A 51,186-nucleotide genomic window follows, 5' to 3' on the forward strand; every position below is an offset into this window, starting at 1 on the left:
GGTACCATCGAAGAAATAATTGAGGAACACAAAAGAAAAAAAATTGAAAGTGGGTCCCACGCATGATGGACGGTGCACGTTGTTGATCCGATCCATTTTCTATAATCAATATGGATGGTCTACTTTTTAGCAATTGATCAAATGATTAAGATAATCCAATCAAAGAGATTCTCAAGTAAACGTCTAATCAAAAGGGGTGGGTTTCCGCACAATGGAAATGAAGAAACTTAGAAAAGAGAGATAGGTGTTCTTACTAATTGTGTAACCCTCTTGCTTAATGAATTTATTTATCGGAATTTACCGTAAGGAGAAGTAGAGTCAAAGAGAGAGAACGAGAGATAAGTAATATGAGTAGAGGAGAAGAGAGAGACTAAGGCCCCGTTTGTTAAATCTGAAATCTAAAGCCTGAATCTGAAATCTGAAGCTTGAATATGAAATCTGAAGTCAAAAAACTTGTTTGGTAATTATGGCTGAAGTCCGAAAATTAAGTACTGGATGTGAAACAATATGTTTGTTAACAAACATCTGAAATGTCTGAAAAATGTTAATTTCACACATTTGCCCCTATCTTCTGTTTGGAAATGTTTTACATTATAAAGAAATTATTTTTTATTAAATGAAAATAAAATTATTCTATTTAATTTGAATAAACTATAAAGTACTTAATAGAAAATTTAAATATCATTATTCATAAAAAAAAAAGATAAAAAATTAATGATCTACACGTATAAGTGTGGCAACAATTTCTTCATTTTCTGGCCTATTGTTCTAAAACGAGTTCACAAAACGGATGGACGGGGTAGATTTCTCACAAAAGTCAGGGTGGGCCCTATATAGGTTTCCAACGCAGGAACTTCCTGCGAAAGGCTTTCCCACACATATACGGGTTGGTGTAGATGGGCAATTCTGATAAGGTGAGTAGCCAAATCGCTACTAAAGTGACGTCACCAAGCTCTGTGGACCCCACTATGATGTATGTGTGTTGTATCCATACCGTCCAACCATTTGTAGAGATGGTTTTATGGCATGAGAAAAAGAATTAGATAAACCTAAAGATCTAAAGTTCAAGTGGATCCACCATAGAAAACCGTGAGAGCAGACCCATCATTGAAACATTTATAAGGGCCACCATGATGTATTTTTTAGATCCAACCTATTTATAAGTTAACATAGAGATCGATGAAGTGAAAACAAAACATAAACTTGATCGGAAACTTCCGTGCCCCTGAGAAGTTTTGAAAGGTGGATTAGGTACTACCCTTCGAGCTCGGGATAGGCAGAGGCTCCGATGGCCACTGAGGGGTCACTGTGATTTATGAGTTTTATCCACACCGTCCATCCATATTTCAATATCATTTTAGATGGCTAAACCAAAAATAAGGCAAATCTAAAGCTCAAGTGGACCACACCACAAGAAACAGTGGTACTAAGGATGCCCACCATTGAAACCTTCTTAGGGTCCACTTTGTCAATTATTTTCCATCCAACCTGTTGATATGATCATTTACAATTGGACATCCAATCTTTTTATTAGGTCATACAGGTCCAGATGAAGGGAAAAAACAAAGATAAGCTTGACCCAAAACTTTTATGGCCCCCAAAAGGTTTTTAATGGTCGACGCTCATTCAACACTGTTTCCTGTAATGTGGCCCAATTGAGATTTTGATATACCTAATGTTTTTGTCCTATACCATGAAATGATTTGAAAAAATAGATGGATGGCATGGATGAAACACATACATCATGGTGGGGCCCACAAAGCACCGACGATCAGCCACTGGCCGGTGGCAGTGGGAGTAGCCAATCCGTTCCCATCTTGGCGGGACGGGGATTTCTTGCTAAAGCCTTCCGCAGGAAGCTCCTGCACTGGAAACCCAAGTGGGCCCACCGTGATTTTTTTTTTGAGAAATCCATACTGTCCATACGTTTTTTGAGATCATTTTAAGGCTTGGGGTAAAATGAGACGGATCCAATACTAAAGTGGGCCGAAAACGTGAGCATTGAACGTCCACTGTTGAAATATTCATGGGGCCAAAGAAGTTTTGAATCGTTCTAATATTTATGTTTTCAGTTCATCTCAGTAGGAATTATGTTAAGAACGGTATGGATGGCATGTAAACACATCTGTCAACCTTAGAAAGTTTTCAACGGTAGGAATTTCCCTACCCACCTTTTCCTTTAACGAAGCTCACTTGAGTATTGGATCCGGCTTATTTTTGGCCCCAATTACTAAAATGATCTCAAAAAATGTATGGACGGGATGGATTTCTCATGAACATCACAATGGGCCCCACCTAGGTTTCCAGTGCAGGAACTTCCTGCAAAAGGCTTTTGCAGGAATCCGCATCCGTCATGGCGCCTGGGCGGCGTGTTTAACGAGGATGCGGATTGCGTTCTACCCCCGCCTATACCTGGCTCCAAACGAGCAGTTCTGTAGGCGGGCCCACCGTGATATATTTGTACATCTAAACCGTCAATCCCTTTTCTCAGATTATTTTAAGGCATGAACACAAAAATGAGGCATATCCAACGTTCAAGTGGACCACACCAAATAATAATATTGGTTGCATTAAAATGCACCAGTTACATTAAATTCAAGATGTAGTCCATTTGATCGTTGGATCTGCCTCATTTTTGTTAACATGCCTTAAAATAATATGAGAAAAGGGATAGAGAGTTTGGATGTACAGATACATCAAGGTGGGCCGCCCATAGAACTGCCCGTTTGGAGCAGTACGCGTCCGTTGTACCAACGGTTCAAAGAGATCAAAGTTACATGGGCCAATGTGATGTTTTTTTACCATCCAACCCATTCATTAGGTCATGTAGACGTGGATGAAGTGAAAACACAAATATCAGCTTGATCTGAAACTTCTCCAGCTCTCAATAAGTTTTTAACGATGGACGTTCAATCCCCACCTTATGGTCCAATTAATCATTGGACCTGCTTCTTTTATTGGATCACACCTTAAATTACCTGAAAAAGTTGATGGACGGTGTGGATCAAACACATAAATCATGGTGGGGGCATAAAGAAGGTTTACAGGTTAAAGGTTCATTTTATATTGCGCATAAAATTTCCGTAGTAACTTAAAAAGGGGTACTTTTGGAAGAAAAAAAATTGTTTAATGAAAAATCACGGAGCGCATTCTGCGTTCTCCATTAAGCCAGACTCCTATCACGGAAAAAATTCAGTGAAAAACAACTTACCGCTTTCCGTCTTCCGCGTTAACAACGCATTAACAAACACCACTAAACACGAAAAAATTTTCCCATTCCGCGTTAAGTGCAAAAATTCCGCGTTAACAAACACGGCCTAAGAGTAGTAGAGTAATAGGAGTAGTTTCTCACATGACTTCCGTATGGAAGACTTGGGAGATGTCATTAATCACTCCCCCTCAGGCTCAAGGGTAGTGATGACAATATACCTAGCTTGGTGCGTAATTAGAGGTAGGCACCGGACGACTCAATCCAGCTAACTCGACTCGTCTAACTCATTCAGATCCAACTTGACCCAAACCGAATGGGTGAGTCGGTCCGAACTAAGTAGGCTTCGCCTAATCCGAATTCAAACCGAGTCGAGTTCGAGTTACCTACTAACTTGACTTGACTCGACCCGAAACTCGATCCGGTTAGACCTAACTTAATTCGAAACTCGACTCTCTAACCCTACCCGTCGCACCCTACCCTGACTCGATCCCAAAATCTCTCTCTCCCTCCCTCATCCTCCTCATCTTTCGAGCCGAGCAATCACCCACCACCATCACCCTCCTCCTCCTCCTCCTCCTCCTCCTCCTCTCTCTCCTCTCTACTCTCTCGGTCTCTCCTTCCCTCATCTCTCAAATTGACTCAATACGTATGACCGGATCAGACTCGGTCTGGATCAGTCCAGGCCAAACCGAACTCGGATCGAGTCAGGCATGCTCGACTCGGTATCAAGTCGGATCAAGTTCGAGTCAGGCCTATTGCAAAACCAGATCAAGTCAAGTCAGCCCTAACTCGGTCCAACTCAACTCGATGCCCGACTCCATGTGTAATCCTTGAAACACAACCTTTAAAAGAGACATACTGAAGATATCGCCAACCTGTTGTGAAGAAGCGACGAATTGTTAGTATAACAAGAGTTAGAAGAGTTAGAAGAGTTAGAAGCACTTAATCAGAATTAGACTTAAGAGAATGAAGTTCTTTATCAGTATGGTCTAGAATGATGATTAGATTCATTTTTCTAGAATCAATTTCGATAGCTCATTTTCTTAGAAATTGATTGAACGGTTAGGATGATTCATTAAAAAAGTAAAATCCTGGGGACACATAGGCCCATATGATGTACTATCTGGAATGTCAATTTTAATTATTTTCTTATTATCAATATGGATCGTCCATTTTCTTGACAATGGTTAGGATGAACCAATCAAAGCAATTCTTGAGGAACACGTGCAATCAGTAGCGGGGCGCACATGGTGGACAGCCTAGATTGATGATTAGACGTAATTACCTACAATCAATATGGACAAACCATTTTTCAAGCAATTAATCAGATTGTCCGGATGATCTTATCAAAGACTTTCTTGAGGAAGACATGCAATCAAAGGCATGGCCCACATGATGCACGGCCCAAATATATGATTAGATTCATAGTCCTACAGTCATATGAGCCATCCATTTTCCAAGAAATCAATTAAATGGTTAGGATGATCTGATCAAATAGATCCTTGAGACAAACATGAAAAGCAGGGCCCACTAGTGGACGGTCCAGATTGACGATTAGATATATTCTCTTACAATCAATATGGATCATTCATTATCCTTGCAATGGATCTGATGGTTAAGATGAATTGTTAGGAAAGACATAAAAGATGAGGCCCACATGAACGCGCACGATCATCCAGACAGTGAGGAGCAGTGGGTCCCACTTCATCTCATCACGACCATCCTCAAGGATAACTACTTTGAATCTAAGGTCCTTCTCCATAGAGACTTCTCGAATCCACAAAGAAAAAACAAGAAAAATAGAAATAAACGCTATAAAATTCATAATTTAATTGACGAATGAAATAAACGAGTTTACAACCCTTTAAATAATTATAATAAGCAATGGGAGAGATTTCAAAATCAAACTACAACTAAAACTCCTAGACCGTTATGTCTAGTCCGCAAGGTTTTGGGCAAAAAATAGTAAGTGTACTATTTGACTTCACCCCGCTATTATCCTAATTATTCTAAGCTCTTTTTGCCTTGCCCAACTGATGAAGAGTTATAACCAAACTAAAACTTACTATTTATGGTAAAAACGGAATTAAAATAAGGAAACGACCGTTGATCTAATGGTATTTTGCAAATCCGGCTTATGCAACCCAGCATAGCGGGGTTGGGTGGCTAAAGTAGCTCGTTCTACCTCAAAATTATATATTTTACATGCAATAACTCATTCCGGATTGCAAGACACGCTCGATTTAAGGTGCCCGGATCACTTCCGTCATCGACCGGCCTTTTCTGATCCATCTTGGCTATGAAACTGTCCTCAACCCGCTCTACATCAAGTAAGAATGCAGGGCCCACTTCCGATCATGCCACAGCGACAATTCACAGACAAAATTAATAAACATACATTATAATACGGTGTATGGACTTTGTTTACAGAAAAGCATCTTTCTTGCCTCATTAACTCACAACCAAATATACCTCCCATCACTTTGCTAGCCAAGTTGATGTCTTACACGATTATTTCGGTGTAAGTTCTCTTTTTTAAAAGAACCGCTCGTGGCTCTCAAGGATCTGAGGATCCAACAAAAGGAATTCTTTTTCTTGGGTATATGAGACATGATGGCATCTTCTTGAAAATCTAGCCTGTTTTGTGTCGATTTTTTATTTTTTATTTTTAGTGGTTGGTGATGATAATCCCACATGGGAATCATCAGCATGTGATGAGGAGTTGCAGAGAAATTGACTAATAGAGTATGTAGATAATGTACGGTCTCAGAGATCTTTGATTGAATGGGCCACACCCCAACAAGAAACATGTTTGGATGGATTGATGCAAACGATGAATGATAGGGTTAGATTTATTGGACATACGAATGTTTTTATATTCATTAGATTTTATAGCTGCGAAAAAGTTATCTTCTAACGTAAATCGTCTAATGTTGGAATTACTGTCTGCATTTTTTGTCAAAATTCCAAGGGCTTGTTTGGCAGCTATGATTCAGTTGGATTTGAGGAGATTTATGGGTCATTTGGCAGCGCTTGTCTAGTAGTACGGATTTGAGAGTAAATGGAATTGGAGGTAAATGAAATATACCATTATGTTTTGAAATCTTACTCCTTTGGTCTGATATTAGTATAAAAAAGGTGTCATTAGGCTACGAATCCTTTCTACACATAGTATGGTGTCGATACTTAAAAAAGAAATCTAATTATTAACTGCATTACTAAAATCATATTAATAGAACAATATGAGCTATCCAAACATTAGCCATGTAATTCAATAGTGAAAAAATATTGGCGAGTTGCTGGTTTGTTTGTTATCTTTATGCTTGTAACCCAAGGTTAGGAATTCCATCATTTTTTACCTAAGTATATATTTCAATGGCCATATTAGAATTTTTCTATCAAATATCACACATGAACACTAACTCGGAATATTAAAGTTGATTTAGTAAGCAAATTCAAGTTTCTACTTTTAGATTTTAATGTATTCCAATTACAACATACCAAACATTAATTGAGAATTCAAAATCACTTTTAATTTGTGACATGAATTCCAATGCATTCCAAATAAAGCTCCCAAACAAACTCTTAGGTTTCCGGGCATTTGGTTGCAAGGAATAGAAGCGATTTGGAATACAAATCTCCTAAAGAGCTCCTTTTACTCCCACCTCTGATTTCAAATCTACTTGACTCCATACAAATTAAAATCTACCTTGCTGTTTGCACATTGTTGTAAATCACCACCGCCTGTGGGTGTTTGTTTGATGGGAAACAAATCTTCTCACCACACCATGTCCCACTGTAAATTGGTAGAATGCTGGAAACCCTAAGCACCTTTTCCATCATACCGAATTTTTATAAAATAATACCTAATTATTTCATAATTTCATTCGAACAGGGGCAACTCAAAGGGGTAAGCAGGTGAGGCAATCGCCTAAGGCCCCCTAATTATGAAGGCCCTATATTATAGCAAAATTAAAATTTCTTAATTATGAAGGTCCTATATTATAGCAAAATTAAAATTAAAAAGAAGAAAAAAAGCATAAAATTTTTGAAATAAAACTTATTTAAAGGCCTAAAAATAGGAACATCTAAAAATTAGTTTACAAATTTCAAATTGAAAATAAAAAACAAATCTTAAAAACTAGCGCTATCAATAATAACAATCTAACTATATCGTCTCTTTTCAAAATACTAGCATCATTCCCAATAAATTCTTCTCCTAAAACCTAGGACCACAACTACCTACTTTATTGCTAATTAAGTTCTTAAAAAAATTAAATTCTAATGTCATTTTTCTAAATTAAATTCTAACTTCATTTTTCTAAAAAGCCTCATTTTTATGACTTGCCTAAGGCCCCCAAAAATGTTGAGCTGCCCCTGCATTTGAATACCTTCTCAAAATTGCTTTTCATCAAACTACTTCATCAATTTAGTTATTTTTCATGCTAACACCTTCAGTTGGATTTAGCTAACCAAGTAATTATTTAATTTTTAATTAATGACAAAAATGCCCTCTTGAGTTATTGGACGATCAAGAAAAAAATCTGCATGATGATAGAGATCAGACACATTCATCAAGAGGATCTGACGGTGAAAATATCCTAGACTAAGGAATGGTATGGTCCACTATCCACATCATGGCACTTTACATGTTTGTTGAATGTGACTGTCATGAATTCCTTTTTGCCTTTCATTTCTTTTCTAGATGCATGACTGAGCAGATCGCTAAATAGATAACACTATGGGCCACGAACGATGAACGGTTTGGATTTTTCTTAGATGTTCCATGTCCCTTTTATGTGCTAGAAGTGATATCAAAAAAATAAAATAAAATGGGTATTCTGTTTGGTGATAAATGATCCAGTGGGGTAAGTGTAAGAAACCTTATTGCACAGTTGCATTTTACCTAGACGCATTCACATCTTCTATCTGAACCGTCCATCAAGCCTAGTCTACTTTTATTATGCTACTGTATGAAAATCACAGCAATAGAAAGGCCCTAAAAATGAATGGAGCAGATTCAAAAAGGGGCCCGGCGAGCCATCTGATAATGGACCGACATTGGGCATCCTGTGTCCACTTGGAATGGTCCTGATCATTCAAGGATGGGCCCCACTTGTATACAACTTATGACTTAATGATAAAGCTTTGTTGAAGATCGGTTGCTGAATATCAGGCTGTCCAAATAGTGGGCCCTGAATGAATGGTAAGGACGGAAACTGCATAAAATTTCTAAGAATTCACGTTCAACTCTAATGTGTGGCTTACTTGGTGATTGGATTTGCTTGACTTGTATATTCTAGACTTGATGGACAGTTCAAATCGATCAAATGGGTTGTCCAATGAATCAATGCAACTAGGACCACTATAGCTCATGGTTCTTTAAGAGCACTGGAGCATTTCTCAATGATCTGCACTCCCATTTGAGAGAGAGAGAGAGAGAGAGAGAGAGAGAGAGATGGTGCATGGGCCCAATTTTTTCATGGCAAGATACAACATCATTAGAGAGAGAGAGAGAGAGAGAGAGAGAGGGTGCATGGGCCCAATTTTTTCATGGTAAGATACAACATCATTAATAATTAGCTCATGTTACATGGGACCGGAAAAACCATTTGGGCAAAGCGTACCATACACCATAGGTTACAGTGACCCGTAAGACTTATCAATGGTCAGAAAAGGGCTTGTACCGTGTGCTTAGGGCATTTTCCACAGGCGAAATTCAACTATGATGCCTAATCCTTTCGTGGCAACAGTTACTAGATTCGGTCAATTCAGAATTCCGCCACTAATTAGTGTTTATTGCCAGTCAAGCTATCGAGTGCCAAATGCAGCTCCATAAATATCATAGGATTGTATGGGATTCCAACCTCATGCATGGTGTAGTGCATCAGAACGTATGTAGACAAACGAGATTTTGGTAGAGCATGCTCGTGTTAAAGTTTGAAATAGGCATGTTACGTACCATTATTCATCAGCTGGTTTCCTACCATACTTTTAATACCTAATGAATGGTCCGGATTTCTGCTCCATGTGATGTGAGAATTAATCACCACAAATCAGCTCATGCAAGGCCCGGCATTCTATGATTACCCTTCTACGTAGCATGAGACTCCTGGTTTCCATCCATGAAATCCCATCCAACTACTCTTTGGTTAAATCATTGCATTTCCGCACGTTCGTAAACTACATTTGGATTATCGCAGCTGTCCTTACAACGGGGTACGGTCCATTTGAAGCCACATGCGTGCATGGTTTTTCAACAACAGACGTGAAAGATAGATCGTACCAGATGGACGATCTAGATACACCAACCACGTCGCTACATGATCCGTGGTGATCCATTATCACCAGAGCAGGAGATGAGTGGTAGAACGGATGGAGAATGTACTGCTCCAAATCATCTCATCCTCTGGAGCATTACCGACAACAGTTTCACAGTACCCACTCAGCCAGGATGTCAATACCTTTATTTAGATTAACAACTACCCAGTCAGATCCACCTTCAGATGATCCAGTACATTTGTATCCTAGCCTTGCGTATATGGGCCATGCCCCCACAATCCCATTCAGCCAAGAATCTCAACTGTTGGAACAATGACCTGCAGGCATAGGATTTAATCAACTGTCCAGATTATCAGGAAAATGCAACGATTGCGTGGGATTTTCCTGCGAGGAGACGGGAGCACATGCCTATTTGGGCGCATGTCCCACTTGGCTTGGCCTATCTGTACAAAAAATGCAGCTTAGCTTATGCGTATCACAATGCATATTTCCTCCAAAATATAAAACAATGACCCATCTACTAACAGGGGCCAATCCCAACAAGACCCCCCCTCGACCTCATTTGGCAGCAAAACAAACTGATCTAGGCACACCAATATTAGTCATAAATCACATGTGGAGAACTTCCATACAGGAATACCATGCAAGCTGATACCTGCATGGACAGGCAGGTTCGTGGTGACATATGGTTCGCCACGTCCATATAATCTTGAATTTCAAGGTCTATGTAAGTTTATGGTCAGTGTGCACATCACATCCAACCAAATGCGAGGTGAAAAGGTTTTACAGTATAACCCACAGCCCATCTTCCTTCCCTTCCCTTCCCTTCAGTGTGTATATGTACCTATACATGCCCATGTAAGCCGATGCTATGCATGAAAAGTAACCAAATCCAGCAGGGTATTAGGAACAAGCGGCTCCTATCATGCAAAGAGATCTTTAGAGATAAGAAACATAAGAGAGAGAGAAAGAGAGAGAGAGAGAGAGAGCTCCAGCTCAGTTTTAGCGGGGCATGTAATGGGTTGCATAGAACCCATGCACAAACTACTATCAGCAACTGCTTATGCTCTCCCATTGGAAGAATTGAACCTGGCGTTACCACGTGATTGCGTCCTCTCTGGGTTCTGTGGTGACTCTGTCGAAGGAAGGGCCCATCCCCTTGACATCTGCCTGTTTTGCCCGCCATGACTACTTTCTCGTCCTACATCCAAAGAAATAGTAAAAAAATAATTTAAAAAAAGGAAAGAAAATCAGTAAACCCCTGGCCATGAGGAATGCTACAGCATTCTATGTACACAGCTTCCTACTTACACGTGGCAAACAAGTGGGGACACAAGGACTACTGATAACGAGGGCCACCCTGTGAATGGGCTGCAGACCGAAAGTCCATGGGATCAGATAACTCTGACCATTCCATTGTGTGAGTTCTGCAAACTGAATGGGGACCATTGCTCTGTTTTTGGAGGATCACCCATCTAAAGGCCACAGCTCGGTTGGCTATCATAGTTCAATTGCTTTCAAGTTTTGGGACCTAGCCACCCACAAGGTGTACCACAACCTAATCACCCTATATGCATGCCACATGTACGGTAGATGTGTTCTAGTAGGAAAGCGGTAAAATTCTACAATGCATGTGACACTGTAGCAATGCTCAATCACTGCATTAAATCAAAAGACCGCATGGCTGAGGGAATGTCTGGTTAGGTGAATAGGATGATATACATATAAGTTTTACCATTGAGAACTGATCACCGACATGCAGCTTACTGTACACTACAACCCATTTTTATGCTTCCAGAATCTTTTTCCAATTTGCACTTGACAATATCTAGTACTTTCCAGGGGGAAATACCTCTAAAAATGGGTTGTAAATCAAAATAACCTACAAGCGATTGCAGGTGATCAATCCTTTTCACCTTTTTGTGTTATGACATGGCGACTTCACCATTGCCCCAGAATATACTAGGAGAAAATGCAAAGAAAAAGGTGCATTCTCACAAGGAATAATCATTCATGCCATAAGTAATAAAAATGAAAAATATATCAGCGGAAGGCAGGAATACCATGGTATCTCACAATTCCACCAAACAAGACTTAGTTATATTATCTTCTTCTTCTTCTTTTTTGAGTTCCAAGTGAATTTCAACCTAGCCACATAAGCCTCCAAAACAAGACTTACCCATATGACCACTCTGGATCACATCGAATCCCTGGTTCCATCCAGGCAAGTGCTTTCTTGCATTTCCCTTCCAAGTCTCCTCAAAATCAGGAAGCTCATCTGAAAGCCACTAAATATCAGTCCAGTCAATCATGATTCATGCAAAACACAGAATATACGCACCGAGTGCACTATACACTCAATCAATGAGAAACTGCACCTTCGTTCAAATTGTGCAATGTCTGCATAGTGTCCACCTTTCCATCCGAGTTAAGCTTCCTTGTAACTGAATGGCCCTGCAGAAACCATACAAGCAACATGAACAACCGAAGAACTATGATCTGTCACCTCTGAAATAGAAACCATACCCTATTCTAAAGATCCAGCAACTGAACTCCACCACAGAAACTTAAAAATAAAAATAAAAATGGGGGAAGGGTTAAAAAACTTAAAATAAGGAGAAAACCAATCCATGATACCTTATCATGAATTCCTTTGGAGATCCTGTGAGTTGCTTTACGAGTAGTCGTATCAGCTTCTTTGCTCTCTTCCACTGTCAACTGTTCCACAACCAAGTAGAAGAACATAAGAACCTAACAAATCCCTAACAAATAAACTTCAAACTGCCAAGTTACTTACACCATCACCACCCGTCCTTCTAGTCGTAGATGAAGTATAATATGCTCCATTGGCACCACCATATGTTACCTTGGAGCTCTGGAAGCTGAAGGTCTGAGTTTGCGGCTGCATTCTATCTGTCCTGCTATATTCACTCATATAATGAGCATGCTTCCTCTTCCTATCTGAAAATAAAAGGACCAATTACAATAATTAGTTTGAAGGTGATCACATTTAAACTTGTAACCATAACAGGAACCTTCCCCAAAAAATTACTATAATATTGGATGAAGAGAGGCTCAGCCACATATAGCAATAACCCCCATGTTAAGCTATTTACCTTCTGTTTCGTCGTCCGGGTCTTGAACAAATGGTTCTTTACCCAGCCTAGAATGCTTTCTAGGGTTATCTTTCTTCTCCCTAGTGCCTTTATCTTCTTCTTCTTCACTGTCAGATGATAGCTCTTCAATAACTACTCCTTTTGACTTATTGAGATGAGGATCTTGATGCTCGACAATTTCAACGTTGCGCATATCTCTGAAAGGGCTCCCTCCTGGGCCGAATGTGCTGGGCCCGAGCATGCCGGAGCCGAGAATGCCAGAACCGAACATGCTAGGCCCAAGCATGTCAGGGCCAAACATGTTGCGCCCAAGCATGCCAGCACCGAACATGCTTCCAAAGGGGCGAGTGAAGAAAGGATCTTCAAATGGGTCCTTTTCGAAGAAGTTAGATAATAGGCTTCTTTGATCTCCAAAGCCCCCAAAACCAGTAAATGGGTCACCAAGATTGAAGAGATCCCTGCTTCCTCTTCCCCTTGCCATTTTCTTTGATGCTAATCTCTGAAATCAAAACAGGATATGCAAAAACCTTAACCTCAGCATCCAAAAAACAGCTTAATCAAACCAAAACAAAAATCACCGATCATATTCATGTTGTGATAGTAATGTCAAAATCAGCATTCTGGAACAACAAATCTTGTCTCTTATTTAAATTAAATAACATTGTCGGTATATATTCCATTTGGGGACACCGAGGCAATTAGAGCTGTACACAAACCAAGCTAGCTCGGTTAACTCGCTCGACTCGACTCTAAAAAGCTCGGCTCGACTCAGTTCGAACCGAGTTGAGCTGATTTTTGGAGCTCGAAAAAAAAAATCGAGCCGAGCTCGAGCTTGTCTGAGCTCGAATCGAATAAGTTCAGTGACTCGGTTATTTTGATATTGACGTTGCTCACCAAGTGTTTGATGAAATGACTCAACGAAAGTGTTGTTTCGGGTGCATACATTCTCCGCAGGATCGATTGGTGGTGAGGAAGGTATGATACGAAACAAATCACTACAAAAAAATAATTATAAAAAAAAAAAAAATTTACATGATCAAACTACCCTTGTATTTTGATTTTGATGCTGCCTATCGAGTGTTTGATAAAATACTTGTAAACTGCTGCTGTTGTTTTGCATATTGTGAGAAATTGAAGGTGCACTCCATGTGTTTGAGAAAATGTCGCACAGGCTCGAACTGGCTCGAGCTGCTGACAAACCGAGTTTGAGCTGGCCAGTTAGGCTTGAGGACCGAGCCGAGCCGAGCCGAGCCGAGTTCGAGCTGGGGTCAGCTACTGGCTGAGCCAAGTCGTGTTGTGCCACGCTTGACTTAGTTCGACTCGTGTACAGCTCTAGAGGCAATTCAATACCAAAAGATATTATCAGGAAAATAGCTTATAAGCAGGATTGTTATCTAAAAGGGTACGATAAAGCATCATCTTAGAATAATGAGATTTTGTGGATGGGTATTACTTGGGAACTCATACTCCCTTCCCAAGAAGAGTTTAATCCCAGCTGTAAGGACAATAAGATCTTATCCTAAGGTGATAGAGCAAAAGTTGGCAATCATTGCAAAGTTTTAGGGGGCACACCAGATTTTATAACAGGTGGCACAAGTGTGGTATTCTTTTTTCTCTCTTTTTTTCTATATTGTTTGTTGTTTTGTTTTGGGGGGCGGGGGAGGGAGGGCAGAAACAAAACCCAGCCACCTATCATGTCCTCCCAGTTACATCCCTAGAAAGAGGAAAGTTCCATTGCCCATGATATAACTCTTCCTTTACCCTTTGAAATACCATGACTAAAGATTCTCGTTGAAGCTCCTGTTAATCCACTCTTTCTATATTAAACACAACGTCACCAACAAAGAGAGGTGCCAAAGACTCTTCTTTTCTACCCGTCCCCCCAGTTCCACGCTTGAAACACAACATTGTAGGGAAGAACCTTAACAATCCTCTAGCCAAATAGTAGAGATCACAAATACCCCTTCTCCAAATCTTCTAATGAATCAAACAAATATCAAACCAAAGAATTTTGTTTCAAATCGTCATAATAATGCTTTACACCTCCATAACATGGCCTTATATAGCTTTAAAACCAAAAGAGAAGCCATAATCTTTTAAAAAAATGACCTAACTGCCCCTAAATCACATCACTATCATATAGGCCTTATGTAAATGAGCCATAACTTACTCAAACGGCCTCATAATTGCAAGATCTAGGGCTCATTTGAAAGCTTGCTCAATACACTATCGAACAGGACCAATTTTGTACCATTCAGACACATTTAGTGCCCCAAAAGTGGCCCACCAAGAAAGTGACAACAATGCAAAAAAGGAAAATTTATTAAATACTTAATCAACACCTAAAAACTAACTAAAACAAATAAATCCTTGAAATATAATGACAATTCAATTGATCCTCTTAGCCCCACAATGCAATCTGACCGTTCATCAAACAAGACAATTTGAACAGCTGGATTCTCAATATCTTGATCAATGAGCTCATGTGGCCATTTTGTTGCGTTAAGAACTCACCCACAAGTTCAAGCCAATAGTTGAACATCATGACAATCCGCCTTTATATCGTGTCTTCCTCGGCCTTTTGGAGGCAATTGATGCTAAAGACATGCATGTCAAATTAGTACATCACTCTTAAGATGGTGTTTTATGTAACACCAAGCCTTCTTTTGCTTCTTTGCGGCACTCCATGTTCAAGGAGTTAACTTCCACTTTTTTTGCAAGAGGGGATTTGCAAACCTAGATATCTTGAACGTTGATCGTAGCATCTTCCTTGTTTTTGGATTTCAATCTGTGGGCCGTGACTATAATTGAGATGGCACCATGGTGATCATGACACTATCCATCTCTTCGATCATCAAATCATCAGTATTTGTTAATCATCCATTCTCTTCTACCATGTCATTCGATGGTTGATCATCCATTTTCATTAGCACCTCCTTCAATCGAGCTATTAATCCATTAGTAGGTGTATCCACGGATCCATGGAGCAAGCCAACAACGGATTCCTCTGGATTTGCCAAACTTGCTTCAAACATGTTGTTCATTAGAACTTTTCCCATTCAATCAAGGGTTGCCACCTCCTTGAGTTCCTTGAATTCTTTTGCCATATATTCCTTAAACACTCCAACTCCTTCAGTTCCTACAAATTCTCCTTCCGCATCTCTTAAACAATATCAGCAGTTGCTAGCATTTCTGTGCAATAGGATGCTTTTGAATGGCCAACACGTGCCTGCCATCCTTCATAGCATCATGAAGGGTGTTTAAAAGAATTGCTCGAAGGCACATATGAGAATGGGAATGACTCAGCCGGATATGGGGGTCGATCACGATCATTGAAGAAACCAAGATAAGAATAATGCGGCGGATATGGATGAGCATAGGAATCCAAATATGGATAATCATACGAGGCATATGAACATCTTTCTATCCACGACATCTCTAAGAAAGAACATGGGCTGAATTGTAGGCTTGAGTTCTAGATCAAAGGGTTTTGGGGAAGGAAAAAAAAAGGGTAAGGGAATTTATGGGTTGGAACGGTTTTAGGATTTGGTAGGGTTGAAAATGGGTATGGTCAAGGTTTGATGTGTTTGATTTATTTTTTTTAAAATACCGGTTATGGTTAAGGTTCGAAGGGTTTGGGGAAAAGGATAAAGTATGATTAGGGTATGGTGAATTTAAAAAATAAAAGAAAAGGAAAAGAAAAGAAAAGGGAAGATATTGAGTAAAAAAAAAAAAGAAGAAGAGAAGGATTAAGATGAGGAAATTACCTTATCTCAATTTCTCAACGAAGAAACTTGCTCTAATATCAAATGATGCAAATCCTAAAGGGGATGAAAGGATCAAATTTATATAAAACAATGTTATAAGGAAGACCCCTAACAATCCTCTAGCCAAATGTTACAGATCACGATCAACTCCCTCTCCAAATCTTCAATCGAATAGAACTAAAGAAAGAAACCTGAAAATTGCAATTTCATTCCAAAATCATCATAATAATAATCTCTTACACCTTTGTAGCATAGCCTTATATAGACTCAAAGCATGTAGAGAGGCCCTAATAACAAAAAACAACTAAATTGATCCCAAATCCCGTCACTGCCATATGGGCCATAACTCACTTAGATGCCTCGGAATTGCATGATCATGAGCTCGTTTGAAAGCTTACTTAGTAGGCTATAAACGGGCCCAATTTTGCATCATTCAAACATCGTTTGGTGCCCAAAAGTGGCCCACCAAGAAAGTGGCGAAAATGCAAAAAAGGGAAAAAAAAAAAAAAAAAACTTAATCAAACCCTAATAACTAAGTAAAACAAATAAATCCTAGAAATATAATGACCATTCAATTGATCCTCTTAGCCCCACAATGTAATCTAACCATTGATCTCATCAAACCACGGATCTGGTTTAAATCATCAATGCAGACAATTTGAGCCGTTGGATTCTTAAAATCTTCATCAATTGGCTAATGTGGCTGTTTTGTTGCATTAAATAAAAATTTAAAAAAAAAATATTTTAAAAAGGTACACAAAATAATAAATGCAAAATCGCCGTGCATGAAGAGGTCACAACAGTCTCGACATTCTTTAAGCACATAATACACATTTGTAATCAACATATTCCTTCTTGACGATGGTTGATGGTAAGTACTAGATCTTTGGCCATTAGCACCCAAATGCAAGAACTCTCAAGGGGACAAGGATATACTTGAATACCTTTGGATGGCATAACTGGCTCACAGGTAGCCTCCCTGCAGAAAATGTTAATCAGAACAAGCTGAAAAATTCCCAGCTTTAGTGAACTATGATCACCGAGTGTCGTGGTTCACAGTATTAGGAACTACAAGTAGTATGCAGCCTTGCAATATAGAATAAACTCCTCAAGCTCCTCATCGATAAGATTTCTACAGAAACTAGGAAACCAAATCATTGTATTTCCCACCAAACTGAAACACTAAGATACGATAGCTCCCTGGCAAGACAAAATGTCAAATAATCTGGGAAGGACTTCACACCCTGGATTCTTCCACATCACAAGTCACACCATGTATCCTCCTAGAAGTTTATGCGATTGTATAGTGTAAATGCTATTCTATCTAGCTCCTATGATTGTCAAATTTTGTAGTGCCAAAACCTCTTGGAATCTGTATCTTGTGTAGCTCATCTTCATATTCAAGATCAAGCAATTCAAGTACAAGTTCAAGATGTTCCAATTCAAGATTCAAGCAGCACATGTATAAGAACAAGAGATTCTTATACAAGTTCAAGTACTAGATCAAGTTTTCAAGCTTCAACTATATCAAGACAATGTGTATTACTTTAAGAATTCAAGCTCAAGTAATCTTCTCAAGCTTAAAGCTCATGTACTCAAGTTGAAACACAAGTCACAAGTACTTCAAGTTCAAGCTTCAAAGTACTCCAAGATGTCAAGCTTCAAGTACTTTAAGATCAACTATCAACCGAAGCGAATGATGTTTCAACGTTCAAATATCACATATAAGGTATGAATGACCCTAGATTGACCATAGATTAGGTCATATGGATTGCATACTTAACTTGGATCATTATATAATTTTATAGGCTTTTTCTCGATTAGTCTTAGTCTATGTTCGACTAGTCCTAGTACTGGCTCGATCAGTCCAAGAATTTCCTCAACCAGTCTAAGGTTTGTTACTAATTTTCCGGATTTTTTGTTAGACCCTCGACCAGTCTTGGAGACTGCTCGATCAGTCGAGTGAACAATGCTCGACCAGTCGAGTGCATGGCTCAACTGGTCGTGCAGGCTACTCGACCAGTCGTGGACCTATCTTATCTTATCGCACCTGAAATTTTAAAAGTTTGTTGGTCCTTCGACCAGTCGAGCTGACCTCTAGGCCAGTCGAGTGAACAGTTATTTCACTTATAAATAGAACACGATTTTCAGAGTTTGATAAGTCATTCAAGCAAAATCAAGACACCACTCTGAGAGATAAGTTTGTAATATTCTTAAGCTATATTGTGTTCATTTAATATTCTTTTTAATTTTGCTTTTTGCATTTGATTTTGAATTCTCTATTCCAATCTTAATTGAAGAAGGGATTTAAGTTTTCCCCTTTCTTGGAATCAAAATCAAACCAAGCTAGCCCAAAGTGATTTAATCTAAAAATCATTTAGAACCCTTTCATAAGTGAGTGTAGACATTGAACATCTACTTCGAATTGGTTCTACCGGGCTTCATCAAAGGAGAATATCCAGATAAGTATATTTACATCTTTGTAAATCTCTTTTTATTTGGGGAAAATCTTCTTTTTCTTCATTTGGGTCTTCTTCTCCAACACGCCCTACCTCGACCGGTCGAACCCATCTTCGATTCCTCCATGGTTAATGCGTTATTTTCGATTTTCTTGTAAATTTAAGTCCTTTGCTCTTCCTTTTCTTCATTTGTATGGTTTATTTCATGCTTTATGACTGTTTTGGGGGTTTTCTATCAAAAAATCTGATCTAATAGAAACCCTTCTTGCCTCTTTTGCAATCTTTATATTCCTTGATTTCTTTTTTGCAATGGAGGTTAGAAACAAGAAGAAAGGATCTCATGGTCCATCTTCTTCTCGTTCCACTCCTATCACGGTGCGCCATCTTCGGTCACCCGAGGAAGATCCCCAGTATGTGCGGCATATTCGCTTGCGCAATGTGATAGTTGAACAGACAGTTAATCCTGATCATTTGGCACCAAGGTGTGCCAAAACGGTTACGTATCGGCCGTATCGGCCGATACGATACGGCCGATACGTAACGGTAACGGTGAAGGCCGATACGCGTTTTGGGATCGTATCGGCGTAACGGCCGTTACTGACCCGTAATGGCTAGCCGGTAATGGTCGAAAAACGGTAACTTTTTTTTTGCATTTTAAGCTTTGTTTTTGCTGTTTTTTTGAAACTTCTTGCTTCCAAACTGTTTCTCACTCCTCTACTACTAATTTCGACTAACCTTGGCTGGATATTTGAGGAAAAAACACATTATATTGCGGATTTTGTTGAATCAAAGCTCGGTGGGCCATTTTTCAGAAATTTGTCAAAAATAGGTATTTATACTTTTTTTAATATATTTTGTTGTTTTAATCATGTCATATGATGTGTTAATCATAGTAGAACATGTTAATGTGCATTTTACAGATTTGGGGTGCAATTTAATATTTTTTTTAATATTTTTTTAATATTTTTTTTAATATTTTTTTTAATATTTTTTTTCTATTTACGCATGAATTTTGACCCTTTTTTTTTAAATTCGAAAAATCATAGTAGAACATGTTAATCGTATGATGTGTTAATCATAGTAGAACATGTTAATGTGCATTTTACAGATTTGGGGTGCCATTTAATATTTTTTTTCTATTTACGCATGAATTTTGACCCTTTTTTTTTTAATTCGAAAAATCAATTTTTAATGGTTGTTTTGTTGTTTTAATCATGCCATATGATGTGTTAATCATATTAGAACATGTTAATGTGCATTTTACAGATTTGGGGTGCCATTTTATATTTTTTTAATATATTTTTCTATTTACGCATGAATTTTGCCCCTTTTTTTAAAAATTCAAAAAATCAATTTTTAATGATTGTTTTGCTGTTTTAATCATGTCATATGATGTGTTAATCATAGTAGAACATGTTAATGTGCATTTTACAGATTTGGGGTGCCATTTCATATTTTTAAAATATTTTTTTCTATTTACGCATGAATTTTGGCCATTTTTTTTAAAATTCGAAAAATCAATTTTTAATGGTTGTATTGCTGTTTTAATCATGCCATATGATGTGTTAATCATAGTAAAATATGTTAATGTGCATTTTACAAATTTTGGGTACCATTTTATATATTTTTTATATTTTTTTCTATTTATGCATGAATTTTGGCCATTTTTTAAATTCGAAAAATCAATTTTTAATGGTTGTTTTGCTGTTTTAATCATGCCATATGATGTGTTAGTCATAGTTGTTAATGTGCATTTTACAGATTTGGGGTGCCATTTTATAATTTTTTAATATTTTTTCTATTTACACATTAATTATGGCCCTTTTTTTAAAATTCGAAAAATAATTTTTTAACGATTGTTTTACTGTTTTAATCATGCCATGTGATGTGTTAATCATAGTAGAACATATTAATGTGTATTTTACAGATTTGGAGTGTCATTTTATAATTTTTTTCTATTTTCGAATTAGTGACTTTAAGTTTTTATTTGTTTATATTGGACAGGTTTTGCCTTGGAGCTTCTTAGGGTTTAGTTAGAATATTAAATCATCTTTATTAACATATGTCATACACTCATACTCATATCTAATTATTTAGTATCTACCTAAACCTAAAGAAATGTCTGGGTCTGGCCAACAACAAGTAAGTGATGATATTGGATGACAACATTGTGAGAGGGTTGGTGGTACTAGGCACCAAATGAAGTGCAAGTATTATGATAGACTAGTGACTGGTGGAATTACCCGTCTCAAACAACATTTGGCACATCGAGAGGATCAAGTTGCGCCATGCAGTAGAGTACCGAAACAGATAATGTTTTTAATGCAAGCTAGTCTGGATGAGTCGAAGGGTAAACGTGCTGTTGTACAAAAGAAGAAAGATGATATTTTGGATGCAGCTCGACAGGAAATGTTTGGTCCTGAATATATGGGCATTCGTGATGAAGATATTATTGATTCTGACGAAGATTCAGATCGAGAATTTACTATAGCTACGAGAGAGAGCTTGCATCTAGCTCGTGAAGAGGAAGAACGTCGCCGCATGTTTGGCACGCATGGGTCAGTGCGTGATACAGGGGGCGAGGAGGGGGAGTGGGAGTGCAACTGGAAGTGCAACTGCTTCTGCAGGTGGGAGTGGGGGGGTAGGTTTGGTGGGTTACGACGTATGTTTGAGAGCCGACGACAGACATCTTCACGTAATGCCCCTATATGTTTGGATGAAGAAGTAAATGAGCCTAGGAGACCCTCTATTGATCCAATCTTATTTAAGAAAGAATCAACTAAACAAAAAAAGATAAAACAAATGTGGAGTAGAACTTCCATTGAGAAATTAGGTAGAGCAGCAGCAAAGTTATTTATACATGCCAACATACCTCCTAACGCAGCCAATTCTCCATATTGGCAGGTGGTAATTGATGCAGCAGCAAAAGCAGGTGAAGGAATAAAAGCTCCCACGGCTAAGGAGATTAGGGGGAAATGGACAGATGCAGAGTATGCGGATGTGAAAGCATACATGGCTACCTTTAAACCTGTATGGCAAGCCAGAGGATGCACAATCATGTGTGATGGTTGGACTGGCCCAACCAGACGCAGCATGATCAACTTCATGGTATACTGCCACTTAGGAACTATATACCACAAGTCAATTGATGCCTCAGAGGCAACAAAAAATTCTACTTATATTAATGGACTAATGGATAAAGTTGTGGATGAGATAAGAGAGAAGAATATAGTGCAGATTGTGACAGATAATGAAGCAACATATAAGCTTGCAGGACATGTGTTGATGGATAAGAGAAAACATCTTTTTTGGTCACCATGTGCTGCCCATTGTATTGATCTTATATTGAAAGATATTGGGAAGAAGAAGAATGTTAAGGAAATAGTCGAAAGGGCAAGGGAAGTGACGACATTTATTTACAACCATAATCAAGTAGTTGCAATAATGAGAAAGTTCACGAAAGGACGAGAGTTGTTGAGGCCTGCGGCGACTAGATTCGCAACAAACTTTATAACATTAGAGAGTTTATTCCAGCATAGGGAAGAGTTGAGTGAGATGTTACTTCCTGAGAATGGCTCAACACAAAACATGGAAAGAAGACATCAAGGACACCGGTCGAAGTTGCGAACACTATACAGGACAACAAATATTGGAAGAAGGTCAAGGCGATCCTAAAGGTGATGGAGCCACTAATGAGGGTACTCCGTCTTGTTGAATCCGATGAAGCACCTACCATGGGCTTCCTATATGATGCCATGGATAAGACAGTTTGCAATTCAACGTGATTGTAGAAGTTGGGAGACTAATTGGAAGATGATCGACAAGAGATGGACAAAACAACTCCATCACGATCTTCATGCAGCAGGTTACTACCTAAATCCTAGGTATAGATATGCCCAATCATTTGTTGTAGATGATGAAGTTCGTGTCGGGCTAAAAAATGTGATAAAGAGATTAGAGCCTGACTTAGATCTGCAAATAAAGGCATTGAATGAATTAAATACATTTGGAAATCGCCTTGGTAGCTTTGGAGATGCTCTTGCACAGCATGCAGTATCTAGATTGCAACCGGCCGAATGGTGGATTAATTTCGGAGAGAGTATGAAGGCTCTCCAAAAAATTACAGTAAAAGTTTTGAGCCAGACAACATCTTCCTCTAGCTGCGAAAGGAATTGGAGTTGTTTTGCGCTCATTCATTCAAAAAATAGGAATAGATTACAGACTAGAACATTAGATAGACTTGTCTTCATGCACTACAATATAAAACTAAGAATGCGATGACATCATAGGAGCATTACAGCTGTTGATGACGGAGACTACTGTCCAATAAACTTGGACAATATTTATGATGAGGATGACCCACTTCTACCTTGGTTGGAAACAAAGGAAAAGCAAATTGAAGAGGATAGTGAAGAATTAAAAATTGATGACCCAGAAATACGCAGAGCGCAACAAGAGAGTCGTGCAGATGTGTTGGACCCAGTAAGAGGGGCAGCGTTTATGCCACGCACGGATACGGCTCAAGATCAACAAAAGAGTACGAGCAGTGGTAACATGACCGTGTCGGATGATGACGATGACCCCCCTGCCCCTGGTGCTGGCACTTCTGGTGTTGCTCAGTGCCCTATACAGCCGTCTACAAATCACGATGTCGATGAACATCAATGAGGTGGTACACAAGGTCGGACTTATGAGTGTACCGGTCACGATACAGCCAGCAGGAGGTGGGTACATCTAGTGGTGCACCGGGTCCGAGAGGTCCGGAACATCAGCAGGCTCATGGTCTTGGTTGTTATGATGGATATTCTTATGGTCAATTGAATTATGATGGTTATACTGAGCCTGTTCCATCACATTCATATTGGAGTAGCCCTCCCGATCAATATCCATATGATTATAGATATCCAAATCCAAATCCAAGTTACTCATCACAGCAGACGCACTCTCAATCTCAAGATTCTCAACAGCCTGAGTATGGGCACCAGTATGGCTATTCGATGGGCACTGGTGGATATCCTTACTCCGGGCCAGAGTCGTTGCCTAGTCAGGATCAGTCATCCTCTAGTTTCGTTGATCTAGTATTTCCTTCTGGCACTGGATATTATGGATATGCAGCACCTACACCTATTGGACAGCCTCAGCCTGATGGTGACGATGACGATGATGTAGAGGTCGAGCAACCATAAAAAAGCAGATTTTCATTTTGGTGGTGACTTGTGATTGTGAGTATATATTTGTGTTAAGGTAAGTATTTGCAGCAGACAGCTCACAACAATATTATTGCCATCGCGAGTACACACTTGACACTGCCGAACTTGTATTTAAAATAGCTCCCCTGACAACCAATCAAGTAATCCTTAATCAAGTTGCAGGGGAGTATATCAGACACTACTATTTTTTTTTTTTAATACTTGACTTGAGAATTACAGGTCATAGGCAAGAATCACACTATCACAGTCACGTGCACAGGTATGTTCGAGAAATTCCTCAAAAATAATTGCAAACACCTAATGTAAGATATTTTCATTTTACATTCATTCTAATATATCTATCATTGATAGTAGATAGTTAGAAAATTAAATACATGAATTTTGTAGTCAAATTCAGGTTATCTGGTTCATAAATTCATCAGACAGTCCGATACAACTTCTCACCAAAGAGTGGACCGTTACACCACCATAAACATGTTCCAATTTATAAATGAATGCATATTTGGAATGCTTAGAATATTCTGGATTTAATCCATATTTTTTCATATTTTTTTGACAAAAAAAATATTTGCGTCGTTACGCCCCCGTATCCGTATCAGTTTTGGAGGACACCGTTACGCCAACCGATACCGATACGGGACACCTTGTTTGGCACCATTTAGCGTTGTTCCTCTCCTTCAATCTGTAGGATGCGATAACATATTACATTGGGGTAGACCGGCATACCGCTCCATTGCGCAGGCTATGTATGCTTGCATTAGTGACTTCTCTTCGGAGAATCTGACGTTTACAATTACGACCAGAGAAGGTCCAATTGATGTGGACCGTCATCTTATTTCTGGGTTAATGGATATTCCTGTCAATGATGACGGTATTTCCATTAGTTCTCTTGTAGCAAAACCTTTTGAATCTGAGAAGCGAATGCTCACTAGAGTTTTATGTAATATGGATGCAGAATGAAGTACTAGGAATACGCTCGCTTCCAAGTTTATGTTACCCAGATACAGGGTTCTTTATAGGATTTTCATTTCAAATGTCTATCCTATATCTGGTAACAAAACCAAGCTTACTCATTCATGGTTTGTATTCTTCATTCTATCATTTTTGGAGTCTCTGTGTGTCTTCCTTCTCTTACTTGTTATATCATGATTCAGTTCCATCTCCACCCAGATCACAGTGACATACCCTTTACTTATCTTATGACTGTTTTAGCCACCCATAGTTTAGTAGTTATGCCTGTTGGAGAGGCTCTCATTCACCATCTACCCTTCAACAACTCTAACATTAACAAGATGAATTTGAAGTTAGCCCCAGGCCAAGCTGATGTGGGTGCTGAAGGAGCAGCTAAAGCAAATGAAGAAGAAGATGCTTTGCCTCCAAATGATGTCAATATGGATGACATTTTTGATGAAATTTAATCCAATTCTGCTGTTGATCCTGATTATCAGCCATCTAATTTTGATGCGCGTTTGCGCTCACTTGAGGAGAAGGTTGAAGGTATGCATGTGTCCCAAGAAATGCAATTTAAATATATGCGCAAATATTTTAGGCGCATTAACAAGGGACTTCATCAAATTGATCCTTCCATACCTGCTCCTTTTGGTTCGGATTAGTTTTGAGTATCTGATATGTAATAACTTTTAATACCTGAATTTCTTCTTGTGATTGGACATGTTTTTAATGGTTATCTTGTCTCTATGTTATCTTAACCTTACCTCTCTCATTGCTCGTGTTTCCATCATCATTTATCGGTTCTTTCCTTTGTCATATAAAAGGGGGAGAATTAATCCTGACATGCTTTTCATTATGATAAATGTGGAGAATGAATGTGGACTTGTGAAGAATATGGTTAGGTGATAGGTAGGTAGCAATTTTTTTTTCTCGTCTCGGATTCTATGCAGTAAGGTATTAAGGGGGAGTATTGACCAGGTTGTAACTGGTGCATGATTCTTTGACCAGGTTGTAACTAGTGCATGATTCTTTATTGTGCATGTATGGTATTTTTATTGATTTTGTTTTGTCACGAATTTGACAAAGGGGAGAAATTGTAAATGCTATTCTATCTAGCTCCTATGATTGTCAAATTTTGTAGTGCCAAAACCTCTTGGAATCTGTATCTTGTGTAGCTCATCTTCATATTCAAGATCAAACAATTCAAGTACAAGTTCAGGATGTTCCAATTAAAGATTCAAGCAACACATGTATAAGAACAAGAGATTCTTATACAAGTTCAAGTACTAGATCAAGTTTTCAAGCTTCAACTATATCAAGACAGTGTGTATTACTTTAAGAATTCAAGCTCAAGTAATCTTCTCAAGCTTAAAGCTTATATACTCAAGTTAAAACACAAGTCACAAGTACTTCAAGTTCAAGCTTCAAAGTACTTCAAGATGTTAAGCTTCAAGTACTTCAAGATCAACTATCAACTGAAGCGAATGATGTTTCAATGTTCAAATATCACATATAAGGTATGAATGACCCTAGATTGACCATAGATTATGTCATATGAATTGCATACTTAATTTGGGTCATTATATAAGTTTATAGGCTTTTTCTCGGCTAGTCTTAGCCTATGTTCGACTAGTCCTAGTACTGACTCGATTAGTCCAAGAATTTCCTCGACCTGTCCAAGGTTTGTTACTAATTTTCGAAATTTTTTGTTGGACTCTCGACCAGTCTTGGAGATTGCTCGATCAGTCGAGTGAACAGTGCTCACTCAAAAGTCCAGCAACCTTTCAGGGTCCTACTCGACCAGTCGAGTGCATGGCTCGACCGGTCATGCAGGCTACTCGACCGGTCATACCAGCCACTCGATTAGTCGTGGACCTATCTTATCTTATCGCGCCTGAAATTTTAAAAGTTTGTTGGTCCTTCGACCAGTCGAGCTAACCTCTGGGCCAGTCAAGTGAACAGTTTTTTCACTTATAAATATAGCACGATTTTCAGAGTTTGATAAGTCATTCAAGCAAAATCAAGACACCACTCTGAGAGATAAGTTTGCGATATTCTTAAACTATATTATGTTCATTTAATATTCTTTTTAATTTAGCTTTTTGCATTTGATTTTGAATTCTCTATTCCAATCTTAATTGAAGAAGGGATTTAAGTTTTCCCCTTTCTTGGAATCAAAATCAAATCAAGCTAGCCCAAAGTGATTTAATATAAAAATCATTTAGAACCCTTACATAAGTGAGTGTGGATATTGAACATGTACGTTGAGCATCTACTTCAAATTGGTTCTACCGGGCTTCATCAAAGGAGAATATCCAGATAAGTATATTTACATTTTTGTAAATCTCTTTTTGGTTTTTGAGGTTGTGCCAGGAAAAATCTCTTTTTGGTTTGTCTGAGATGATCCAGAAAATCTCAAAGTGTGGGGTTGTTGAATCGTGTAAGCCCACCTGAAAGACACAATTGTGAAGGTTTTAGGTGAACCTTGAAAAACCTATTTCATAGTGAACGCCAATATCTCGAGGGAGAGGATATTGGGAGTGGAGTAGTTGTGTGGCTGTTTTTCTAAACAGTTGGTGTACACACAAGCGAACCACTATAATTTTTGGTGTTGTGGTGGATGGTTGATTGTGGCTTCGTGTGAATGTTGTAATTTCTTTTTAAGCTTTTGTGGAGAATGTTGTAATCTCTTTTATACAAGTGTGGGAATGCTGTAATAAGCTTAATTTATTTTCTTTGCTATTTTTATTTTCCTCTGCATTGGTTTGGGATTTTGATACACGGACCGTTCTAAAAATCAGGTTGTCCTACCATAAGCCATTGGTTTTTGGTGTAAGGTTGTCCTTAGAACAACATCTGTATCAACCTCTCAATACTTGTACATTTGAGGTTGTTATTCATTTCTGCTTTGTGGGATTGTTAAGTGCTATCTTTATTTATATCTGTCTAATTCCGCATTTAATTTTTTAATTTGGCATAGTCCTATTCACCCCCCCTCTAGGACTCTTAGCTCGGCCTTTTCATATAGTCTCCAAACCTGGAAGGTAACACCTTTCACAAAATATCGATCTCTCCTATCATAGGTTTTTGTATCCCTAAACCTCTATATCAAGAAGATAGAAGTGTGATCCACATTCCCTCTTGCTTCCAATATTTAGCCAAAAATAACTTGATGCCATAAGCTTTCCTCTAACCCAAAGCTCCAAATCCAGTTTCCATTTAGAGCATGATTCATGATCGTCAATTCCTTTATCCCTGCTCCACTGGCTTCCTGCGACTTGCATACCTCCTTCCAACCCACAACGTGAAACTACTTTTAATCTCTTTAGAGAAGATCTCTGTAACTATTCATGTATTCTCTCCACCACAACGCCTCACAGCTGCTTACCCTGTTTACCTAATGCCTTCCAATGGACAAAGGCAAACCAAGGTAGGCCGAAGGAATTTTCCTGACCTTACAACTAAACCCTCAGCGAGATGGACACTCCCATCTTCCATTCAAATGCTAAGGATCTCACCTTTTAGCATATTAATTTTCCAACCTCCAATAGCTTCAAAACATCTAAACAGTAGAAAATTTGCCAGTTGTTCCAAATTTGCACAACAAAACAGGATGGTTCGTTCTTGTATTGATGATGAGCCGCCTACAAACTGCCATAACTAACAAGGATCCATAGATAACCTTCCTCCAATGCCTTGTTGATCATCATGCTAAGCACTTCAACAATCACCACAAACAACAAATGAGGAAAGACAAGGTGTCCCCCTAGACCCTCATAAAATGACTTTTGGGGTATCTATTTATAAGAATTGCATAATGCACAGATGCCCCACACATTTTGATATCCATTTCTTCCATCTCACTCTGAAGCTCCCCTTGATAGCTCCTTTCCTAAAAAATCAAAAGATTTCTCCATATTCAACTTGCAAATGATATGTTTTAAATAGATACACTTGCGCATAGTCGGAGCACCACCAATTGATTTGCCTCCCGTGTAAGAAGCACCTTGCACCTTGGATATGACCCTTCCTAGCATTGCCCTCACTTATCCACAAGAACCCTTCCTCTTTCACTTTTCTTTTAAGCTCAAGTTTAAGTGTATCTCTTTTGGATTTATCCTCTCCTGTTAATTCATTACTTTATTCCTTTTGGGGGCTTGGATCTCCTAAAGAATTGAGACTTTGACTTCCACAAGCTTTTCAATCCTTTCTATTTTCCATCCCTAAAGCAACATTTCAATTTCTCAGTTTCATCATCAATCCATGACCTGCCCATCCTTCCACAGAAATAGAATTCCACCATTCCTTCAACTTATTGGCAAAATCCTCCTCTTAAGCAACATCATTCTAATAGCCCATGAATAGAATTCCACCATTCCGCAAGGAGTATTCATAGCGGGGTGATGGACCGTGGATAGCTCTAATAGCCCACGAAGCTTTGGATGCAAGGCACAAGGGGGAAAAAAAAAAGAAGAGGAATAGGGTGCAAGTTGGATGATGAAAAGTTATATAATCAAGTAAATTGGACATTTTTAGATTACATGCTAGTTAGATTGGGATGCATGCTGGCAAGAGTGGAGAAGATGGATGAAGAATGTATTATAATGACAAGGTTTTTGGTGTTGCTTTCCCTTCCATTCGTAGGGGGTAGCTAAGGAGCTAAGCAAGATGCTAGACAAGGGACAGGAGTTTGGATTGATCATAGGCTTTCAAGTGACAGATCTATGGTGACAGATCTATGGCCATTGATTTCCCATCTCTAGTTAAACGATAATACCACATCTTTTAGGGATGCAAAGGCGGAAACGATAGACAATTTGAAGAAACTGGTGAGGTGGTTTCGCGATTGAGGATTAATATTTCAAAAAGTGCACCATTTGGGGTTTTACTTCTACCAACTAAGGAGTGTTTTAAATAGTGGTAGCGTGATGCGTAGTGCTCAGCCTTCTATAGCGTGTAGCGTAAATACGTAGCACGTAGCATAAGCTACACGATACTTCTATTTTTTAATTTAAAAATATGACATATAATAAATAGTGAAAAAAAAGGAAAAAATATAAAAATGCCTAAAAGATGATTCATTTTATCAATTATAAGCATGTTAAAAAATAGTTATTAGTTATCATATGTCAAAAGCCAATCCACATATATAAACCAAATCAAATAATTATCACATCAACAACTTTCTAAGCAAACCACTTTAATTAATAATGTCTAATTGAAACCACAAGTCACAATTATGAAAAGAAATAAAAATCCCATAGGTTAAAAGTATCAAGTATAATACAAGTGTCACATTCTTCAACATTAGAAACAAAGAAAACGTGCAAAAAATAATAATAAAATAAAATAGTAAAAAAAATACGTTGTAGCTTACGCTACGGACGCTACGCGCTACATAGCTATAGCATACGCTACAACCCCTATAGCGTATGCTACAGGGGATTTACGCTATTTGGGACGCTACGTAGCGCTACGGCCACGCTACGCTACGGGCGCTATTTGAAACACTGCAACTAAGTGGCAGCATTGGGGAAATCTTTGGGCACAAGGCAAGGCATTTTCCTACAACATACGTCTTCCTTTGTGTGTGGGAAAACAAGCCAAACACCTATGGGATAAAGTTAAGAAAGGGTAGAAAGGAGATTGTCACGGTAAAAAAGTAGACATCTTTCATTAGGGGGAAGATTGACATTGATAAAATTAGCTCTATCAAACTTACCAGTTTACATCATGTCACCTTTTAATAGGGCTCTTTATGAGTCGAGCTAGCTCGAAAAACTCGCTCGACTCGGCTTGAATGGCCGATTCGGGCTGAGGCAAGCTAATTATTTGAAGCTCGAGTTGAGTTCGAGCCGAGTTCGACTAGGGGGCATTTCAACTTGACTCGAGCTCGACTCGGCTCGATTAATAAATATATTAAATATTATATATTATATATAATATATATATTATATTAATATAAGTTTTAACTTAAATAAAATAAAAATAAAAATAAAAATAAAAACTAGTCTCTACCCGACCACACGCACCCCCTTTCCCTTTCCCTTTCTTTTCTTTCTCTACCCGCTGTCAGCCGCACGCCCGCCCGGACCACCACCACCAGTTTTCATTTCAGCTCCATAATAGTATGATATCAATCTCTTGAGATCTACTTCTTAAGCGAGAAAGCCAAGAAATCTGAGATGGGTTTTTCTCAAATTTGTTAGAGCTTCAAGGAAATCCAATGATCAGATTGGATAGAGCTCTTTACTTGGATTTCTGATCTGTGTTCTGCTCTGTTTCTTTTTTAGTACTTGGATTTCTACTGGTGGAAGAAGATCAAGAACAGATCGGTTCTTACAGGTTTCCTCATCCGATTCGAAGCTTTGTTTGATTTTTTTCATTGAGTTTTGTTTTGATTCTCCTAAGATTTTTGAATTTTTCATCAATGGAGGAGGATCAAGAACAGAATCCATTACTCTCTCACCCAACAAGCTCGAGCTCGACTCGAGGTAAACTCGACTCGACTCGAACCACTAGCTCGACTTGAACTCGACTCGACAGCTTTGGCAAACAAGCCAAGCTTCAATGTTGAGCTCGAGGCCAAGCTCGAGCTCGAGTACAGCAAGGACAAGCCGAGCCGAGCTTGGCCCACCTCGACTCAACTCGGCTCAATGCCCACCTCTACCTTTTAAGTGCCTGGCATCAGTTATTGAAAAATTAGAAAGGTTGAGAAAGAATTTCCTATGGCAAGGAGCAGAGGTCAAGCACAAATTCCAGCTCCTAAAATGGGAGGTGGTATGTAAACCATATAGGGAGGAAGTGAGTAAGAAATTTGGAGTAGGCGAACCAAAGGAAGTGGTTGTGGAGGTTCAAGACAACATAAGGAAGACTATGGAAGGAGATTATTGTAAATAAATATGGCGCTCAGGTAGGAGATGGTGGGTGAAGAACTCATCGTTTTATTAAGCTTCGGGGTTGTGGAAAATGTTGTCAAAATCGTTATCATATCGCAAATCGTAATTGGGGTTGAATCGTATCAAATCACAAATCGTAAGATTTTTTTATAATTTTCTTAAAAAATTAAAAATATGAAAAATATAAATAAATCATAAAAAAATTTAAAACTCAGTAATCATCCTTTTGCCATCAATATGCACCAAGTAATACCATGTCACGATAGTGTAAAAGGACTCTTATCTTTCCTTTTTTTGTCTTTTAAGAAATTTTCCTTAAAAAACTTACAAGGATTATTTAATCATTTATATTCTTATTACCTTTCTTGAATGTAAAATCACATTAGAAAAGGTGCATTTGATTTTGTAGATTGACCAAGAAAAAAGATATTTTGATTTCTAACCATTAGTCCACAATACATATAAGTCAACCTAATAGTAACCATCCATAAAAACATACCAAATAAGTCATACAACAATTTGGTGATTCGACCAGTTAAGAAGCAAGAAATTATTAAAATAGAACTCTACAATTTAATGTTTAAGAGAATATATATATATCATTTAATCACTTATAAAAAACAAAATTAAATAATTTACACTTTCTAAACGGTTCTTTTTTACTTTTTTCTTTTTTTTGAAAGGTTTTTTCTAAACGATTCTTAAAGCCCCCACCAATTTAAAAACATAAAATAAAAGCCAAATGAAGCTTAAAATAGAAGAGAACAAGTACAATTTGAATAGTAAATTAGGATTTGCATCATAAATCGTAGGATTCAAATCATAAAATCGTAGAATTCATATAAAGATGGATTCAGGGGTGCGATTCAAATCGTTTTGCTTAAGATTCGACTCAAATCATAAATCGTAGGATTTTGACAACACTAGTTGTGGATAGCATCATTGAGGGGCAATTATAAGGACGAGATCAGATTCTCCTAGTGAGATGACAAGAGAATTAGATTTTGGAAGGTCTTGTGGATAGGCAAATTTCCTCTAATGGTTGCCTTTCCTTTAATAGCGAGAGTAGTTGAAGGCGTGGACGTGATTGTAGTTGGTGCTTTTCGATAGTGGGTGACTCAGTGGAGGTCCATACATTGTCAAAGGAACCTATCAAATGAGGAAGTGGAGGAATATATACGACTAATAGAATGGCTTCACTAACTAAAGTACTAACTACACACGGAAGACTCGATGGTTAGGATGTCAGAAAAATCGAGGAGATTCTTGATCCGATCTTTCTACAAAATGTTAAAGTAGTCGCCCGTGGAAGAAAACAACGACAACTTATCTTTCCTTTGGTCGGCCAAGCTCCCACACAAAGTTGCGGGTATTCACATGGCTGGCAAGTAGAAACAAAATTCTTACCATCGACAACCTTCAGAAGAGAGCAATGGTAATTCCAAATTATTGCACAATGTATATGGGGGATACAGAGATGGTGGACCATCTATTTCTCCATTGTTCTTTTGTGAGGAATACATGGGTTAAGTTCATTGCACTTTTCGATGACCCTCGGGTGATGCCGGGAACCATGAAGGCTCTTTTACTAGCATGGTCGACTGCTAGAATAGGGAAAAAGGCGGCTACGATGAGAAAATTGATACTGATGGTTGTGCTATGGGCAATATGGAGGGAGATGAATGATTGATGTTTTCAAAACAAGAAAGGATCTGTGGGGGATGTATATAGGAGGGTAAAATGGATATCATTGGGAGGGCTTCTCATATGAGGGGGTTTGGCCAATATGAATGGCATCTCATGTTAAGTACGTAAATCTTTTTGTATGTTCTTAGCTTTTGCTCTAAGCAATAAATTTGTCGCCTTTCAAACAAAAGGTTGTATCAGCTCAAATCAAAGATTCAAAATGGAATGGGACCCTAAGACTAAGAGTCTATTTATTTCTAGAATAATTGGGTAATGGTTCAAGGTAGGCCTCAAAATAACACTGAGCAACACCCGGATAAAAATCTTATGGATCAACGGACGCTAGAAAACTTGTTATTGGGCTATCTTGATTATTAGTCCATGAGTATTTGCAATCAATCATAGAGATCAATGGTGAAATGATACACTCCATGGTTTTGCACTTCACTCTGAAGGCTGACCTCGATTACCTCCCTAAAAATAGCACATTCATTTTGATTGTAGGGGCCATAAACAGTCATGAAAATCCACCTGGAGTTTCTGCATATTTCCTACAATAAATTGAGACTGCGAACTACCCAATTATTGGGTCTATGTGCAGCAAATTCATTCTCAAAACCCACACCTATACCTCTTGGCACCCAATCGAATCTAAGGCAACCCAAATTCGATCATCCACCCTCCCAAACTGACGGGAGTGTGGAAATATTTTTAAGCAAGCAACGATATCATCAGCAGCAGAAGCATGTGTGTGTGTACATATCATCATCATCATCATCTAAGCCTTGCACCAACTAAGTGGTGTGTCTCCTATGAACCAAACTGTAAAAACATTACATGCAAGCAAGGGGGTGCATGGCTTGGGTGGCGCTCACCGTGATATGTTTCCAAAATCCACTCCAAACATCAGGTGCATGATCACATGTTAGGCCTAAGGCTACAATGCCGGACAAAGTTGTAATTCATGTGGGCCACACCAAGGAAAATACTTGGAAGGGGACGCCCAACCTTGATTTCTTACAGGACCCATCATGATGTGTGTGTACAATCCAGTCTAAACAGGATATCAAAAAACACTTATGTAATGGCCATAACAGTTGTTATGTAATAGGAACAATGGTAACTGTTATGCATTATGAGGCCATATTACAGAAGAAGAAAAAAAAAAGAGCCCTATAATGGTCCATTGAAGGGCAGAAACAGGGCTTTTTTCTTGTTTTTTTTTTTTCAAGAGAGAGAGAGAGAGGCCATAACGGGCATTGCGGCCCATGTTCTAATGGTAATGGCAGTGGCAATTATGGCCACCGGTACCATTATGGAATACCTTGACTCCTACCATCAGTTGTGTCACCCATCATTATGCCCAGGGCCCAAAAATCAGGTTGACCCATGACTTAGGTGCATGACACCAAAGGAAACAGTTGGGAAAGGAACATCCACCCTTGATTTTTTATAGGCCCTCCATGATGATTACATGAAATCCACTCCAATCATCAGCTGCCTCACAAAAATTTATGCCTAGGGCCACGTGATTAGGCCCATTGTGATTTATGTGGGCCACATCAAGGGAAACAATTTGAGGGTGGTCATCCCCCTGCACACTGTTTTCATTTGTGTGATCCACCTGAATCATGGATGTGGTTGATTTTTAGGCCTTGGGCAATAACATGGGCTGACACATTTAATGGCCAAAGTGAATTTCAAGGGGGGTGGGTGGGGCTAGTGTGGGTTGACGGCAACGCATATGATAGCCGGAGTGGATTTCACAAACACATCACGATGGGGCCCACCTAGGCCTAACCCCTATTTTCTCGCACACAGACACTGTGTGTGTGTGTGTTGACAGTGACGAATGTGATAGCCGGAGTGGATTTCACAAACACATCACAATGGGGCCCACCTAGGCCTAACCCCTATTTTCTCGCACTCACACACCTCTATGTGTGTGTGTGCGCGTGTAAGATTGAAATACATCAGGCCAAGAGGCCAAAACCCACCAAAAAACAGAGTTTCTTTTTGTGTATGAAAGAGAGAGATAAGGTTGCAATACATCAGGCCAAGACGCCAAAACCCACCATAAAAAACAGAAAGCTACAGACAATTGGGCTCTTTAGATTCACTAAACTAAGCAAAATGTTTAACCATGAATGGGAGGCCTATAAAACAACACCAACTCCCAAAGAATAGGGACAAACAGCCCCAAATCTCCCGTAGAATTGAGGCTTTGAATTACACAAGCTTTCCAAAGTGTTCCATTTTTCACCTTCCAAAAAAGAAAAGAAAAAGAAAAGTTCCATTTTCCATTTCTTAATGTAACATTTTCTCAATTCCACTATCAATATGACCTGCCTATCCTTCCACATGACTTGAATTCAATCACCTTATTGGGTTGATTTTAAATTTTATTTACAGGATTGCTCTCTCAAAGGGTATGAGAAAGAATTTTCTACAGAGACATGATATCAATTAGTTTAGTAGCCTTCGAGGTTTCAGTTAGGATCTCATGCTCCCTTCTCAAGAAGAGTTCCTGGGTTTCTCTCTCAGTTCTTCTAGAAATGGCAAGCAGGTATCAATAGATTGTGTGTGTGTCCCACGGAGATGCTGATTCAGGTCACAAGAAAGGTGCTAAGGGTTTCTTAAGGTGATACATATATAGAGAGACAAAGGTTAGTGATCATTACTAGGTTCTCCAAAGGTAAAACGATATCTTGAATGTTGTACTCTGAAATAGTGAAATACTTAGTAGGTGGTTTTCCAATGGATGTAGTCAGATACTGTCACAAACTACATACATCCTAGTTATTGTTTGGTTGTGGCTGCGCCTGCACTTTTTATCTTTGCCATGACCCACCTTTTTTTTTTTTTTTTTGGGTCATCAAAAAATTGAATTATCCTGTTTTCAGATTTTCTTCTCCAAGTACCAATTTTTATAATAGAAGAGAACGAATTTTCACAACAGACGAAAACTACCATTCTAAACAAGAATATGAGAGATGAAATCTCACAACAACTAAGAAATGGAAAATCCCTCAACGGTGCCTTTTTTCCACCGAAATCAAACAGAAAAATTCAACGTATTGAAAAACCAACCAAACAACAATGAGATTGAAAACTTCCAAGAATCAAAGACATAATTGTTAGGTGCTTTTTCACCCAAACCATGAGTGATGAAAAGCAGATCATGCTTGCACTTGGACCAGAACAATGCCTTCCGAACTTAACAAACACATGCTGCATTTTCCAATCCAGAACCCATTTCTCAGACATCCAAACATGTGGAATCAAAACCTTGTCATTCAGAAGAAAACAAAAACCAAAAACAGAGAATTTTCAACAGAATTCTCTGCAAATTTAGCAGAAATCAAACATCATCGTCATCATTGACAAAAAAAATTTGCAGGATCAAAATCTCATCGAATTTAAAATCCCCAAAAACCATATCGGTTTCTCCACCAAAACCTAGATTTTGGGTCCACAAAATCGTAAGGAAGAACAACCTTACGACCGCATAAATCGAATTTTTCAGCGTCAACAGCGATCGAACACATCGCCAAAAAGGAATTCAATGATAAAAACCAAATCAAAACCCCTAAAAGAAAATAGGAAAAAAAAAATGGCCTTCTCCATGAAACCCTAGAATCCGAAGTAAAGAATTAAAGAATAGCATTCGCATACCTCTTCAAATCGTCGTGAGAGAGCTGCCGTTTGATTTGTGTTTTCTCGTTGCTGCAGATGAAAGGGAGCTATGGCAGAAGACGGTGATTTGTGCAATATATAGAGGAAGTCTCATGTACTACGAGTTGGAGGATACTTACCGTCAAACTACCTCGTATCTGTCAACCCGTCAAGCGTGTGAAAATCCAACCCGTCCAAAATGTTGGAATCACCATGAAGAACGCCATATTAAAAAAGAAAAAAAAATAAAAAATCAGGACGATCCATTCATCAAATTGGCCATACATCAAGTTGGGTGAGGATATTAAGCACGTACCAAAAGATCATGCAAGATCCAAACCGTTCATAAGTTAGCCACCACGTGTATATGGCGATTTGTGAAACAAAATCAATATGGTCTGATGTAGAATTCATGTGACCGTTATGTCTTTTGATGCGATCATTTTTCATGCAGTTGTATGGTGTAATGCCATTTTCAAGACTACGCTAGACGGGCAGCGCAGAGGGATTATATCTGAACCGTCCATTTCGTGAGAAAACCGCCGACAGTGAATGAAGACGAAAAACCGAGGAAACGGATTGGCTACTCCCCTGACACCAGCCCGGTGGCTGGTGGTCGGTGCTCTGTGGGCCCCACCATAATGTATTTGTTTCATCCATTCCATTCATCCATTTTTACAGATCATTTCAGGGCTTCCTTCCAAAAATTAGAGGGATATATATGTCATATGGACCACACCACAGGAAAACAATAGTGACTAGATATCCACCATTAAAATCCTCCTAAGGCCCACTATACTGATTATTTGACATCCAATCTGTTGATTAGGTCATACAGATCCAGATGAAGGGAAAAAAATATATATCAGCTTGATCCAAAACTTTTATGGCCCCGGAAAGTTTTTAAGGTCCGTGACGTTTATTCAGCACGTTTAATAGATGAAACAAATAGACGATGATGGGGGCCACAGAGCACCGACCATCAGCCAATGGCCGGTGGCTGGGGGAGTATCCAATCCGTTTCCAAAAACCAACCAACCGTTCTGACGCGGATTTCCTGGAAAAGGCTTTGCAGGAAGTTTCTGCGCAAGTATGCTGGGTGGGCCCACCAACATGTTTGTAGGAAATATGCTCCGTTCATCCGTTTGGCGAGCTCATCTTAGGGCAAGTGACCAAAATTGAGGTGGATCCAAAACTAAAGTGGACCACACGAGAGGGAAAATTGGGAAAAGAAATACCAACCGATGAAACCATCCTGAGCTCCACCTTGATGTTTATATGCCATCCAAACCGTTTATAAGATCATTAACACAGGGATGAAGTGAAAATAAAAAAGAAAAAAAAAAAAAAAACCTGAAACAAAGCTTTCATGGTCATAAGAATGTTTCAACGGTTCTCACTAAATCCCCACTGTTTCCTCACATGTGGCCCACTTGAGTCTTGTATCCACTTCATTTTTTTTAGCTCGTCCTAAAATTATCTGGCATAAGGGATGAACAGAATATATTTCCCACAAATATGGTGGTGGGCCCCACCCAGCAGCCTTGCCCGGGAACTTCCTGTGAAAGGCTTTCGCCGGAAATCCGCGTCCATCCATTCTCTTCGTATGGGAAACGGATTGGCTACTCCCCCAGCCACCAGCCCGGTGGTGGTCAGTGCTCTGTGGGACCCACCATGATATATATGTTTCATCCATTCCGTTCATCCATTTTTTAAGATCATTGTAGGTCTTGATCTGGAAAATGAGACGAATATAAATTTCAGGTCAATCACACCACAGGAAAACAATGGTGATTGGATATCCATCATTAAAATCCTCCTAAGGCGTACTGTACTGTTTAATTGACATCCCATCTGTTTACTAGGTCATACAGGCCCAGATGAAGGGAAGAAAAAAAAGAAGATCAGCTTGATTCAAAACTTTTATGCCCCCAAAAGGTTTTCAATGGTCGATGCTCATTCAACGCTGTTTCATTTAACGTGGTCCACTTCAGATCGGGATATAGCTAATCTTTGGTCTCTTCTGTTAAAATGATATGGAAAAATAGATGGAAAGAATGGATGAAACACGTGCATCATGAAATAGATGGAAAGAATGGATGAAACACGTGCATCATGTTGGGCCCACAGAGCACCGACCATCAGCCGTTGGCTGGTGGCAGGGGGAGTAGCCAATCCGTTCCCGTCCTGCCCGCTCCGGACGGACACGATCCATGCAGGGGCTCTGTGAACCCACCGTGATGTATGAGTTTCATCACGCCGTCCATCTATTTTTCTTCCAGATTTTTAAGGCATGAGTTCATAAATGAGGCAGATTAAAGGCTCAAGTGGACCACAAAGTGATATTAATACCCACCCTTGAAACCTTTCTAAAGTCCACCATGATGGTTAATTTCCATCCAACCTTTTCATAAGGTCACGTAGACCTGGATGAAGGGAAAACACAAATATCAGCTTAATACAAAACTTCAGTGGCCCTTAAAAAGTTTTCAACGGTAAGTGTTTAATCTCCACTGTATGGTCCACTTGAGATTTGAAACCACCTCATTTTTTGTTTTGTAGTCTAAGAACATATGGAAAAATGGATGGACGGTGTGGATAAAACTCATAGTTCACCGTGGCTCCTTGGAGGTGGAGGTAGTCTCCATTCAACGAGCTTAAGACCACTGGCAGGACGCAATCCGCCGCATGGAAATGTTTTCGGCGGAAAATCCGATGCGCTCTCAGATTTTATTGCTGGTAAGTAGGGGGGAGTGGATTAGGTGAGTACGGGTAACAACTTAGGGCCTGTTTCGGGAAAGAGAAATTTAGGACTGTGGAACCCACCTTTTGTCCAGCTGTTTTTACGAAAGAGTACGAACTTTGTTTTGCAACTTAGACCTGATCGTACGGACAGCGAATTTCAGGACGAAAATACCCCTCCTTTCACGGAAACGGATTGTGTACTCCGCCTGCCACCAGCCAATGGCGGATGGTCGGTAGTCTGTGGGCCCCACCATGATGTATGATTTTCATCCATGCCGTTCATATATTTTTTCATATCATTTTATGGTATGAGACCAAAATTGAGGTATATCCACACCTCAAATGTACCACATTACAGAAACAGTGTTGAATGAGCGTTGACCATTAAAAGCTTTTAGGGGCCCCACTGTGATGTTTGTGAGAAATCCTCCCCATATAAGTTCCTTCATAGGGTCAAAAGACCTGGATGAAGAGTAAAAACAAAGTTAATGATGATCCAAAACTTCTGTAACCCCTAAAAGGGTTTCAATGGTAAACCTTCAATTCCCCACTGCCTTTTACAGTGTGGTCCACTTGATAGTTATATCTATCGTATTTTTCGTCTCAAGCCTTAATATGATCTCTCCAAGTAAATGGACGGTTTGGATATAATACAGACCTCATGATGGGACCCACAGAAGCAACACAGCAAAAAAAAAAACACAGCAGCCCGGCGGCAGTCTGTTACAAATATAGCTACGGTAATAATCCGTAGCTATAGTGTATCGAAAATTTCAGAATTTTTTAGGCTAACTTGCTGGACCGTTATGGACATTTTCGATGATATCGAAAGACGATGGATATATATCACAGGCTTTTTTCCCTATAGCTACGGATTATAACCGTAGCTATAACCATACTCAGTGCTGACCTATACAATTTTTTTAAAATTTTTTATCTTCTTCTTTTTTTTCTTTTTCTTTTTTTTTTTTTTACATGAAGAACTTTATTCTACCTATAATATTCTCTAATACATATTTATATAAATATGTATATATAAACATATGAAAAAAATTCTCTCTTTTTCTCATTTCTTTCTTTTTTTTATTTAACAAGAATATCTTCTAAACAAAATTAGTTACTTAACGTACCCTATATGATTTTGGGGTAGGAGAAGCTACTTTAGCCAACCAACCTGGTTATTTTTCAAGATTCCATCAGGTCAATGGTCGAAAATCCATTTCATTCACTTCGCGATCAATTTCATTCATTTCATTTACTTCGCGATCAATTCCATGCATTTCACGATCAATACCGGCGATTCCCCTTCACTTCACAGTCAATTCCATGCATTTCACAGTCAATTCCCTTCACTTCACGGTCAATTCCGTGCATTTCACGGTCAATTCCCTTCATTTCACGGTCAAACAGAAATTGAGCAGGGCAAACTAGAAATTTAGCAGGTCAAACTAAAAATTGAGCCGGGCAAACATGAAATTGAGTGGGCAAACTAGAAATTCAGCGGGGTAAACATGAAATTGAACGGGCCAACGAGAAATTAAGCGGGGCAAACTGAAAAATGAGCGGGGCAAACTACAAATAGAGCGGGGCAAACATGAAATTGAGCGGGGCAAACTAAAAATTGAGCTGGGCAAACATGAAATTGAGCAGAGCAAACATGAAATTGAGCAGGGCAAACTAGAAATTGAGCAAAGTAAAAATGAAATTGAGCGGGGCATGCTTCAAATTGATGGCTCATGTTTGCCCCACTAAAATGAAATTGATGGCTCATTTTAAGGCATGCTTCAAAAAATGAAGTAGATCCAGGACCAAGCTGCGGAGCTGGAAGTGGCTGCGACAACCTGTGTTGAGGTCGAGACCTTATAGATGGCCTTGAGGGTCTCCCTCTCCTCTTTGTTAATTCAGGTTTCTTTATTATTGCTTTGATTTCTTATAACTCCATGCTATTTTACTTTTTCCCTTCAATTTGAACACTAAAAGGAAATAATTTGTTTGTCTCACATCTGATAACTTTTCAACGTAAGAGAGATGTTTAGTTCATAAAATTGGTTCTTCCATTGACTATCGGAAAATGATATCTGTAAAGTTTTTATTCCCTCACTTATAGGTCAATTAAACATTCATTCCTTGCTAATAATGGCAGTTTGCCCCGCTGAATGCAAATGATTGCACAAGCAAAGATAATGCAAACGATTTGCTACATCTTGTCCTATAAGTGAAAAGCCACTCAATTTTCAAGAGTATATTAGGTGCACCCCAGCCTCACTCAGAGTGATACAGCCCTTACCAAGAGGTATTTTTATAAACACCTGAACTACAATGGTTTTACAAATGTTTTATCAAACACCTTTTAAGTAACATAAAAACCAAAAAAAAAAAAGGTATTTGTTTAATGTACATGTTTGCCCCGCTCAATTTCTAGTTTGCCCCGCTCAATTTCATGCTTGCCCTGATGAATTTCATGTTTGCCCCGCTGAATTTGCAGTTTGCCTCGCTCAATTTCATGCTTGCCCCGCTCAATTTCATGTTTGCCCCGCTCAATTTCATGTTTGCCCCGCTAAATTTCCTGTTTGCCCCGCTCAATTTCCAGTTTGCCCTGCTGAATTTTCAGTTTGCCCCACTGAATTTCATGCTTGCCCCGCTCAAGTTCTAGTTTGCCCCGCTCAATTTCCAGTTTGCCCCGCTCATTTCATGCTTGCCCCGCTCATTTCATGTGAAAATCAAGTGCCAAAATCAATGATATTGAGAAAGACTTAAGCATATTTAGAATTTCCAACAACATTTTCGAAATACTTGTGCTTGAAGCCTTCCTCCCTTGAGACTTTTCAATTCTACATTTCATTGGCGCTGACAAGTGAGCTTTCAAATACGATTCATTAAGAGGAATTTCATGGAGAATCATTCTTAACGCAAGAAAATCATCCATGTCTCTTTGATTCAATGCAGCTGCAATTGTAAGGACTATTAATTAGTGGAATTTATCACAGAAGGTGAGCGCAATATTTTTTTCAGGAATAAATTGCCCAAATAACACTTTTTCTTTTAGGAACCAAAAAAAAAAAAAACCAAAGAACATTTTTAGGTTATTTAGCTGGAACAAGTGGATGTACAAGTGCATTTCATCTCGCTTTCAAGAACACATCTAATAAGTCTTAAGTAGAAAACATACCTCTCAATGCAATGTGCTTAGTGGAACGAACATTTCAAGCATTGTTCAAAGTATTCCTTAGAAGATCCATGAAATATTATGTTGGGACACCTCCATAGTTTAGTAGTGAAATTAAAGTCTTATTTAGGTACGTTTTCCTTAGCTGATTGCTAAAAAAGGAAGCCAAATAATTTGGATCAACTCTTCACATCACCTTTGCAGATAACAAATAACCGTTACATACAAGCACTAAAAGCAAACATAAGAGATCGTCAATGTATATAAAATAATCCTCCACGGGCGATGCTACAACCAATTCATTACACAAATAACAAAGATGTGGTTACAGATTTAGCAAGTTGAACCAAAAGGGTTGGTTTAAAAAGGAGTATCCCAAATTTTTCTGATTTTGCCATCCATAAGGATTTGAATCATAAAAGGTTGGATGTTTGGTGCTGCTGTGCTTGACACAATCAATGGCACCATATGAAACAGGCCATTTATACATCTTCACAGTGACAACATAGATATCTCCAAAGTATAGTCTAGGAGCCTTGTATACTAATATATTTCCCAAGATTTGCCCATTGTCTCTGTATTTTAGTGAGAAATAAAGCATGAAAATGTTGACTAGGTAACAAATGCAAACATATCACATTACTCTAAAATAATCAGAGGAATCACATAAACAGAGTAATATAGCAACAAAATTACATACAGAATAACACAAACTTCATTAGCTTTTAGCATTCCAGTCGGTTCTGCAGTTCCTAGCAAATAGTAGCACTCACTGTATAAAGCCTTTCTTCCTTGAGACTTTTCAATTCTTCTCTCATTAGCACTAACAAATGCGCTTTCAAATAGGGTTCATCAAAAAGAATTCCACAGAGAATCATTCTCAACGCAAGAAAATCATCCATGTCTCCGTTATTTAAAAACCAATACAATGACACGTTATCGGTGAATAGTAAATCAATAGAACCTTACCATATGACCAAACTCAATTAAATAATGAAGGACTGGCAGCTCAGTTTCTGTTATAGATGAGCATGATAAAGTCTTATTTAGGTACGTTTTCCTTGGCTGGTTGCTAAAAAATACAAGCACTAAAAGCAAACAAGCAATTGTACTATTACTCACATAACAAATTCAAGAACACATAACCCCCAGTTCTCACACAAATGCAAAATTTCAAATACTCCCAACAAGGATGGAATTTATTCATCTTCATATCGTTCCCTAGTGGGGATGGCTAACATGGAGGGAGTGTACTGACATGGGTGTGTACAACAAGCAAACCCAAGAAAAGAAAAAAAAAAAACTCAATAATTTTTTTTGCAAAAGATGCAATCGTCGATATCATCTACATATCATCGATATTATTGACGCAAGTCATTGATAATATCGACAATATGTCGATAATATCGAATGTGGATGACAATTGTCCAACAAGATTTGGTGCATAAACATATTTTATCGATATATCGACAACATCTCGATATATCGATAGTAGAAACATATCGATATATCGACATGTTGTAGATAATATCGAATTAGGGCTGTAAGTGTTCAGCAACTAAACACGAAATATTTCATATTGACTCGATATATCGACAAGTTATTGATAATATCGACGATGTCGATGGATACATCGATGACATGTTGATGATATCTACGTATAAAATAATCAGAAATGTAAAGTCGATTTTATCGACATATCGTCGATATGATTGACGTAAGTCATTGATATCATCTACATATCATTGATATTATCGACGGAAGCCATCGATAATATCGACAATATGTCGATAATATCAAATGTGGATGACAATTGTCCAGCAAGCTTTGGTGCATTTTCATATTTTATCGATATATCGACACAATCTCGATATATCGATAGTAGATACATATCGATATATCGACATGTTGTAGATATTATCGAATTAGGGCTGTAAGTGTCCAACAACCAAACACGAAAAATGGAACTTTACAATATATCGCCGATTTATCGATATATGGAAATGGAACTTGTCGATATATCGACAAACTATCGATATTATCGACGGATATCGGTTTTGAATAAAAACTGCATTAACTGCTTTCACCAACCATCCTTTATTACACTCCATACCCATTTATTTGCACTCCTTCTTCTCAAACGTTCCCTCCACTTCATCTCCAACAGATTTCTCCACATTAGCAACCTTAATCTTTGGGGGATTTCTGCTAAGACGATCTCGGTAAGTTTGTGTTCATTGCAATCAATATGAAATGCTGAGTTTGTCGATGATGGAAACCCATTTTCACCTTTCTTTCTTATATTTTTCAAACTGTCATCCGGATTTTAACTTCTTCTTTTTTTTAAACTTGAAAATGGAAAATATACTATTAATTTTGTAACGGGGTATTAGCGTGCTTCTTTGAAAATGGCATTAACGCACTCAGATATGTTTGTCGTGACCAAGTTGAATCTTCTTCCTGGAAAGTGCGAAGATGTCCATCTCTCGTACCCGATTTCTGTCGGCCATGCATGTACTAGGGAATTAGGCATTTCGATATAATGCATAATTTTTTCAAATTCAGCCCTCCTATAAGTCTTCACAACCATCCAGTAATACATCTCCAACGACTTATCTTTAAAAGTATCTACCAAGTTTCTGTAGATGTGGTACGCGCAATACCCATGAACTCTCCATTCGCATGCATCTTTGAAGCACACCACGGTAAATCTCTTAGAATTTGAGTATATTACTCTATACTGGAAATTATTCCGAATTGTAAATTGGCTCAACACATACTGGCACCGACTCTTGTCCTTAAATGTTTGCCCAACAGCTATATCGATCGGTTCGCATAACAAATCAGTATATTCCAGCATTTTTGCATTGGTGAGTGCATCATCATCAAATAGCGCGATAACTTGATGAGTCATGAGGTTTGATGTTTCGGGGAGGTTTGGAAGCGGAATGTCGCTTACACGCACAGATGAGATGGTGAATGATGATGGCAGATCTGTTGTTGATGCTAACGGCAGTGTCTTGTATTCATAATTACTGTTATTGTCAAGTGCACCACTGACTTGGCTAGTCATAACGTTTGATATTTGCGGCAGCTCGAGCAATTGATCATTGGTTACTACCACTTGTAATGGAGAAGGATTGTATTTGAATTCCACACCATACTCTTCAGCCACACTGTCCATATATGATGTGGTGTTAATGTGTTGCATTGTTTCGATGACTAACGGGATGAATTTTTCTAAATGCTCAAATTGGTAAGACAAGAACTCTTTGACTTCATCATCGTCTTCAATTTCGATTGGAGGCATTGATTCGTTAGTGTAAGGATTCGATACTTTCATTCTAATATCATAATCTTCTGGTCTGCTCTTAATAATCTTGTAAATTCTAGATCGAAGCTCCTCGTACGTAGTCTCCAGGCGTAGCGTCATTTATTTTGATGTTCCACCCATGTACGAGTATCGTTTGTTTTCAAATTCTAACTCCCTACCAAAAGAGCACATGATTCTTGCAACCATTATCTGAAAACCAATATAATGACACATTATCAGTGAATCGTAAATCAATGGAACTTTGCTTATGACAAAACTCAATTAAATAATGAAGGACCGACAGCTCAGTTTCTATTATAGATGAGGATGATAAAGAGCTTAAGGAAATGAATAGTAAGCTATGTGTTTATATTTCAAAAAAAATAACCAAATCTTATACAGATTAGGCCTTCGTCGTTAACGAATGGTTTCAAGTGGTATTGAGTTGGGCAAATGATAAATTGAGCGAGCATATCATGATATTGAAGTGGGCAAACGATATTTCAAGCGAGCATAGCGCGATATTGAGTTGGGCAAACATTTCTTCGAGCGAGCATAGCATGATAAATTGAGAAGCATTGCATGGATATTGAATAGGCAAACTGTAAATTGAGCAAGCATAGGATAATATTGAGCTAGGCAAACATTAAATTGAGCAATCCTAACATGAAATTTATCGAGGCAAATATTAAATTGACATTATCTACCATGAAATTAAGCTGGACAAACATTAAATTGAGCGATCCTTGCATGAAATTTAATGAGTGGGGCAAACTAGAAATTGAGCGGGGCAAATTGGAAATTGAGCGAGGCAAACATGAAATTGAGCGGGGCAAACTGGAAATTGAGCGGGGCAAACATGAAAATGAGCGGGGTAAACATGAAATTCAGCGGGGCAAGCATGAAATTCAGCAGAGCAAATTAGAAATTTAGCGGGGCAAACATGAAATTCAGCGGGGCAAACTGAAAATTGAGCGGGGCAAACTGGAAATTGAGCGGGACAACCATGAAATTCAGCGGGGCAAGTATGAAATTTAGCGGGGCAAGCATGAAATTGGAAGTGAATGGTGACCTCAAGATGGGCCAAATGAATGAACAAATGTATAGTTGCACAATTGGAACATCTAAAATTCAAAGGAATGACAAAAACAATTGATTTACTAATCTTGTACTTTTTCTATATTGCTTCAACATGTTGTCATCCACTTGTTGGAGCGGGGCAAACAGGAAATTGAACATGTTGTCATCCACTTGTTCCAGCTGAATTACCTAAAAAGTAAAAAGTGTTATTTGGGCAATTTGTTCTTTAAGAAAATATTTTTGACACCCTTTATGATAAATTCCACTAATTACTAGTTCTTACAATTACAACTACATTGAATCACGGAGACATGGATGATTTTCTTGCTTTGAGAATGATTCTCTGTGGAATTCCTCTTGATGAACCGTATTTAAAAGCTCACTTGTCAGTGCTAATGAGAGAAGAATTGAAAAGTCTCAAGGGAGGAAGGCTTCATACCAGTGAGTGTTACTATTTTATGGGAACTGCAGATCCGACTGGAATGCTAAAAGCTATTGAAGTTTGTGTTAATCTGTTTGTAATTTTGTTGCTATATTACTCTGTTTATGTGATTCCTCTGATTGTTTTAGACTAATGTGATATGTTTGCATTTGTTACCTAATTAACATTTCCATGCTTTATTTCTCACTAAAATAACGAGAGAATGGGTAAATCTCTGAAAATATATTAGTATACAAGGCTCCTGGACTACACTTTGGAGATATCCATGTTGTCACTACGACTTACACTAGGGATTTGATAAATGTTGTTGGAAATTCTAAATATGCTATTTTCTTTCCAACCAAAGGGCCGCGATCATTGGCAAATGAGATGGCGAATAGTGATTCTGACGGGGACATGTACTGGGTGTCAAGAAATCCAGAGGTTCGTAACCATTCCCTATTAGTTTATTAAGTAACATATGTTAGCACATGTCTTTCCCAATATCATTCATTTTAGCACTTAATTTTTTCATGTCAATTAATTAGTGGACATGAACATGTTATTTCATTAACAAGTACATGAGTTCCTCACTCAATTAGTAAAATATTAAGTTTCCTTGTATATTTTAGATAAAAAATGCCCAATTGTTCTTTTCTCAACTGTATTATTTAGGAATCTTTTTTCTTTGGAAGGATTTTCACAAGAATTAAGATAAGATCTCGGCTAACATAAAGGAGCGGGGCAAACATGAAATTGAGTGAGGAAAACTGGAAATTGAGCGGGGCAAACATGAAATTGAGCGGGGCAAACTGGAAATTGAGCGGGGCAAACATGAAATTCAGCGGGGCTACTAAAAAATCAGCGAGGCAACCTAGAAAATCAGCGGGGGAAACATAAAATTGAGTGGGGCAAACTAGAAATTCTGCGGGGGAACATTAAATTGAGTGGGGCAAACTAGAAATTCAGCAAGACAAACTAGAAATTCAGCTGGGCAAACTAGAATTTCAGCAAGGGAAACTTGAATTTGAGCGGGGTAAACTTGAAATTCAGCAGGGCAAACTTGAATTTGAGCGGGCAAAATAGAAATTCAGCGGGGCAAATAAGAAATTCAGCGGGGAAACTTGCATTTGAGCGGGGCAAACTACAAAATCAGTGGGGCAAACTAGGAAATCAGCGAGGCAAACATGAAATTGAGCGGGGGAAACATGAAATTCAGCGGGGCAAACTAAAAATTCAGTGGGGGAAACATTAAATTGAGTGGGGCAAACTAGAAATTCAGCAGGGCAAACTAGAAATTCAGCGGGGCAAACTTGAATTTCAGCGAGGGAAACTTGAATTTGAGCAGGGCAAACTTGAAATTCAGCGGGGCAAACTTGAATTTGAGCGAGTAAAATAGAAATTCAGCGGAGCAAACAAGAAATTCAGTGGGGGAAAATTGCATTTGAGCGGGGCAAACTACAAAATCAGCGGGACAAACTAGGAAATCAGCGAGGCAAACATGAAATTCAGCGGGGGAAACATGAAATTCAGCGGGGCAAACTAGAAAATCAGCGGTGCAAACTTAACAGATAATTTCATGGATTGAGCCCAAAAAATTAAACGTATCCAATGTTTAAATGGACCACACCACATGAAAATTTTGAATTGAACTTCTCATGTTGATCATTTCTTAGGGGCCACAAAAGTTTTGGATCAAGCTTATAATTGTGTTTTCTATTAATCCATGTCTATATAAACTTATGAATAGGTTTAATAACAAACAAACATTAGAAAAGAAGTCCTGATAACTAAGTACCTTGCATTATGTGAAAAGCATAATAAGAAATGTTAAATAAATCTTGAAGCATTGATCTCAACGAGGCCTAAGTAGAGAAAAGAGGGAGAGCTAGTCTCAGCCCAATAAGAAAAGCTCTAAATGGTTTTAGTTTCACAGGAGATACCCCAAAAGCTGGACTCTTCTCCAAATTGTTATATTAATCTATGACTAATAGGACTATTCTATTGTTATATTAATCTAACAAGTTACTTTCAACAAATTGGAAATCATTTATCAATAGAATTTTATCTTCCAATTGAACTTATTTATATAACTCTTTTAGTTGTTTAGATAGCTGAAATCATTTAGTTGTTTGCAATCTGATTTTGTTTTGTGAGTCTTTTTTGGAATTGGTATAATGCTATTTGGTTTGTGCTTGGTGTTTTTATGCTAGGTTTGCGGGGATGGGATGGTTTGAGTGAGGGTCAATGTCAAAAGCCATCTGTTTTGGTTGTTGATTCTGAATCTGATTTCTTCAGTAGGTGTGTTTTAAAAATGTTGTTTCATATTGGGTTTGTTTGGTTTTTGATATGGGATAATTCTTTTAGTTGCTAGGGATAAGCAAATTGAGTCATGTTTTCCATTTCTGCATTCTGAATTCAAGGTCTTCTATCTTTCTAGTCTCTCATTTTTTTGGTTTGTCTTTGGTTGCATTATCCAATTAGATTGCAACCATCTGTCAAATAAAGTGGAAATAACCAAATTGTAGTTTCCTTCCTTGGCACTCTTATTTAGGATAGGTTTTTGAATCTTTATATTACTTTCAAGTTAGACATGATAGGGATAAGTACAAGTTGAGGGTCATTTCCCCATATAAATACCATGAGTAGCAATTAACTTTCCCATTCATCTTGATTAAATTGAAGGCTCACAATTCAATTTTATTATGCATCTAAATGAAGCCTCAGCTCAATCAGTATGTCTGGAATATGTTAGTTGACTATGGCAAGGTTTCTTGTTGGGGTTCCAAGATGATTAGTTCTTCTGTTATTCCTTTCTTTTATTGAGTGTTTTGAGTTTGTCGATTGATGACGGGAGTTGGGACAAATATTAAAATGATTTGCATGATGAGAGCTGTTTGGACTTGAAGTTTTTATTAACAAGGCTTAACTAGGATGTCCTTTACTATTTCTGACTGAAAGATGTCCTTTGCATTATAATGTGCATGGACAAAAGAAACTGAGCTACTGAGATTGCAAAAAGGGGACATGCATTAAGCATGACTCTTAATAATTTTCAATGAGACTGTCAGATTCATTTTATGCTTGTGTGAATAGATGTGAATGGAGCTGATTTCATATAGAAGTGGCATGTTCGTATGAAGTATGGTATGGTACCACAAGTTGTGCTATAATTGCCCATGCAGAGTTCTTCACTCAATCGTTA

The 51,186-nt window shown here is 38.4% G+C and overlaps 1 protein-coding gene across 2 annotated transcripts; it reads right to left on the reverse strand.

Moving 5' to 3' along the window:
- Window positions 1–10,077: 10,077 nt before the first annotated feature.
- On the reverse strand, window positions 10,078–37,324 carry LOC131248385 (uncharacterized). Of its 2 annotated transcripts, XM_058248655.1 has the most exons (8): window positions 37,257–37,292; window positions 16,377–16,430; window positions 12,610–13,108; window positions 12,291–12,454; window positions 12,131–12,211; window positions 11,872–11,947; window positions 11,673–11,771; window positions 10,078–10,694 (listed from the first exon to the last, which is right to left on the reverse strand). In XM_058248655.1, the coding sequence occupies exons 3-8, from the start codon at window positions 13,088–13,090 to the stop codon at window positions 10,555–10,557; spliced, it is 1,041 nt and encodes a 346-aa protein (XP_058104638.1). In that variant the 5' UTR covers window positions 13,091–13,108; window positions 16,377–16,430; window positions 37,257–37,292; the 3' UTR covers window positions 10,078–10,554. The 2 variants fall into 2 exon arrangements, with proteins under 2 accessions (XP_058104638.1, XP_058104637.1); XM_058248654.1 differs by lacking the exon at window positions 16,377–16,430 and having other exon boundaries at window positions 37,257–37,324.
- Between the last annotated feature and the right edge of the window lie 13,862 nt (window positions 37,325–51,186).

This window comes from Magnolia sinica, chromosome 6 (assembly GCF_029962835.1).
Source record: "Magnolia sinica isolate HGM2019 chromosome 6, MsV1, whole genome shotgun sequence".
In the NCBI taxonomy this organism is placed as follows: Eukaryota; Viridiplantae; Streptophyta; class Magnoliopsida; order Magnoliales; family Magnoliaceae; genus Magnolia; species Magnolia sinica.

Excerpts from the sequence above, each read along its gene's own strand:
- LOC131248385 (XM_058248654.1), bottom strand. The coding sequence starts at position 13,090 with ATGGCAAGGGGAAGAGGAAGCAGGGATCTCTTCAATCTTGGTGACCCA. Across the intron at positions 12,455-12,609 it reads CCCGGACGACGAAACAGAAG|ATAGGAAGAGGAAGCATGCT; the intron begins GTAAATAGCTTA and ends TTTTATTTTCAG. Across the intron at positions 11,772-11,871 it reads ATTGCACAATTTGAACGAAG|ATGAGCTTCCTGATTTTGAG; the intron begins GTGCAGTTTCTC and ends AGTGGCTTTCAG.